The sequence below is a fragment of the Oryzias latipes genome, chromosome 19 (genome assembly GCF_053564925.1).
Source record: "Oryzias latipes strain Hd-rR chromosome 19, Olatipes_Hd-rR_3.1".
Lineage (NCBI taxonomy): Eukaryota > Metazoa > Chordata > Actinopteri > Beloniformes > Adrianichthyidae > Oryzias > Oryzias latipes.
This window is the reverse complement of record NC_136255.1, coordinates 25,500,523-25,572,442: the sequence shown is the minus strand read 5'-3', so window position 1 is coordinate 25,572,442 and position 71,920 is coordinate 25,500,523. Positions and strand designations below refer to the sequence as shown.

General features: G+C 44.0%; 3 protein-coding genes and 1 long non-coding RNA gene across 5 annotated transcripts; 2 read left to right on the top strand and 2 right to left on the bottom strand.

Moving 5' to 3' along the window:
• Positions 1 to 24,188: 24,188 nt before the first annotated feature.
• Positions 24,189 to 25,744, bottom strand: LOC111946409 (uncharacterized). Its single transcript, XM_023949533.2, has 2 exons — positions 25,299 to 25,744; positions 24,189 to 25,207 (listed from the first exon to the last, which is right to left on the bottom strand). Exon 2 carries the CDS (start codon positions 25,148 to 25,150, stop codon positions 24,197 to 24,199), a length of 954 nt encoding a protein of 317 aa, XP_023805301.1. The 5' UTR covers positions 25,151 to 25,207; positions 25,299 to 25,744; the 3' UTR covers positions 24,189 to 24,196.
• A 5,767-nt stretch (positions 25,745 to 31,511) lies between these two features.
• LOC144988044 (uncharacterized) lies at positions 31,512 to 36,424 on the top strand. Of its 2 annotated transcripts, XR_013651785.1 has the most exons (4): positions 31,512 to 31,585; positions 32,811 to 32,874; positions 33,085 to 33,167; positions 33,254 to 36,424. It is a non-coding gene; the product is annotated as an uncharacterized LOC144988044 (long non-coding RNA). The 2 variants fall into 2 exon arrangements; XR_013651784.1 differs by having other exon boundaries at positions 33,085 to 36,424.
• LOC101161676 (uncharacterized) lies at positions 33,851 to 37,152 on the bottom strand. The gene is made up of 2 exons (XM_011487943.4): positions 37,064 to 37,152; positions 33,851 to 36,422 (listed from the first exon to the last, which is right to left on the bottom strand). The coding sequence occupies exon 2, from the start codon at positions 36,417 to 36,419 to the stop codon at positions 34,353 to 34,355; it is 2,067 nt and encodes a 688-aa protein (XP_011486245.2). The 5' UTR covers positions 36,420 to 36,422; positions 37,064 to 37,152; the 3' UTR covers positions 33,851 to 34,352.
• A 19,735-nt stretch (positions 37,153 to 56,887) lies between these two features.
• On the top strand, positions 56,888 to 60,923 carry LOC101165674 (uncharacterized). Its single transcript, XM_004080119.3, has 3 exons — positions 56,888 to 57,166; positions 59,360 to 59,877; positions 59,979 to 60,923. Exons 2-3 carry the CDS (start codon positions 59,385 to 59,387, stop codon positions 60,476 to 60,478), a joined length of 993 nt encoding a protein of 330 aa, XP_004080167.1. The 5' UTR covers positions 56,888 to 57,166; positions 59,360 to 59,384; the 3' UTR covers positions 60,479 to 60,923.
• Positions 60,924 to 71,920: the final 10,997 nt, after the last annotated feature.

Below are 71,920 nucleotides of genomic sequence, written 5' to 3'. Positions count from 1 at the left end.
TCCACGATTTTCCTCCGAACGCGATATAAGGCTGAGGATGTCTGTTGTCACTGATGGTCTCACTGTTCTGCCTCTATGCCTCTTGGCATTCAGTTGGCGCTCGAAGTGTTTTTCGGTTTACCTTTCAGCTGTCGTGGCAGTCCTCATATCGACCTTATTATTGAAAGCTCTGTACTGCATATGTTTAGGCGATGGGTCCCCTTCATTTTGCGAGTTATTGATGATTTCTCAGTGGCCAAATTTCCTCTGTATCCCTGGTCTTTTTAATCTCTGTAAAAAAAACAACAACAAAAAAACAACTTTATTTTCAAATCTGGGTTTCCACGTTGACTATACTGTATGGTCCTCCACCCGTCCAGACTTATTTTTCTTCTATGGATCTGGATGGTTTATTGATGCTTGTCTCTCCCCATTATGTCATCTCTAGCTTTTGTGCAGCGTGTCGTTTATTCATTTTTTTTGGTTGAATATGATTTGTCAATGATTGGGCCACCTGACATTTGCTGTGGCTTTGGTCCTATGGTCATCCGTTCATCTTGTGTTCTTGTTCTGGGTAGTTCGATCCTGGGCCATGTGTTCCTGTTTTGGATTTTTGTGTTTTGTGTTTGATCTTTCCCTCTATGCTTGGAGTGGTTTGTTATGATGACTGTCGTGTCTTCAGGCTCCCTCCACTTGTTCTTCTGAGGCTGCGCCTTCTGGTTTGGGGGAAAAAGATTTAAGTGGTTTGTTTGTCCGGCCGCCAGAATCCACAGCTCTGATGGTTTTTAAGGGGTTGTCCAGTTATGAGAGATTTCATCCTTGGAGATTATATTAAGGCTGTTTCAATAGTGAATGATAGTATTGTGTCATCGGTTGACTTGGTTAATGTTTAAATAACACCTTGAGCAATTTCTACCCTGACCGTAGGAAATATATCACTTGCGCTCTCAAGCCAAGTTCAAGAGTTAAATCTTGTGCCCACAAGTCAGTCTTCTATCTGCCCTGCTTAAGCAGATGACACTCTGCTAGATGCATCCCCTATTTAGAGGCTTGTTATACTCCGCCTCTAAATGCTTAAGGTTCAGTCTAGCAAAAATACTATCAAAACCTATGATCCCTCGTGACTCTCAAGTTCTCTTTTGCAGTATCCAGACGCCCTTGGCTAATTAAAATTTCAGTAGTCTGTACTTTGTTGTCCACCAATTTGAGAACCACTAATATCAAATACAAAGCATCAAATCCAGCCGAGCTGTAATCCTTTGCTACGTGGGATGTTGACCTTCCTCATCTACAAATCTCCTTGGCTACTCTTCCCATCACCTGCTCCTCGATGGCCTCCTGAAGGTGCGTCCCTCTGAAACTGTCAAAGGTTACTTTTCTTATCATTGGAGTATATAACAATTGGTGCAGGTTATATATTTCACTATAATTTCACTGTTGGAATATTAATTATGGTGGTTTCTATGGTGCGATAAATCAACAATGGGTCTTTACCTTAACTATCTACTAAATTTCACTTTCTCAGATTTGTTCTTTAAAAGCACTGTTATTTCATTTATCTCAAACATTTTGAAAATGATCAGTTTCTGGGTTATTTATATATTCTTGTCAAGACTAATACTGCTTTGTTTTCATCTATGCATCGCATTCTGAGCCTGCGAACCCCTACGCCCCGATCAGCTTCTCCGTTTCCAGAAAATGATGTCACCCCTGCATTCCTTGATCTGGTGCTGCAACGATGACTGCTCGACGTACCTATTGCTGCACTGACAGTGAAGGGGCGGTGGACCTCTTCTGCATTCCAATGACACTTCTGACTGAATTAATCAATCAATGTCAACCGCAGAATGAATGTAAATTCTTCGATTATAGATGTAAAAAGAAAATTATTGCCAGGTGGAAGCCTCAAAATTTAGGATGTTCTAAGTTGTATCATAGTATGCGCTGGAGCTCAAATTTGGTTCTTAAGCTCATTTGTTTGTAGTATGCCAATGAAGCATAGTAATTATGGGCGTTGAACTCGTTCTTAATATTTGGATGGAACCTCAATTAAATGGATGTTCCTTGAGCTTCGAAATAATGGATGTTACTTAAGCTCGTGTATGTATAGTTGCCAAAATGGAAGAAGTTTATGGCCATCAAGCTTGTTCTTAGTTTAATGGAAGTTTGAATAAAGGATACTTAAGCATGTCATAATACGCCATTTGAAGCATTGGATTGGATGTTAAGTTAGTGTCTCATACGGGTTGTTTGGCGGTTTAAATTATAGTTCCGCACAGCGTTTTGCGGACGTGAGTTTACGTTTTAAGATCAGGTATGAGTAATTCTTATGTTGGCTCCCCTTTTATTTCTTTCCCTCTCTCTTTCAGATAGTATGTTCCTCTAGTGGTTTCTACGAACGGGAGCGACCCTACGGTCAATGGTGCCGGGTCACACATAGCAGATCCACTCGATAGCATGTTCCCTGCGTGGCGCTGTACTCGAACGGGGCGGCCCAACGGTCAATGGTGCCGGGTCACACAGAGCAGATCCACTAGATAGCATATTCCTTTAGTGGCGCTGTTGCGGCCCAAAGGTCAATGGTGCCGGGTCACACACAGCAAATCCACTAGATAGCATGTTCCCTTCGTGGCGCTGTACTCGAACGGGGGCGGCCCAACGGTCAATGGTGCCGGGTCACACATAGCAGATCCAACAGATAGCATGTTCCCTTCGTGGCGCTGTACTCGAACGGGGGCGGCCCAAAGGTCAATGGTGCCAGGTCACACATAGCAGTCATACTGGGAAATGAAATGAAAATGGAATGCTGCCGAAAACACACCCCATTTTATTACACACTGATTATACATTCACATTTTTTCTTCTTCTGGATGATTTTTGGTTTTGTTACCCGAAAGTTTTATGGAAATTTCTCATGGAATTGAACGGAGCCTCATGCCAAACAAAAAGATGTGAATGCCAACTTGGAAAATTAAGTATGTCAAATTAATATTTCTTACTGCAAGAGTTGTGTGACTGAAATAAAATATAAAAACAATCTAACAAAACTATTACGAATAAGCAAACAAAATCATTTTACTACACAACTGAAGGTTGCATCTGGAGATCAAAAAAAGTCTTAGAGGGTGTTGAATGACATTCTCAGCCGCAGAACAAAAACTACAGTCATCCCTGATTCCTTAAAGCAATGTCAATCAAACAATCTCAGTTTACCTGATGTTTTTAACAATTATTTCTGTTCAGTTGGGAAAAGTCTTTCTCAAAACATTTGTCCACCAGGTGGTGCCAATTACAATGTTTACCTTCAGGGAAATTACCCAAATTCATTCTTTCTAAGACTTACCTGTAAAACAGAAGTGGTAAATATTATAAACAAGCTAAGATCGTCCTACACAGTTGGTTCTGATAAATAGTAATATAACAATAATAAGTAGTAATATCATTAAAGCCATAGTAAATGAAATTGCAAAACCTCTTGCTTACACCATTAATCTCTCATTAACACATGGCAAAGTCCCAAAAATGACTAAAATAGCTCAAATAATACCCATATATGTCTGGGGACAAAAATGATATTAAAAATTACAGACCCATATCAATACTGCCAATTCTTTCCAAAGTATTAGAGTGAGTTGTGTACTCAAGATTATCAGACTATTTTGTAAAACACAATATACTAGTGCCTCAACAATATGGCTTTAGGAAAAACAGCACCATGGGTATGGTTATCTTAGATCTTGTAGAAAAATTAATGACGCCTTTGAAAGAGGTGAATATGGTATTGGGGTTTTTCTGGATCTTTCCAAGGCATTTCACACTATAGATCATGAAATATTACTCAGCATATTAAAGCATTAAGGGGTCAAGGAATTAGCGCTCCAATGGTTCAGGAGTTATATCTGCGGAAGAGAGCAATATGTAAAAATTTATGAACTAAACTCACATAAACTCAACATTCAAACGGGTGTGCCACAAGGATCCATAATGTGACCACTGTTCATAATTTATATAAATAATTTTGTTTACTGTTCCGGAGCCATCCACAAAATACTTTTTGCAGACGATACAAGTTTATGTCTGGCACACAGAAATATGGACGTATTAGAAAAACTCCTAAATGAACAAATACTAAAAGTAGATACTTGGTTCATGTCATGGTTAGCAAGTGTGGCCGACTCAGGTGCTGGAACCTGGAAGGAGGCTCGGCAGGCAGTGAGGTGAGTATAATGATGTTTTAATAAGAAAAGGTCAGGATAGAGTTGAGCTCCAGTATCCTTCCAGACAGTCCAAGGATTGGTTGGAGGGTCTTGCTGGCAGCAACCGCGTGATCCGAGACTGGGGTTGGAGAACGTCCGAGCGAGACGGCGAGAGGTGAACCGTGATCAGGTGAGTTCCACAGGTAGGCGAGATCCTGGAATGAATGTGGAGACAAAAGCAGTTTAGTCGAGAGCATGAGACAGGCAAGGGCAAGAATCTAAGAGAGGCCATGAGGTGCACCATAGGAGTACAACGAACTAGCGTCGGTTACAGGTCCGCGGGCTCCTTAAGAGTCTGCTGGCTGACGAGGATGAGGAGGCGCAGCTGGAGGCATCAGGTGGAGCTGATGCGGAGGAGGGGTTTGCCGGAGGCACCGTGACAGTACCCCCCCCCCCAACGACCGCCTCCAGGCGGGCCAGGACGACGATCCGGATGGGCCGAGAAGAAGTCGTCGATGAGCGAGTGGTCCAATATGAGGGACCGAGACACCCACGACCGCTCCTCCGGGCCGTAACCCTCCCAATCCACCAGATATTGGAAGCCGCGACCCCGGCGCCGCACATCCAGAATCCGGCTAACAGTGGGGGCGCCATCGATGACCCGGGCGGGTGGTGGGGAAGCGGACGGCGGGCACAGGGAGCTTTGGCGGACGGGCTTGATCTGAGGCACATGAAACAAAGGATGGATTTTGAGGGCAGCAGGTAACTTGAGGCGGACACAGTTGGGGTTGATGATACGGTCGATGGGAAAAGGTCCAATGTAGCGGGGAGCCAATTTACGAGAGGTTGCTTGGAGAGGAATGTTCCTAGATGAGAGCCACACCTGTTGCCCTGGCTGGTAAGAGGGACCCACCACCCTGTGACGATTCGCGATCTGGCAGTTGCTCTCCTTGGTACGCAGGAGAGCAGCCCGAGCCTGGTGCCAAACCTCCTGGCAGCGCTGGAGATGGAGCTGTACGGAGGGCACTGCCAGATCGAGCTCCTGGGTAGGGAACAAAGGTGGTGAGTAACCCAACGATGCCTCGAAAGGTGTCATACCCGTCGCTGCCGAAGGATGGTTGTTGTGCGCGTATTCCACCCATACGATGTAATCCGACCAATCCCCTTGATTCTGGGCCACCAGACATCGTAGGGAAGCCTCAAGTTCTTGATTGGCACTTTCGGCCTGACCGTTAGATTGGGGATGATACCCCGACGAGAGGCTGACGGAGGCCCCGAGGGCGGAGCAAAAGGCCTTCCAGACCTGGGACATGAACTGTGGACCCCGGTCAGACACGATGTCGGATGGTATGCCATGATGACGGAAAACAGAATTAATCAGGATCTGGGCTATTTCGGTGCTGTGGGCAGTTGAGAGAGGGGAATGAAATGAGCAGCTTTAGAAAAACAATCAATGATGGTAAAAATGACCGTGTAACCACGAGAAGGAGGCAGTCCAGTGACAAAATCAACGGCGATGTGTGACCAGGGTCGGCTGGGCTTAGACAGAGGATGGAGATGACCAGCAGGAGGTGAGTTGGATGACTTGGCCCTGGCACAGGTGGTACAGGCAGAGACGTATTCGCGTACGTCGTCTTCCATGGAAGGCCAGAAGAAACGGCGCTTTAGGAGCATGAGGGTGCGGCGAACCCCACCGTGGCAAGCGATCTTAGACGAGTGGCCCCAGGTGATGACATCAGACCTGAGCCTATCGGGTACAAACAGGGTACCAGGCGGGCAGTTAGTATTATCTGGTTTCTCACCTTGGGCCTGTTGCACTCTCGCTTCTATGTCCCACGTGAGGTTGCCCACAAATAGAGAGTCCGGAATAATGGGTGGTGTAGCAGATCCATCGGTGGTGCTGTATTTCCGGGACAGGGCATCGGGTTTGCCTTTTTTTGCTGCCTGGACGATAGGTGATGGTAAAGTTAAACCTGTCGAAAAACAGACACCAACGGGCCTGTCTGGAGTTGAGTCTCTTGGCTGAACGGAGGTAGGCCAGGTTCTTGTGGTCAGTCCACACAATAAACGGTTGTTCTGCCCCCTCCAACCAATGTCTCCATTCCTCCAGGGCAAGCTTGATGGCCAGTAGTTCCCGGTTGCCGACGTCGTAATTACGCTCTGCAGGATTGAGTTTACTTGAAAAAAAAGCACAGGGTTTGAGTTTGCCGGAAGGTGATTCACGCTGGGATAATACAGCCCCTACCCCAGAGTGCGAGGCGTCTACTTCAACAATAAATTGCTTGTGAGGATCAGGTTGTATGAGGATGGGAGCTGAAGTAAACAGTTTTTTAAGTTTATGGAAAGCAGAGTCAGCAGCGTTGTTCCAAACATAGGGAACTTTGACGGAGGTAAGTTGAGTGAGTGGGGCTGCGATGCTACTATAATTTCTTATGAATCTCCTATAAAAGTTGGCGAAACCCAGAAACTGTTGTAGTTTTTTGCGAGACTTGGGAACTTCCCAATCAGACACGGCTTGTAGTTTTGAAGGGTCTGGTTTGATTTGGCCAGCCTCGAGAATGTAACCTAAAAACGCTACAGAATCAACATGGAACTCGCATTTTTAGGATTTAACAAAAAGCTTGTTCTCCAATAAACGCTCGAGGACAAGCCGGACGTGATGACGATGTTCAACGGGGTTATTGGAGTAGATGAGAATATTATCCTGATAGATGAAGACGAAGCGGTTAAGAAAGTCCCGCAGGACGTCGTTTACAAGCCGTTGAAAGATGGCAGGGGCGTTGGTGAGACCAAAGGGCATGACTAAGTATTCATAATGTCCGAGAGGGGTATTAAAGGCAGTTTTTCCACTCGTCCCCCTCTCGAACCCTAACGAGATGGTATGCGTTACGCAGATCTAATTTCGTGAAAATGTTGGCTCCCTGGACGGAGTCAAAGACGGAAGAAATAAGGGGAAGAGAGTATTTATCCTTTACCGTTATTTGGTTTAGCTCTCGGTAATCAATACAGGGTCTGAGGGTCTTATCTTTTTTCTCAACGAAGAAAAATCCAGCTCCAACAGGAGACGTGGAAGGGCGGATGTGACCGAGAGAGAGAGCCTCCTGAATGTAACTCTCCATGGAGAGTTTCTCAGGTCCAGACAGATTAAATAACCTTCCCTTGGGAAGGGGGGCTCCACTGAGGAGTTCAATGGCGCAGTCATAAGGCCTATGAGGTGGTAAAGCACAGGCCTTAGACTTACTGAACACGGTCTTGAGATCATGATAACAGGACGGAACTTTAGACAAGTCAACATCCTCCTGTTCTGGGAATTTGGCAGCGACTGAGGAGGGAAGAGCAGAATGTAAACAATTAGCCATGCAAAAGGTACTCCAGTTAACTACCCGGGATCTAGACCAGTCTATTTGGGGATTATGTTGGCGTAACCAGGAAAACCCTAAGATAACCGGGGTTTGAGGAGAGTCGGTAATAAAAAACTGATGGTACTCGCGGTGACGAAATCAACTGAATAGGTTCCGTACGTTGAGTGATCTTCGAGAGTAATTTACCCCCCAAACCAGCAGCCATAACGGGAGTGACTAGAGCTTCAACCGGTAGTTGAAGTTGACGAACGAGATTAGAGTCTATGCGGTCGTAGGATGGTGAACCAGGAAGGAACGGTGAGGAACGTCAGAGGAAGGTTGGCGTGTAGTTAAACTCCGTTCTGCCTGGCGCTCACGGAGCCGTATGTCAGAGCGGAGCGCGGCAGTCACCAGTTCCTCAAAATTATCCGCTTCAGGTTGGGTACATAAGTGATCTTTGATTTTTTCGTTCAGGGATTGATATAAAATTCCCTTGAGGGCAATGTCCGGCAATGTCAACCGCCAAAATCCGGAAGTCTATGATGTGGTCGCTCACCGATGGTTACGCTGCTTAAGGCTGAGTAACCGCCGGGTCGCTTCCTCCTGTTTGCGTGGTTGGTCGAAAACTAGTTGAAATTCACCTATGAAGCGGTCAAAGGGTAGATGTGAGAGTGGATGGGTGGCCAAAAAGGCCTGGGCCCACTGAAGAGCTTTGCTGCGGAGGGAATTGACAACTAAGGAAATCTTGCGCTGATCTGAATGATAATACCGGGGTGCTTGTTGAAAGAGCAGTCGGCACTGTAATAGGAAACCACCGCATGCTTCTACGTCACCGTGAAATGGTTCCGGCTGCGACCGGATGTTTTCCTCCGGGGAGACGGAAGTGACGGTGGTGATGTCATCCGAAGCGGGGGGTGTAGCAGCGGCGATGGGGCCACAAGCTTGGGCCACAAATCCGGCTAGGGTATGCGTGATGCTGTCCAAACGATGGAATAACTCCTGTTGAGCAGCGGACATTTGTGAGAGGGCGTCGGACTGACGACTGAGCAACATACCTTGTTGGGTGATGGCAAGGCGGAGCTCCTCCGGGTCAGCTGAGTCGGAGGAATGGCTAGTTCGTTCTGTCATGGTTAGCAAGCGTGGTCGACTCAGGTGCTGGAACCCGGAAAGAGGCTCGGCAGGCAGTGAGGTGAGTATAATGATGTTTTAATAAGAAAAGGTCAGGATAGAGTTGAGCTCCAGTATCCTTCCAGACAGTCCAAGGAGTGGTTGGAGGGTCTTGCTGGCAGCAACCGCGTGATCCGAGACTGGGGTTGGAGAACGTCCGAGCGAGACGGCGAGAGGTGAACCGTGATCAGGTGAGTTCCACAGGTAGGCGAGATCCTGGAATGAATGTGGAGACAAAAGCAGTTTAGTCGAGAGCATGAGACAGGCAAGGGCAAGAATATAAGAGAGGCCAGGAGATGCACCATAGGAGTACAACGAACTAGCGTCGGTTACAGGTCCGCGGGCTCCTTAAGAGTCTGCTGGCTGACGAGGATGAGGAGGCGCAGCTGGAGGCATCAGGTGGAGCTGATGAGGAGGGGTTTGCCGGAGGCACCGTGACAGTTCAAATGCAATAAATTGTCATTAAACACTAGCAAAACTTTTTTTTATCATATTCCAAACATCCAGAGACAAATCCACCTACAGGAAATTAAACATAAATATAGATGGGCGATCTCTACAACAGTTGGACTCAATAAAATTTCTTGGAATCCATATAGATCAAGTTATAAATAAATAAAAACACATAGATGAACTAGTTAAAAAATTATACAAATTTGTTGGTTTATTCTATAGGGCAAAAGTAATCGGAATGCGAACTTCCTGCTGGGTTTGACATGGTCGCAGTGTAATGTTACAGCTCATAATCAGAAAGAACCCAGGAGCAGGAAGAACTCAGATCAAAATTGGTAAGCCAATGGATTTAGTAAATCAAAATTCATAACACGTGAGGGAACAGTTATTGTTGTCGCAGGACACTGCAACAACAAAAACCACAAAGACAGAAACCTAAATACCCAACCACACTAATGAAAAACTGAAAACAGCTGTGAGACCAGGGGCCTCATTTATAAAACTTTGCGTAGAATTTGCGTCAGAAGTGGCGTACGGATGAAACATAGGACGTGCGTACGCACAGAAATATTCAGATTTATAAAACCGTGTGCACGCACCTCCTACGCATCTTTCCCTTAATAAATCACAACCAATTCTAAATGCCGCGCAGCTTTTGCGGCTTCTTGACACGCCCATAGTTGCCCATAAATAGCCCGTGAAACGCCCACAAATGAATATTCATTGATTGCGAAACCATGGCAAACACCGAGAGGAAATCAAAAAAACGTAACTTCCCTCAATGTGAAGTAGAAGTTATCGTTGATGAGCTGGAAAAGAGGAGAAAAATTTTGTTTGGAGAGCACAGTGTGGCCATTACTAATGCCAAAAATGCACGTGAGTGGCAAACGGCAGACGTCGTAATGCTGTTGCCTCACAACCTCCGACCGTGGATGAAATAAAAAAGAAATGGTCGGACATCAAAGTCGAGGCAAAAAAACCTCTAGGGGGAGAGTGCCAGATGCACTTGGTAACACGCGTGGTTCCTCCGAGTGCTCCTCTGTAACGCCGGGCCCAAAAGCCCGCAGAGATCCAACAGGACGGCTCGAAGAAGTCGGAACATGCCAATATTGCAGAACATATTTAATTTTTCTTTTTGCAAATATGTGTTCATTTGAATTTTCGTTTGATTTTTTTGTTTGTTTCACTGCTGATCGATCAAACGGGTGTTCGTTTAGGCTGTTAATTGTACTTGCTTTGTGAAGTCTTCATGTTATTTATGAGGCAGTATTGTCATTTTCATTTTCACGTTTCTTCCATCTGCCAAAGGTGTCGCCGTGTCTCATTTCACCCGTTTTTGTGCGTACGCCTGGGTCAGAGCTTGCGTGAAGGACCGCACATTTTCCCGTCAAGTTTGCTTTTTATAAATATCAACTATTGCGTAGAGAGTGGCGTACGCCTTCTTTTGTGCGTACGCAACGTTTATAAATGAGGCCCCAGGTGAGTGCAGCAACAGCAGCCAGAACCCTCCAACACCCGCACGGCAACAGATAGAGAACATCTGCACCCAGGCCAGGGCCACCAGGACCACCACCAGGGGCCTCCAAAGCCAGAGACCAAGGAGGCATGGGGGGACAGAGAGTGCAGCTCCAGTCCAACCAGGACGGCACCCCCCCCACCGCTCCAGGAGGGCCCAACGTGGGACCCTGCCCCAGAAAAGCGCCCACAGCCCCAGACGAGCACCTCATCACCACCCAGGAGTTCTGGGCATCCCCCCACCCCAACCCTAGATACGAGTCAGCACCCCCCGAGGGAGACCCGCCCCGCGCTCCAGGCAGCCACCCACCTGGCTCACGGTTCGTCCAGGAGATAGCAAGGAAGGGGCCACAGTTGGAAACTTGGTGAGGCCCAGGACTTAGGGGCAAGGACCAGAACCCACACCACAGGGACACGGACACCCCCAGGCTCATATTTGATGTGATCCCCGGCTCTTGGTCTTGCCAAGTGTGTACTAAAGGGGGGCAGTAAAATTGGTGGGAAGGATACTACCTTGAGCCCTGTTGCAAGTAAAAATGGGCAAAAATTTCAGTCTCCCGATATGCAAAACTGATAGAGACATACGACTTACAGCTGTAATCACAGCAAGAGGTGGTGCAACAAAGTATTAACTTAAGGGGGGTAAATAATTGTGGAAAAAAAAGTTAATTGTGTTAAAAAAGTTAGACATATCCAATAAATTTCGTTCCACTTCATGATTGTGTCCCGCTTGTTGTTGATTCTTCACAAAATAAATACAGTTTATATAGTAGAGTGGAGTAGCTTCCAAACAGTCGAGAGTGATCCTTGAACTGTCGGCTGGCCAGGACACTCTTTCTATGGACTTTGCAGAATGTGCTTTGCCTTTTTCCTGCTTCACACCAAGGAACCATCCATCCTTGACTAAAGTGGTTGTTAGGGGCACAAGGAGAGCCCATATGAGGCAGACATCGCATCCCCATCTTGCACAGTCCAACCAGTTTGATGTGCTGACGAAAGACGAGGTGGCCATCTCTACTCCTGGGGGGCTTGGTGTGCAGCTCGATCCATCACCCACTACGTCGGTACTGACTTGGGCCCCCCTAATGAAGCAGTGAGTAATGACAATGGGGGCCCAGTCACAGCTGCTCCATCCACCTCTTCCAGGTCCTGGATGAGAGAACAATCTACAAAATTATCCAAGACATCAAGTGGTGACACCGCCCCTGCCCACCGGAGGATCAAGCTCCTTCAGGATGCGGTGGCCAGGCCTCTGGGACCAGCAGCCATTGGTTCAACCCGGAACTGGCCCCTCAGCCACAGGAGCAAAAGCAAGGGACCAGGAGGGAGTGACTGCTCCGGCTGAGGCTCGTCCCTCTCACCCCCAACCACTTTTCCCCCCCAACCACCCTAATTGTTGGTGACAGATTGTGGTTCACATTGGAACCAATGACACAACACTTCAGCAATCCAATCACAAAAAAGTAATTTAGGGAAATTTTCACTCTGTTATCCAACACTGGGAAAATGGTTTTTATTTCTGGACATATTCCCACACTTACTAGAGGATCTACACATTTCAGCAGGATGTCTTGCAGGATCAAATCATTTCTTATCCACGACTTAATTTTAGATCATAAACTAAATGGCCTGTTTTTAACAGAGACTTGGAATTGTGGTTCAACTTGTTCACTGTCTGAAGTGATTCCACACCTTTTTAACTTTACAAACAAAGACAGAAAACAAGGTAGGGGTGGGGGGACTACTGCAATCCTGTCTGCTTTTATTAGTTTTACAAAGTGTTTCATGAATATAAATCTTTTGAAGATCAGGACATTGTTTTTAATAATCCCACTGTATTGTGTTTGATAGTGTACAGACCCCCAAAGTGTAACTCATCTTTTAATTCCGACTTTGCTTAGCTGCTTTGAATTATACACTTAGATTTTAGTAGAGTAATTATTTTGGGTGATTTTAACCTACGTGTCCATCAGACTCATATATCCAACAGTTTTTAAACATTTTAGCAACAATGGATTTTACTCAGCATGTCAGTGTTCCCACCCACAACAGGGGTCACACTCTGGATCTTGTAATCCCTGTGCTACCCTAGGCACTTTACCATTGGGAGTTGGGTCATCTAGACCCACTAGACAGTGCGCTGAACCTTTTTTCTTCAATGATTTGTGATCTTCACTGGTTTCCATGGATTACATGACATCCTCTCCACCTTTATCCACCTTTGTCATGGTAGGGAGAACTAATCAATGCAATGGTGGGGTCATCTAAGATAGCACAAGGGTTAATCACTCGTGGCCTAATGGCCACCGTGACCTCTGTTGTGGATGTTGGTATCTCAGATCACTCTTGTCTGTTTTATACTATCAATGGCTTTGTCACACAAAGACTTCCAAAAAGAACTGTTAGAAGGCGTTGTCTACACCCTGAAGTGGCTGCAAACTTCACCTCACATCTAGAACACAACCAACCAAACACTCTAAATTTGTCTGTTGATTTATCTGTCCAAAATTTCAATAACAAGCTCATATCAATAATGGACAAATTCGCCCCTTTGAAAATAAAAACAGTCAAAGCCAAAGCACTTCCTCCTTGGAGAACAGAGGAAACCAAGAGACTTAAGAAAATCTGTAAGGTTGCCGGAAGAAATTGGCGCAAAACAAAACTAACAATTCATTACCGAATCTTTAAGGAAAAACTAACAAAATACAACAAATTTATTAAACTTGCAAAGCAGGAACACTATTCAAAAATAATAGCCGAAAATTATTCTAATCCAAAGATTTTTTTTTCCACTGTTGACCGACTAATCAATCCGATCTCTTCCAGTCCATGTTCTATTCTTAGCAGTTTAAAATGTGAAGAGTTTGCAGTCCACACTACAATACAACAAAGTGATATGATATGACTAGTAGGAAAACTGTGGTATTTTCGAAACATAACAATAAACACGTATTATGACATGAGCAATGTCCTCTCTGCCTGCAACACTCTCTGGTCGCCATGATAACACTTAAACATGCCTTAAAAATAATTGCACGAGAAATCAGACTCACTACAATGCTGAATGATGCGAGGGAATCTCCCGTTGGGATAAATCCGTTTTTTAAGAAGGACTTGTTGGGTTAAAACAACCTCGAGGTGGCCATCTCTACTCCTGGGGGGCTTGGTGTGCAGCTCGATCCATCACCCACTACGTCGGTACTGACTTGGGCCCCCCTAATGAAGCAGTGAGTAATGACAATGGGGGCCCAGTCACAGCTGCTCCATCCACCTCTTCCAGGTCCTGGATGAGAGAACAATCTACAAAATTATCCAAGACATCAAGTGGTGACACCGCCCCTGCCCACCGGAGGATCAAGCTCCTTCAGGATGCGGTGGCCAGGCCTCTGGGACCAGCAGCCATTGGTTCAACCCGGAACTGGCCCCTCAGCCACAGGAGCAAAAGCAAGGGACCAGGAGGGAGTGACTGCTCCGGCTGAGGCTCGTCCCTCTCACCCCCAACCACTTTTCCCCCCCAACCACCCTAATTGTTGGTGACAGATTGTGGTTCACATTGGAACCAATGACACAACACTTCAGCAATCCAATCACAAAAAAGTAATTTAGGGAAATTTTCACTCTGTTATCCAACACTGGGAAAATGGTTTTTATTTCTGGACATATTCCCACACTTACTAGAGGATCTACACATTTCAGCAGGATGTCTTGCAGGATCAAATCATTTCCAACCATTTCCAAATCAACCTCCAAAATCAGAATAACTGTCATGGCAACCGCCACCACGCCCCGCAGTGGCTGCTCATCAGGGTTAACTGTCCTCACCTGCTTACGTCAGTATATATTTCTGTTGCACCGCTCCGTACCTTGCCGGAACGTCTAAGTTTATTACTAGACCGCCAGCCTGCTCTCACGCTCTGTATTTCAGTCTGCCGCTCGTCAGCAAATCCGGATCTCTGCTTCACGCTCTCAAGTCTGAGTTCCCTGGCTGCCTATGATTATTCCTGCCACTCATGACAAACCAAGCTTTCTCCTGAGTTGCTTCTACTGACTCACCTGTTGCTGTGATCGCCTGTTCTTCATCGCAAAGCTCTGCCTCAAAATTCAACCGTAAGATATCTCCTCTGCTGCACTCTGTTACGGACTTCCTCATTCAGGAAATGGCACCCCGCCCCCTTCCATGAACACTGGACTCTGCTCCATCTGTTTTTATCCTCTCACTCCTGGCCTCCCACAAGTCTGTCTCCATGCCCCCTAGTGTCAAGATTCTGCCTAACATTCTGTCTGCTCTGGTCCCCTTTAAATAAACTGAAGATCTCGCACTCCTTGGGTCTGTCACCTTTTTTAGGTCCTCAAAACCTGGTTGTGACAATAACAACATGAAGGAAAGAAAGACAAGAGACAAAGGTACCTTTTTACGAGGAGAACGAATAGAGAATAATGCCCAGTAACAATCTCTCTCCGCTCTGGCACAATATTTCTGTCGCCTCCCCTTTTATTAACTTTGTCGGGATTCCCTAATTTACATATGGGCTGAGCTCTAAGAAGGGGGAACAAGAAGGCACAGCTGCAGGAGGATTATAAAACATTAATTACGACATGTCTATCTTCTGCAGCTCTCCCACATCATCTTTGGACCTGGAAAACCTTTTCACATGGATAAACTAACACAGAACGTCCTTCGTTTTATTCTAGACACAGCTAACACAGGTTCCCAGGAGAATGCAGGAGAGAAACGAAAAGATCATCGCCTTCTCCCAAGGGTTTCACCTTCACCTCCTTGAGAAACAGATTTGGACACAGACACTTCTGCACACAAAAGCAAATATGAGATAACGTATATACATTATTCCAACATAAATCCCCCCTGTTTATCACGTATTTGCTCAAATCCTCACATCTCTTTTAGTCAGCCACTTTACGAAGATTTTCAGCTGTAAGATCATATTTATGAGCACAAATACATTTACACTCGGAGGGTGTGTGTCAGAGACACTTACACAGCGCCTTCTATGAACAGTCCAGCAGTATTAAGGTCAACATCATCATCATTGTCATCGTCATTTAGCTTCAAGAGGGGATGCAGCTGGGTCTCTTCAGGTGTAATAGCTGTGGAGCTGAGACGATTGCACAGAGAAACGCAGGCAAGGAATACAACAGCATCCACACAAGGTCAAAATGGCCATAAATACAGCTATGGACACCAAAGCGGAAGCTACCAGTGACCGGTACTTCCCAAACACACCCAACCAGGAGTCCCACATGGTGGTATCAACACCGGAATGGTCTTTCATCTTACCATTGAGAGTGCAAGGCCCTCTATGGCCTTGGTCAGACTGCCGTCTGCAGCGGTGTTGTTAGGAGTGAACGTGCAACACTGTTCTTCGAACATGGTGCACACGCCACCCTTTTCAGCCAGCAGCATGTCGAGAGCGATCCTGTTCTGGAATGCTATTAAAGATGTAGTAGAAAGCTGTTGATGTACAGCTTCAAAACCTTTTTGTGTCCAGTTACCTAATTTTTGGACATTGTAGTGGATGTAGTTGATCCTGTCCACGTTTTTGTTAATCGTACAACACCAACAGATTGAAGATTCCCAGCCGGCAGCCACCTGATTAACTAATTTCTATTCATCTGGTACTCCCCGAGGAACCCCTATGGCGTCTATGTAAGTAGGGTCAGTTTCTGTCAGCCACACATCTCGCTTATGTCTAGGAATCCATCTGTGAGGATAAATACCAGATAATTTATCAACCGAACCATCAACTGTTATAGGAAACACAGAAACGGGTAACAGAAGTGTAACCAAAGCACAATAACCAGTAACACCTCTAGGCAATCTGTCGAACAGTCTGTCATCTCCACACCACCACCAGATGTCTCCACGGGACAGCGGAATGAAGTCATTTGGCATGATTATTACATTTTTACAAGATGAATGATTAAGCTTTCCCAGTTGCACTCCTGTTCCAATTCTATTGATACAGGTGAAGCTTCCTGGGGCCACCTTTTTAGAAAATGTAGGCTTTTCCGTTTCAGACGTAGTTAGGGGAAAAAATAAATCCCAAAAGCTGCAATCGTTGTTGGGGTTGGTTGTGCTCAATTACACAAGACACTGGAACGATTGCAGGAATCATACGTAGCCTCGGTCTAGGTCCCATACAAACTACACAGTCAGTGTGAGTGGCATTTGCCGTTTGCTCCACCATTAGCAACCAATTGTTATTCAAACCTGAGATAGCTTTTATTGTTTGGAACACTTCATCATTGGGGGGCTTTTGGTTTAGAAAGTGCACTCCACCGTTAATGGCCCCTTTACTCAAAATCGGCTGGTGGTCAATGTCATGACCTTCACAAACAATAAATTTAAAGTCTATGTCAGCTGCTGTGGATGAGTAAGCCCATAACAAGAAAATCCAACATGAATTGGGTTCTGCTAATCTAGCCACAGGGGTTGCAAGCCAGTTGCCTCTGTGCCGGTCCCAAGCCCGGATAAATAGAGAGGGTTGCGTCAGGAAGGGCATCCGGCGTAAAAATTGCCAAAATAACCATGCGAATCATCCACAACACTTTTGACATACCGGATCGGTCGAGGCCCGGGTTAACAACGACCGCCACCGATGCTGTTAACCTACAGGGTGTCGGTGGAAATTTGACTACTGTTGGTGGAAGAAAGAGGGGAGGCAGAAGGGTCCGTGGCCAGAGAGAGAAGGGAAAAGGCAGGAACATAGGTTTGAGAATAGGGACTCTTAACGTTGGCACAATGACAGGGAAAGGCAGAGAGCTGGCAGACATGATGGAGAGAAGGAAGGTAGATGTACTGTGTGTGCAGGAGACAAGGTGGAAGGGCAGCAAGGCACGTAGTATTGGAGGAGGATACAAACTGTTCTATCATGGTGTTGATAGGAAGAGAAACGGGGTAGGTGTGATTCTGAAGGGGGAGTTTGTAAACAGTGTTCTAGAGGTGAAAAGAGTCTCAGACAGGATGATGAGCCTAAAGTTAGAAATTGAAGGGGTGATGGTGAATGTAGTCAGTGGGTATGCGCCACAGGTTGGCTGTGAGTTAGAAGTGAAGGAGAGATTCTGGAGTGAGTTGGATGAGGTCATAGAGGGTATCCCCAGAGGAGAGAGAGTTGTTATTGGAGCAGACTTTAATGGGCATGTTGGTGAGGGCAACAGAGGTGATGAGGAGGTGATGGGCAGGTTTGGTGTGAAGGAAAGGAATCTGGAGGGACAGATGGTGGTGGACTTTGCGAAGAGGATGGAAATGGCTGTAGTCAACACTTACTTCCAGAAGAGAGAGGAACATAGAGTGACATACAGAAGTGGAGGTAGGAGTACTCAGGTGGACTACATCCTATGTAGACGAGGTCATTTGAGAGAGGTTAATGACTGCAAGGTGGTGGTAGGAGAGAGTGTAGCCAGACAGCACCGCATGGTGGTGTGTAAGATGACTCTGGAGGTCAGGAAGAAGAAGAGAGGGAAAACAGAAAAGAAGACCAAGTGGTGGAAGCTACAGAATGAAGAAACTTGTGAGGAATTTAGGCAGAAGTTGAGACAGGTCCTGGGTGGTCAGGATGAGCTTCCAGAGGACTGGGAAACTACAGCAGAAATTATCAGGGAAACAGGTAGGAAGGTGCTAGGTGTGTCATCTGGAAAGAGGAAAGACGGTAAAGAGACTTGGTGGTGGAATGAGGAAGTACAGGAATGCGTCCAGAGGAAGAGGTTGGCTAAAAGGAAGTGGGATGTAGAAAGGACTGAGGAAGGTAGACAGGAGTACAAGGAAGCGCAGCGTAGAGTGAAGAGAGAGGTGGCAAAGGCCAAACAGAAAGCTTACGATGAGCTATATGACAGGTTAGACACAAAGGAAGGAGAGAAGGACTTGTACAGGCTAGCCAGACAGAGAGACAGAGATGGGAAGGACGTGCAACAGATAAGGGTGATTAAGGACAGAGACGGAAAGGTGCTAACAACCCAGGAGAGTGTACAGAAAAGATGGAAGGAGTATTTTGAGGAGCTGATGAACGAGGAAAATGACAGGGAAAGAAGGGAGGAAGATGTGGTTGTTGTGGAGCAGGAAGTAGCAGAGATTGGAAAGGATGAGGTTAGGAAGGCTCTGAAAAGGATGAAGAGCGGAAAGGCCGTTGGTCCTGATGACGTACCTGTGGAGGTATGGAAGTGCTTAGGAGAGACAGCAGTGGAATTTCTAACGAGTTTGTTCAATAGGATTCTAGAGAGTGAGAAGATGCCTGAGGAATGGAGGAGAAGCGTTCTGGTTCCGATCTTTAAGAACAAGGGTGACACGCAGAACTGCAGCAACTATAGAGGAATAAAGTTGATGAGCCACACAATGAAGCTGTGGGAAAGAGTAGTGGAAGCCAGGCTTAGGAAAGAGGTGGAGATTTGTGAGCAGCAGTATGGTTTCATGCCCCGTAAGAGCACCACTGATGCCATTTTTGCTTTGAGAATGTTGATGGAAAAGTACAGAGAAGGTCAGAAGGAGCTGCATTGTGTGTTCGTAGATTTAGAGAAGGCGTATGACAGGGTGCCGAGGGAGGAGCTGTGGTACTGTATGAGGTCGTCTGGAGTGGCAGAGAAGTATGTCAGAGTAGTTCAGGACATGTATGAGAGAAGTATGACGGTGGTGAGATGTGCTGTAGGTCAGACAGAGGAGTTCAAGGTGGAAGTGGGACTACACCAAGGATCAGCTTTGAGTCCTTTTTTGTTTGCTATGCTGATGGACAGGCTGACAGACGAGGTAAGACAGGAATCTCCCTGGACAATGATGTTTGCGGATGACATCGTAATTTGCAGTGAGAGTAGAGAGCAGGTGGAGGAACAGGTAGAGAGGTGGAGGTTTGCTCTGGAAAGAAGAGGCATGAAGGTCAGTCGTAGTAAGACAGAATACATGTGTCTGAACGAGAGGGATCAAGGTAGAAGCGTTAGGTTACAGGGGGCTGAGGTGAAGAAGGTGCAGGAGTTTAAGTACTTGGGGTCAACAGTTCAGTGTGATGGGGAGTGTGGAAAAGAGGTGAAGAGGCGAGTGCAGGCAGGTTGGAGCGGGTGGAGGAAAGTGTCAGGAGTGTTGTGTGACAGAAGAGTGTCAGCAAGACTCAAAGGAAAGGTGTACAAGACAGTGGTGAGACCAGCTCTGCTCTATGGGTTAGAGACGGTAGCAGTGAGACAGAGACAAGAGGCTGAGATGGAGGTAGCGGAGATGAAGATGTTGAGGTTCTCCTTAGGAGTGACCAGGTTAGACAGGATAAGGAACGAGTACATCAGAGGGACGGCTCATGTTGCCTGTGTTAGCGACAAAGCCAGAGAAGCCAGACTGAGATGGTTTGGACATGTTCAGAGGAGGGATAGTGGATATATTGGTAGAAGGATGTTGGAGATGGAGCTGCCTGGCAGGAGGGCAAGAGGACGGCCAAAGAGGAGATACATGGATGTCTTGACAGAGGACATGAAGTTGGCTAATGTTAGGGTAGAAGATGTTCATGATAGAGTGAGGTGGAAAAGGATGATTCGCTGTGGCGACCCCTGATGGGAAAAGCCGAAAGAGAGAAAGAAAAATTGGGTTCTGCTGTGGGATCTAAATGTCCTTTAGTTAAGTCAAATTTTACCATCAGATTTCCATTTCTTTTAGACATGCTTATTTTTGTTTTCTGGTACCGGGCTGCACATGTTGTTCCCACATGTTTCCACACATTACTCTCATCTGCAGCCAAGGTGTTCCACTTCTTAACGGAGTGGTCATTTGTCATGTACCAATAACGGTTTGCATAGTAATCTCCATTAATTGCCTTTGTTTAGAGCAGTTAATGGCACAACCACAGTAGTGATTGTGTCTCCAGGTATGCACATTTTCTACCTTTCCATTGAATCCGGGCACAGTATTGTCATTTAATTTTGAGAGTCGTAAGTCAAAAACAGGAGTAGTTTTCTCTGGGTTTAGTGGTTTTTCTTTATCCATTTGTCTTTTTGGACCAACATGAGTGGGTGGACTTCTCTCAGTTGGAAGGGTTGGTCCATTTTCATACCCAGGTGGACGCCAGTACTGCCAGGTAAGCCATGTTATATCAATGGTTACAATCACAATACATTTCACACAATTTTGAAAACCTTGGTTTGTCATCTCGACCAAATTTTTTTTATTTTTTTTCCCCCGTCTACATGGGTCAGTGGCTTTACAGGAGGCTTCACTGACTTTCGGGTCTACCAAGACTCTAAACGGCTGAGTCTTCCCTATTATCAGACTTTAGCTCACCTTCCACCTTGGAATTTCCAGTCGAGATTACCTTTTTATAATGTGTCTGGTGAATAGATAGATAGATAGATAGATAGATAGATAGATAGATGACTTTATTAATCCCACAATGGGGAAATTTCATTTCTGTGGCAGCAACACGACATTCAGAAATAATCTATATAATATAACATCAATAAAGGACATCACAAATGACATTTATATTAAATAAATTAAAATATTACTATAATTATTATGAAAAATTATTATTAAAAATGAGTCTTATTAAATAAAGAAATAAATATTAAATAAATAAATACAGCTGCAAAAGTCTAAAAAACATGCTGTAAACTGTAAAAAACTGTAAAAAAAAATAAAAAATAAAAACAATTAAAAATTGAAAAACAACAACTACAACAAAAGTAAAATCAATCAATGACTAAACAGAAAAACACCCCTGGGACCGTGGAGTGTCACTTTGACACGGTGTTGTACAGTCTGATGGCTGTGGGGAGGAATGACCTGCGGTAGCGCTCCTTCTTACACTGAGGGTGCAACAGTCTTGTGCTGAAGGAGCTGGTCAGCGCCTCTACAGTTTGGTGCAGGGGGTGGGAGGGGTTATCCATGATGGATGTCAGCTTAGCTAACATCCTCCTGTCCGCCACCTCCTCGATGGACTCAAGTGTGCAGCCCAGGACAGAGCCGGCCTTCCTAACCAGTTTGTTAAGCCTCTTTAAGTCTCTGCCTGCACTGCCCCCCGCCCAGCACACAATTCCATAAAGGATCACTGAGGCCACCACAGTGTCGTAAAAGGTCCTCAGCAGCTGTCTGCACACGCCAAAGGACCTCAGTCTCCTCAGCAGGTGAAGGCGACTCTGGCCCCTCCTGTACAGAGCATCGGTGTTGTTGGACCAGTCCAGTCTGTTGTTCAGGTGAACACCCAGATATTTAAATGTGTCCACGACCTCAATAGCCGCGTTTACATGGGCAAAAGTAATCGGAATGAACGCCTGATCGGAAAGAAAATGTGTCATGTAAACGCGCCGTTCGGAATACTCTGCCCCGGTCAGACTCATTCGGATCAGAATTTCTTTCCGATCGAGATAGGTGGGTTATACCGATCGTTTATCCGATCATGGAGCATGTAAACGGTCATTCTGATCGTGTGTCACTGCTGCTCTGGTTTACGTCACGCATAGAAGGTGTTTCGCTGTGAGAAAGCTTTGGAGCGCATACGGGACCGACCAGCTCTGCGGACGCCCCTTGAAAAGCGCAGCTCCGCTCTCGCCCCGCTCTCGCCCCGCTGGCTCTCCCCTCTCTTACACCCCTCACGGGGGAGATTCGGAGGAGGAGCGCTTCGTGCCCCCTGACGCTCACTCGGTCCACTGGCACCCGAGTGAGCAGAGCAGCTGGATTAATAATTTTGTGTCGGGGGGGGGGGGGGGGGGGGGGGGGGTGTTTACGTGTGCGTTTTGTTGTTTTATGTGTGGGAGAATTCAGACTGCGAGCCGTCCCGCCGCTCTGGGTTAGCGGCTGCAGGACTCAGGAGGAACCGTGTTCGAACAGAGCTCAGGCTGCTAGCTCACAGAGTGGCTTTGGGGCGGTCTGTGTGAACTTTCAGAGCAGAAATAAATGTCGCTCAGTCCTTAGAAAGCTGCAGATTGCTGCGTTTCTTGCACGGTCCTGGATTTTGTGTCCATCCATCAGGCTAATGATGTTAGCCCGTGTTAGTCTGTCCTAAGCTTTCGTCCAGCTTAATTCTTCCACAAAAAAAGCACTGACCACACAGATTAAATATAACGATGAGCGAACAGGCACTTCATAATATTCATGACATTAATAAAAGCACGTTTGGAAGATCGTCTCGTATGTTACCGAGCTGCTGCATAAATGTCTGTGGAAGCGGTTTGTTTACAACGGGACCTATATCCGCATCCGGGTGATTTTTACACTACTGCGCATGCCCAAATGATTCATTCCGAACGAGAGTGTGAGCCATGGGAACGTTTGTTCTAATCGGATAAAGGTTTTCTGTGCCCATGTGCACGGGTGAATTTTAACCCGACCATTGATCCGATCAAGATATTCTGCCCATGTAACCGCGGCTAATGTCTGAACCCTGGATGTTCACTGGTGACTGTGATGGTGAGGACCTCCTGAAGTCCAGGATCAGCTCCTTTGTCTTGCTGGTGTTAAGCAGCAGGTGGTTAACTTCACACCAGCTAACAAAGTCAGTGATGACCCCCCTGTACTCCTGCTCATCCCCCCCTGATACACAGCCCACAATGGCACTGTCGTCTGAGAACTTCTGCAGATGACAGTGGTGGGAGTCGTAGGTGAAGTCTGATGTGTACAGGGTAAACAGGAATGGGGAGAGCACAGTCCCTTGAGGTGCCCCCGTGCTGCAGACCACCACATCAGACACACAGTCATGCAGCCTCACAAACTGTGGTCTGTCTGTGAGGTAGTTGATGGTCCAAGCAGTGAGATGTTGGTCCACACCTGCAACCTCCATCTTCCTCCTCAGCAGTGATGGCTGAATTGTGTTGAAAGCACTGGAGAAATCAAAAAACATGACTCTCACAGTGCTCCCAGGGGCCTCCAGGTGAGACAGGGCCCGATGCTGCAGGTAGATGATGGCGTCATCCACCCCGATGCCTGGTCGATATGCAAACTGCAGCGGGTCCAGTGCTGAGCTCACCTGAGTGCGGAGATGGCTGAGGATGATCCTCTCCATAGCCTTCATCAGGTGGGAAGTCAAGGCGACAGGTCTGAAGTGGTTCGGTTCCGTAGGACGAGGTACCTTTGGAACCGGAACCAGGCAGGAAGTCCTCCAGAGGACTGGTACCTTCTCCAGTCTGAGGCTCATATTAAATATGAACAGCATCACCACACAGAGCTGGTCTGCACACTCCCTGAGGAGCCTGGAGGTGATGCTGTCAGGGCCTGTTGCCTTCCTGGCCTTAGTTCTCCTTAACTCCATCCTAACCTGATTCAGGGTGAGGCAGAGGGGGGTTGGAGGATGGGTGGGCGGTGGCTGGTCTGGTGCTGTGAGTCGTTGGGGGGGTCCCTTTGCTTCTGTTGGAAGAAGAGGAGAGTGGACTGTTTGGTGCCGAGGTGGTAACAGCTGCAGCTGGGAGGAGACGCCTGAGCTGGAAAGGTGTGCAGGGGGGCCGTGTGGGTGGAGACTGGGGGCTGGGCAGAATCAAATCTGTTGAAGAACAGGTTCAGTTCATTTGCCCAGGCTTGGTCACCTGTGACCTGGCGACCATTTCCAGCCTCAGCATGTCCTGAGATGTGTTTCAGACCTCTCCACACATCACGGATGTTGTTCTGTTCCAGGCGCTGCTCCAGCTTCTTCCTGTAGCGTCTTTGCACTTCCTGATCTTATATTTCAGGTCCCTCTGTACTCTGCGTAGCTCCTCCTTGTCCCCAGAGAGAAAAGCCCTCTTCTTTTCATTTAGGAGGGTCTTCAGCTCAGGAGTAACCCAGGGCTTGTTGTTGGAAAAACACTGCACTGATTTTGTTTGCACTGTGTTGTCCACACAAAAATTCACATAGTCCGTGATGCAGTCAGTGAGACTGTCAATGTCCTCCCCGTGTGGACTGCAGAGAACGTCCCAGTCTGTGGTGCTAAAACAGTCCCTTAGTCGCTCTGTTACTTCCTCAGTCCAGATCTTCACCGTTTTAATCTGTGGTTTCTGCTGTTTCACCACTGGAGTGTACGCAGAGGAGAGATGGACCAGGTTGTGATCAGAGCGTCCTAAAGGGGGGAGGGGGGCAGAAGCATATGCATTCTCGATGTTAGCATAGAAAAGGTCCAGGGTTTTTCTGTCCCTTGTATGACAGTTCACATACTGGGTGAAGTTGGACAGGGTGGCGGAGAGGGGGGTGCATGTATGGTTAAAGTCCCCAGAAATCAGGATCAGGGCCTGCGGGTGTTGTGTCTGCAGCTGGGACACGGTGCTGTGCACGCGCTCACAAGCGACAGCAGCGTCAGCCGACGGAGGGACGTAAACCGTCACCACCAGCACATGGGAGAACTCCCGTGGAAGGTAGTACGGCCGAACGCTGACTGCCACCAGTTCAATGTCCTTGCTGCAGTGCTGTTCTTTCACAGTGATGTGGTTCGGGTTACACCACCTGTCATTCACGAACACCGCCAGACCACCGCCTTTCTTCTTTCCGCTCTGTGCCGTGCTCCGGTCCGCCCGCACCAGCGTGAATCCAGTAACTGAGACCACGGAGTTTGTCATGTCCTGGTTGAGCCACGTCTCGGTGAAACACAGCAGGCTGCTCTCACGGTACACCCGCTGCAGACGCATGAGCGCTGTTAGCTCGTCAAGCTTGTTAGAGAGCGCGCGGACGTTTCCCATAGTAACGGATGGTAAACATGGCTTGTACCTCCGTCTTCTCTCCCGGCGTTTAACTCCAGCTCTGCAGCCTCGTCGTTTCCTCCGTATTTCAGCTGGAACATCTGGCTTTCCAGCGAGGAGAATCTCAACTCGTCCAAGAGCTAACAGCTGATTTCGAGTGTAAACAATGGAGCTGCATCCTAACGGATCCCCCGAGGCCGGTTCAAAAAGTTGAGAAAAAATAAAAAAACAAAAAGCAAAAGTAATAATGTAATAAAAAGTAATAATAATGGAATCCAGGTGGACCTTTCAGCGATTTTGACTGCACTAGGAGTGGTCAACAGTGCCTGGTATGGCCCCTCCCACCTGGGTGAATACCAGTGTTTTTTCTTGATGCTTCTTATCAGCACCCAATCACCTGGTTCCACAAGCTGGTTTTCCTGCTGAGAGGCAAGACGTTCTTCATTAGTCAAGTTTTCTCTTTTTTTCCCTAAAATGGCCCTCATATAGTCAGCCAGGTTTGTTTCTTCATTAGTCTCCCATCGGTTTTTAGCATTATGTTTTTTCCAGAGCTCTTTTTCAGGTTCCAAACTCTGTTGTTGCATTTCTTTAAGTATTTCATTGTCAATCTTCTCATTTTCGTTAATTTCTAGTGCGAATGTTTGGATAGGTCTTGTCGCGGCTTCTTTTGCCATTTTATCATTTCCTTTAGAAACGTCATCAATACCTGCTGTGTGAGCTGGACATTTACAAATGGCTAATGTTTTTGATAATTGTACCGCCACTAATAATGCAGATGATAGGTCCGCATGTGTGACTGGTTTTCCAGTCGATGTTATCATGCCTCGATTTTTCCAATATTGTGCGAAGGTATGTACAGTTGCAAATGCATATTGACTGTCCATATAAATGGTCACATCTTTCCCTTCCATTAGTTTACATGCCTCCGTAAGATCTATTAACTCTGCTGCTTGAGCTGAATAAGGCGAAGGGAATGGCTCTGCTTTTACAGCTATGGTTTGAGTCACAACAGAATTACCTGTCTGGGTTTTCCCTTGTTCATTTTTCTTTGAAGAACCATCTACATCAGGGGTGGGCAAACTGCGGCCCACGGGCTGGATCCGGCCCGCCTCCATGTTTGGTCCGGCCCACTGAACAATATCTGAGACCCATGTATATTTATTTTTTTAATCTGACCACACAATCAAGACGTGACATTTTAGTCCCCCCTTCTGCAGTCTGTGCTCCAACCTGAAACCCTCTAATATCTCTGTCAATTAGAACAGAAGACAGTCTTTCCTTTCTATGTCGCAGTTCATCTTTCCCGCTTTAACTCATATTTCTGAGCGATCATGTACCTTTGTTCGTCATATGTGAACGCAAACCAGTACTGGCTGTCCTTGTGGACAGGCACAGAAAAGAATGCATTACTGATGTCTGCCACTGTGAAGACGGCTGCATCCGATCGTAACGAGTTCAGTAATGTATAGGGGTCAGGCACACAGGGTGCTCTTTGAATAACTGCATTTTTCACCGCCTGTAAGTCTTGTACCATCCTCCAACCAGTGGAGGGCACCTGTTTTTTCACTGTAAATATAGGAGTGTTACATGGTGAGTCATTGCACTTTATAATTACTCCTGCAGCTATTAAATCTGTAATTATTGTTTTAATACCTTCTTGTGCATCTGGTTTTAAAGGGTATTGTTGAACACATGGTCTATATTCTGTTTTTGGTCTAATCTGAACTGGTAAAGCGCCTTTAATTAACCCTACATCTGTGGGTCCTTTAGACCACAGAGTTTAAGGGAGATCCTATAACAGATCTTCCTACTCCTCAGTTAACGCTAATAGTCATCTGGCCCAGTCCTTTGGTTTGTCTTGCAAATGCACACCCATTTTAACAGAAGTCGTCCAAAACAAAGCCACTCGAGTCAGTCCAGTTGAGGGACTTCCCTGGTTGAAGGGTGATAGTGTTGGAATCCAGTCATCAGCACTTTCCCCCATCCTAACCATATCTCCCAGATCCTGCCACTGCTGATTGTGCCCTTTCAGCACAGAGGCCGTAGGGGGCGCCACATGTGATTAAAATTCAACAGGTTTTCTCACATTTTTACAGCAATGGCTGCACTGCTTTTTTCATCTGCATACAAATACATAAGAGTGATGTTAGTTGGAGTTGCTCTTGCCAGCTGCTGTTCATACTCATAGTCTGGAGCAGGTGATTTTTTGTACCACAAGGTCACATGCATTTCATCTGAAGACATTTCATCTCTTACATCTAGGACATTTTTTTTGCTTCTGCTAAAGGAGCAAGTCCTGTGTTCATTGGAGCTTTATTTACGATATCCAAGGTGTAATAGTAATAGGGGGAGCCTCACCCTTTTACCACAAAGAGTCCTCCTTCCTCCATCTCATCTTTGCATCTAAGTTCAATGTTTCCTTGAGGAGTGGGGACGAGTGCGATGTTAACAACCACAGTGCATCTCTTCCTAGAAGATTGACCGGACATTCTGGAAACATGAGGACTGATAACTCACAACTGGTTCCACAAGGATCTGTTAGTTGCACTAACTCTGACTGAGAAATGTACACGGATTCACCATTAGCTGCTTTCACTGAAATTCGCGTGGCTGCAGGCTTTGCTCCTGGAATTGGTTCTTTAATAGCTGTCCTACATGCACCAGTGTCACACACAAAAATCATATCTTTTCCATTTATCCTTAATTTAACTTCTGTTTTAACATCTGCATAAGCCAATAAATCCTGGAAATTTATCAACACCTCATCATTTCTATCTGACTCATCATTCTGCTTTTCAGGGAGTCCTGTATTAGAAAATGCAAGGTCCCCTGTCCTCTGGCCTAGTCATGCTTGTTCTTTTTTTTCGGGGCAATCCCGAGCTATGTATCCTTCCTTTCCACAGGTCCAACACCCTGAAAAGGGATAACCATAAGCTCCTCTCTGACGTCCTCCTCTACCTCTGAAACCTCTTCTGTTCCGACCTCTAAAACCTCCCCTGCTTCGGCTGCCTCCACCATGATAAAACACTTCTTCTTCTGTTTTTCCCTCAAAGAATGCATCCGCAGTTTTTTTAATTCTCTTTTCTATCGCTACCTTTTCAAGCGTATAGAGCGTGATCCACATACTGCTCTAATGTTACTGTGGATAAATCAATGTAATGTTTTTGTACCCAACTTCTAATTGCATCTTTTGATCCAGTATGTAGAGCTTTTTTTAAATTGCTGCTGATAGGGCCCATCTGCTTGTCCATCATCCTCTAAACCATAGTGAAATTTAAAAGTTGACATCATACATAGTCTGTTATCATCAAAGCTTTCCTCATCTTTTTGTTTTATTCTACCCATCTCTGTGTAGTTAGCTCTGCGTCTAAAACGCGCCACTACTCTGTCTCTTAAACCTTGAACTCGAAGCTCCAGTAGACCAGAACCTTGTGTCACAGGGGCGTTGCCATCCATAGGATTCCAATCTCCCTGCACATAATGCCATTCCGGCCCCAAAGCGGCCATCCACACATGCTGCACTTCCTGATCATTCAAATGATGTGATCGTCTCAAACTGATTCACATCTGCTTTGTAAGAAATTACACCTTCTATAGCTTTCTTAACATCTTCCATTGTCCATGTCCTATACACTAGAATAGTTGGGGTTTGATCATCTCCTGTGACGTGAACGCGCCACGGATCCTGTTTCGTCATCCTCAGTTCTGTGAAACATCAATTTCCTCCCTCCCTTTGCTCTCTCCTGCACTCTGAGGCCGCTCTGCCCTCTTTTCCTTTTCTCTGCCTCTCTCAGCCAAAAGTCAGTAGACTCAAATCCTACTTTCTGCATTTTCTTCTGATCTTTTCCTGTCTTTTCTTTAGTCGCATCCTGCAATGCAATTATTCTCTTAGTGTTTAACCTTCCAATAAATCCATAGTCTTTTACCCATTTATCCAAATGCTCGATTTTTGTAGGATCCAGACTTTCCACATACTTCCAATCCTTGCTCTGCAAACTTTCTTTTGGACTTTCCTTACTCTGTGCCTTTCCCATTTTTCAAAAAACACTTGTTTGTTTAGCAGTTCAAAAACACAAGCTGCAAATTCAGCGATTTGCTAAACACAACAACACATCAAAACACAGCAACAAAAAACAAACAGCAAATATGGCAATTTGCACACAAAATCACATTAACATTCACACACTCTTTAATTTACTTATTTATTTATGCCAGCTTTTTAATTATCTTTAATTTTTATAGCTCAAAGTTATGTTACTGGTATTTTTTATTCATATCTATACATACATTTATGTATTATCTTATTTAACACAGGATTTCCAGGCCCCCTTCGTCCTTGCCTGAAAGAGTCTAGAATTCTCAGGGCTTTAACTTTCTTTTTAAACACGGAATTTGACGGATTCCGCCGTCCAACCAAATACTACGGGATTTCAAGGACCCCCATGTCCGTACTTACAGAATTTCTCAGGACTCCGCCGTCCTTTCCGTTGTCTTTCTCCTTCGGTATACCGTCAACCTTTCGGACTCCAGCCAACGGGATGGACACCAGTTCCAACAAAGGGTTGACTCACCTAGGAGTCAGCTGTGGCCACAGTCTCCTGGGGCCCACCACGCTCGCTGAAATCCCCAGGTATGTTGGTATCCTGTTCGAAGGACCAAATTAATATTGGGTTAAAACAACCTCCAACATCAGAATAACAACATGAAGGAAAGAAAGACAAGACACAAAGGTACCTTTTTACAAGGAGAACGAACAGAGAATAATGCCCAGTAACAATCTCTCTCCGCTCTGGCACAATATTTTTGTCGCCTCCCCTTTTATTAACTTTGTCGGGATTCCCTAATTTACATATGCGCTGAGCTCTAAGGAGGGGGAACAAGAAGGCACAGCTGCAGGAGGATTATAAAACATTAATTACGACATGTCTATCTTCTGCAGCTCTCCCACATCATCTTTGGACCTGGAAAACCTTTTCACATGTATAAACTAACACAGAACGTCCTTCGTTTTATTCTAGACACAGCTAACACAGGTTCCCAGGAGAATGCAGGAGAGAAACGAAAAGATCATCGCCTTCTCCCAAGGGTTTCACCTTCACCTCCTTGAGAAACAGATTTGGACACAGAAACTTCTGCAAACAAAAGCAAATATAAGATAACTTATATACATTATTCCAACAGGACATTTGATACTGTCTATCAAATGTAGCTTCCTTTTTTATTTTTGGGAGTGGAAGGCCAGGCCATTTACTGGACAGTTCTCAATATGGTGGTCTGTGGAACCAAAGTAGAAGCAAAGATTTTGCTGGAACTAACGATTCCTTGGAGAGTCGAGTGCGACTTAACTGCATGGGCTATTCTATGTTGAACACAAGATTGGTGTTCATGGGAAAACCTGGATGTATGCGATCCTTGATGTCTCTCCCTTCCCTTTTCCTGAATGCATCTGTCTATACAAGCTGCCAATTGCATTAATTTTATTGATGTGTCTTGGGTGGTAACTGATCCTTAGCACAATCCGATAGACCCCCATAAAACTGTCACAGAGGGCGTTCTCATTCCCCTTACTATTACTTGCTTTGGTTTGGAAACATATGACAAAATGATCAACAGTGTACTTACTTTGATCCATCTTCGTTAATTGGCATGCTGTCTCTCGATGGGGATTCACAGGGTCGAAAATTTCCCTGAGTTCCTCTGAAAATTGTATTTAAACAGCAGATTACAAAATTATGGGCCAATTCAGCGGTGGCCTATTGTGCTGCTCGACCATTTAGTAATAAAATAACATGGGCCTTTGATCTTTTAGAAGGGAAGGTGGACTCCTATAGAGAAAAGTGCATTTCACATTGACAGAGGAAGGTTCACACAATGGAGTATTCATATCATTTTATCTGGAGGATTAATCTTCGGTTAATTTACTGGCTGCTTAGTGATAGTAGGAGGAGTTCTTAGTGAGTGACTCATAGCTAAGACTTTCTCAGTTATTTCAAGCAAATTAGATGTAAATAGAGCCATCTGCATATCATAATTATGAAAAACTGTCTTTGGGTCTATATTGCCTGGAACATACTGTCAGGTAGATGATAGTCCCAGGAGTAGGAGCACTCAGATTTTATTGAAGGAACCAGTACAAAAGCATGTTAACTGAAACTGGACTCCAGAGGGCATAGAGGCAAATTTCAAAATGACAGGCAAAGGGAGGGGGAAGGAGTCGAGGCAGAGTCCAAAGTTCAGTGAAGGGGCGGGGTGCCATTGGATTTCAGAAAGAAGGACTTTGCGCCATGGAATTTAAATCACGAAGAGAGAACACATGTAAGTAAATGGGCTGTTGCTCAGGAAAAAGTTTGAGCTCATGATACGTGAGGGATGGCAGGAATATAGGCTGGCAGAAGGCTGAAGACTTGAGAGCATGGAACAATGGTGCAGACTGGCAGTCGAGCTGAAAACTAGAAAACAGTGTGAGAACAGGCTAGTAGTCGAGCAGAAAGCTTAACATTCCATTAACATTCCAGCGGTGACAGTAATATATACTAAAGTGAACAGGTGAAGGGAATCAACTCTGATAAGCAGCCACTGGGAGGGTGGAGCAGCTTCTGTCATGACACAACCAAACAGAACCCTTCGCTCACAAAATGCAGGACTGCTTGTGGTTCCTAGAATTAGTAAAGGTACAGTTAGAGGTAAAGCCTTAAGCAACCAAGCCCCTGTTCTAAGCTCCCAGCTCATGTAAGAGAGGCAGACAGTGTGTACTTTCAAATTTGGGCTTTAGCCATTCCTCTTTGGACAGGCTTATTGTCAGGCTAGCTAGTAATCAGAGAATATTTAACTTACTATTGACATGTTTGAATTAAACTTAATAATAATAATTAGTTAGTAGGCTGCTCCAGATCCTGCCTGCATCCCAACCGATCTATGACCTGACCCTTGCACGACACATACCTCAATATTTTCAAGGGAGCTCCAGATCCCACCAGCACCACAATCTATTTGTTAGGAGCTTTTCCGAGAATGAGGATCTAAGGGCAAAGATGCCCAGTTTGGTTTAGCCGTTTACTTTAGTTTAGTTATTACCTATTGAATTGAATGCTTTTATGTTCTTTATGATTTCATATTTATAGAAAGCCCATTGGGACAACTATTGTTGTAAGATTCATGACAGGTCATGTATTTCACTTTAGATTTGTTCTGAAGCTGCGCTGAAAAGAAAACTTAGCTTTTTGTTATATTAAGATAAACAAAAGATCACTTTTTTAATGAAAGCATATATAAGTTTATGGGAGTATTTATACTGTTGGTGTTGTGCAAAATTCCTTTTAAAACGCAATTACGGGGAAAAAAGTATTATTTGGGTCATTTCAGGTGATAGCTTGATGTTTAATTTCATACTTGAAAATTTTACATCTATAAGATCAGATTTGCAAAAATCATGTGCTGGAGTCCAGTCTAGTTTTTATCACTTGACACTAACCAGTAAAGTTGAGCCAGATCTTCCTCCTCATGCTCTGGAACAAGTGATCCATGCTTTGATCTTCTCCAGACTGGACTACTGTAACTCTCTATAGTGGCATTGACCAGTCTCTGCTCCACCGTCTCCAGCTCACGTAAGTGATTTTAAGACACTGTTAAAAACTCATCTTTTTACTCAGGCTTTTAACTCCGGTAAGAGGATCTATTGGGGCAGCTAGTTAATATTGTTAATTTTACTATTTAATTGTTTTCAGTGTTCTATTGCTTTGTTGTTTAATTGATTTTTGTTATGGTGCCTCCGGGAGTCCTTTACTTCCCCCTCCCTTCTCTGCTCTTCATTACAGATTGAACCCAGCTGTTGGCACTGCCCTCATTTCCTCTCCAGTACTTAAGATGGCCTTGCTCCAGTATTCATCGCCACTAGGCAGTACTTGAGCCACAGTGTTTCCGCGTTTACTAAGCCTATTTCTAGTCTTGCTCTTCAAGTAACCACGTTCTCATTCTTGTCTACAGAACAATACCTTTCACAAGTGCCGACCTGGGTTCAGTTTCAAGCTCCAAACCACAAAGACCGCCTTGTCATCCCAAGCCTACAGCCACGCCGCCAACTCCAGCCAAAACGCAAACCCCAGCCATGCCATGACTTTGCTCCTCATTACGCCGCACTCCCACCTCATCCAAAGAGAAACTACCTACCTTCAGATCCTCGTCTCACAGTCCTCCGCTCTGGTGACTCATCCTCTGACTCTTTGCCAAACAACCACAAACTTTAATAAACACTTCTCTTGTCACTCCTCGTACGTGATCTTTCTGGGTTCCAGCGCTTGGGTCTGTTCTCGTCACAGCTGATCATGACAATTCTATTGTTATTTTTACTTTAGTGTATCATATTGCTTAGTGATTTTATTTTACATTTGATTTTGTGTTCTGCACTTTGGCTGCCTCTGCTTTTATAAGTGCTATATGGTTAATAAATTTATTGATTGATAGCGCATTTAATAAATGTAATGTTTTTCTAAGCAAAAATAATGTATATAATATAAAATGTACATGCATTCTCTGTTGCTTGTACTGCACACTGCAGTGTATTGCCCCAAACTAAACAAATAATTAAGACATTAAGTTGTTAGTATAATTTTTTAATAATGAAGATATGAATATTGGGTACAACCACAACCACAGAAAATAAATGCACTTCTATGTTTCACAACATTTTTTTTCAGCTAAAAAGCTTTTTTCTCCATTTTTAGCCACACAAATACCTAAGTTGACATATTCTTCCTTGAAAACTATAACTGTCTGTCTGCTTAACTTTGTAGAATTAAATGGGAAGTTTGGTCTAAACATTGACTCTCACAAAACCGTATCACTGATTGCCAACATGTTCACAGAAATTTAAAGATAAAAAAAAATAAAAACAAATTCCAAAGATCATTATTTTTAACCCTGTCACCTCCGCACCAGAGATGATGTAGAAGTAAGTTGCTGTTTGATTACATGAAAGCTGTCTATTTAGAAACAGAAGCAACCATACATGATTACAGTTTTATCACCACCGCCTATTTCTTCATATATTCTCTTTAGTTTTTATAAACTATACAACAAACTGCATTTAAGCGTAATCATCCAGGTCTTTGTCTGTCATGCTGGCCTGAACAATTTCTTGGATCCTTTTAGTTTCCTCCGGGTCAGCAGCAGGCAGAATGGCCTTCAGCCCACCTTCAATTTGTTTCATTCTGGTTTCTGTATTTTCCTCAAACTCTTTCTTGTTGCTTAGGACCAATTTTAGGATGTTGTCTTGAGCTTCTTTGCAGGAGTTCTGCAGCTTTGTGCGCTCTTGGATGAACTCTGGCTTGTCCTTATCCATAGTCATGAGCTTACCCAGGCTGCTCACTCTGTCCATCAGGTATTTGTTGGACACTTCACAGTAGGTCCCTGAAATCATGTGGACCAGGCTGGCGATGTTGGAAGCTTGAAAGGCCTGGTTGTACAGCAGGTCTTTGGTGAAGAGCTTAGAGTTGTAGGACAGTGTTCGTACATCTTCAACTTTATCTGCAAAATGGATCATGGTTTTTGCAAGACTGGTTTTTACAATATTGGCCACCATCTGGAAGAAGCGCACCATCTTCTCCCACTGCTCTTTCACTCGGCCCATGGCATCCATACCTTTGACCAGCATTTTGATTGTGGTGTCAAAGTTAATCTCTTGAATCTTGCAGTTTTGCATGTCCACCAGGATGTCAGTCAGCTCTTTCTGGTTTCTCTCCATTCTCTCCACAGCCTTGTTATATTCTTCTCTGCATTGCTTCAGCTGTTCTCGGCTCTGCTCGATGCGGAAACGTGCGTTCTCTGATGCTTGCTGCCCGGCAGACTGTTGTCCAGCATTTGCCTGTGCTTTGGCCATCATTGGAGGTGTGGGAGCAATAGCTGGAGAATTACATATTTTTTTACCCTTAGAGTCAAACATCTGAGCATCTTGATGTAGCTTCTTTACTTCTTTAATCAGAGTTTGTGTTGTTTTCTTATCCCATGTTTGTTCCGGAGAATATGTTTCAATCTGTTCACAGATGGCAATGCCTGTATCGCACAGAGACAGAGCTTTGTCTTTGGCTTTGCTGTTTCCGAAATTCTCTATCTTCCCAGAGATCCTTTCAAATTGCTTTTTGACAAATTCAGTTTTTGGTTTCTTGTTCTTCTGGTCATACAGCTCTTTCCAGTTTATCTCATCTTTATCTATGTATTTTAGGAATATCTCTGCTTGACTAAAAATCTGTGAAGACATGCTGTAGATTTCTACTTCTGAGACTGGGTCCTCTTCTTCAGTCTTGTTTGTTTGGAAAACCTGTTCTGAAGATCCAGCCTGTGAAAATTTTACAGGTTGGATTAGTTTCGTGGCTATATTAACAACTGCATTCCCAATTGCAGCCACTGCCTGTGACAGTGCATGAGCAAAGTCCATGCCAACCAATTCCATTCCTGTTGGGATGGAGTTCATTGATGATTTGAACTCTTCTTGTGCTTCTTCAACCTGCTTTTCCATGGCCTCCATTGCTTTAGTATATTTTTCGTTTAGCTCTTTTGCACTCCGTTCTCTCAATTTATTTTCCTCAATTTTATTCTTAACCTTTTCTAGGTCTTCTCCATAGATGTGTTTAGCATTAATGCAGGCTTCCAGCAGCTCCTGGATTAAACAGATGACATCATTATATTTCTTTTCTACACCATCTGCTAGCTCCACACATTCATCTGCTATGGTACGGATGCTTTTCAACTCGTTTGGAAGAAGTTTTTCAATAATTTCATCATTTCCCTGAAAGAGGATTTTTACTGCTTCTTTCATGTGTTCCGGAACAGAGGCTGTATAAATACGGATTTGATCCATATTCTTATGGGCCATGTTGAAAGCCTGCCAGCCTAAGTTGCAGACTTGCATAAGACAAGCCCTGAATGATTCTGGGTACTTTATGTGCTTGAATCCATCTTTTGGGGGGTTCTTGTTAATGGAGAAGTCTGTCCCTGAAGAGATGAAGACTAACTCCCCCATGATGGCGATGGAGAGGGGAGCAGGAGTCAGATACTCCTCCCAGTTTGCGTTTGGCTGCATCAGCATCTGGGTAGTTTTCCGCATGTCTGCAGCGGTGGTCAGATCCTTGGTGACCTTTGCAATTTGGGAAGCCATTTCCTTTAAAACAAACAATCATAAGAAAATATCAAATAACAAAATTGCTGCTATTCTTACAAACACAAACAAGATGTTAATATTCTTTTTTTCGAAGAAAAAACTAAAGAACTCTCCATGTTGCTGCCAGGAGGATTTTAGGCTGTCTAGATTGGGCTCAATGAAAAGGGGAAAGGATTAAAAAAATCTATGACAAATAGTTTTGAAGGATTAGATTGAATAAAAACAGCAACAGCTGTAGTACAGCCTGGGGTCAAATTGACCCCTGAGGAACACCAATGTATGCAACTTGTGTTTACATTGAAAGAAAATATCATTTTGATATCTTTATGCTTCATCAGTCGTCCCATCAAATTAGGAAAGTCGTGAAATATGAAGTAAAAAGAAAAAGGTTAAATATTATTTTTGTAATGACAAACATTGAATTGGGGTCAAATTGGTCAAATTGACCCCAAGGATAAAGGATCAATGATAAAGATAATGATTTCTATTTACCTGTGTGTAAAGTCTTCAATACTATTCAGTCACATATACAATGATATATAATGTCAGTCAACAATCAATTTTTCAAGAAATTTTATCAAAACATGGTAAAAAAGATAACTTGTAAGAATATTGATTAAATATAATAAAGACAGACTTACCTTTTGCTGTTGCTGGTTCAAAGACAGTCTTATTGCTGACAGGTGCTTGTTGAACAAGTTTCTGCTCAGATGCTGACAGTTGCTACGCTGCCTCCTTTTAAGTGCATTGGAATGAAACCTGATTGGACGAAGCGAAGATAGGTGTATCATTATCTGCTTGTCAGTAAATCATTTATGTGTGTCTCATTTAAATGTTTGTGTTGCATAATTATTTGTAATGTTGTTATGTTTACCAGTCAGTTTTCATTAATTTCATAAAATATGTATGACATTATTGTTATTTTAGCCAGACATGCAAACAAGTCACCTTAAGAACCCACCAGGATGAGAATAGGTTCCACAACTGAAGAGGCTGTTCAGCCAAAAACTGACAACAGTATGAGGTAATTTTTGGAACGGATAGACTGATATTTATGTTTTAGGCCGCGGTTAAACATTTAGAAGAATGTGAAGCAGCATTCAAGACTCTGAAAACATGTTTGGCTTCCTCTCTGCTCCTTGGTTGTCCATATTTTAGTCAAATAGTTCTAATGCAAGCTAGCCAGAGAGCTATCTGGCCCGAAAAAACCCACTCAGCACCAGTACATAATTTTTGTCTTTGAAAGCTGCAAACATTATAAATTCCAAATCCCACAGGTATAAAAAAGGAAGGGCCTGCTAGTATGATGGGCATTGAAATCTGTCATTGTATCTGCTCGAAACTGGCCATTGTCATCAACGTCATGAAGGTCCCAACAGTCGTCTTACATGACTGGAAGTTGTCCATCTCTGTTAGGGATGGGTATCTTTAAGGTTTTAATGGTACTACTACTCTTATTAATACTGCATATCGATCCAGTATTTTAACGATACACTTATCGATACTTTTTGAGGACAATAAATAAATAAATAACAAATTAAGAACATAAATTTCCTCATTATGCAACAATGTTTTTTTAAGAAAACATTTTACTTTATAAATTGTTCCAACTTGAAAAGTAAAATACATGAAAAAAGAACTTTTTTAAAGAACAATAAACAGCAATGTTTTGACATATTGCTGTCATGATGTAAACATAAAACAAATTAAATAAATGTTTGAGTTCATAAGCTGCATCTAAATCTGACGCACGTGTTTCCATCTCTCTGACAGAGTTTGAAGCCAAAGCCCCTCCCCCGCCCCTCTACCTGCTTTACCTCTCTACCTGTTCACCTGTTCACATCCTCTGCTGCTGAGAGTTGTTTTTTCCCCGAGGCCCTCCTGTGTGTCCTGCACAGACAGCGCAAAATACGGTCATCATAGAGGAAGGTTGACACAATAGTCGGGGCGCTCCAGCGCAGATTCAATTAATTTTACATGTTCGCCGCGTGCTGTCTGAACAACAGCCCCACCCCCCCGTGCACACAAATAGCCAGACAGACCTCTCCTCTTAAGCAAAAATAGCGAAATTGGTATCATCATTAATTAACGGAAAATTGACTGACTTGGTGATTTAAATATGGCAGATAATGTTTATATTTTGTGGGACACAAAAAAATGCGACTTCTCCAGTACCGATAGCAGAACCGCTGAGGTCAGATCTTAACGATACTGCTGTCTTGAAGAATGTTACCCATCCCTACTTTCTGTACAGTCCTCTAGATTTACAGAACAGAATCGATCTGGAGAGAAATGTTGCTGCAGATTATCTCTCTACGACACCAAACATGAATGATTTTATCTTTGGCCGTAGAAACAAAACCGCTGACGCTCTGTAGCTTCAAATTCCAAGAGTTAAAATTCGTGTCCGCAAGCCAATCCTCTGTCTTCCCTTCTTTCAAGCAGATGACAGTCGACTAAGAGTATCTCCATTTAGAGCAGGGGTCGGGGACCTGTTTGCCTGAGAGAGCCACAAACGCCACATGTTTTTAAATGTAATTTCCAAAGAAGCATACAATAATAATAATGTAGTGTCCCTTTCCCACACTGAGGCACGGAGACTTAACCTCTTTTAGGATTCTTTACTCTGGTTACTGTAGACTGCAACAAACGCCGTACAATTGATTCAGCAACTCCTCAATCTCTCTCGCTGAGACGAGAACGCTTCACCCAACTTCTTATTCGCTCACAGCCGCATCAGCCCTCCTTTTTCCCTTACTCGGCCCATGGCTGAACCCCATTGGTCCAAACTACCTAACAAAAGGCTGAGCGACAGAACTGAGAGCCAATCAGCATCTCTGCTTGATGTGTTCAACAACAGCCACCCAGTCCAATTCAGTCCGCAACAATATGCTTAAAACTAAAATATACAAGTGAATGTGTGCATTTGATGTAATTTCAACACTTTTAAAGTACAATAAGCCTGTGGATTCTTTTGAACAACATTTTTATGCTGTTGCTAATAAATGATGAGTATTTCTTAGCATTAATGTGACTTCTGGTGCCGCATGGTTTTGCTGATGCTCTAGTCTGGTTGATACGTGGTGAGTTTCAGCTTCATGCAGGCGTTGACTTTAAACGTGATCTTAGGTCGGTCTGAATGCTCTGTAGATGTGACAAAGACTGCTCACATGCAGACGTGAAGACAAACATATACTCACACGCTGCAGTGACGGGCAGCAGGTTTTTAGTTTTGACAATCCCTGCTCTATCCACCTTGCTGCCCGTGCCCACACCCCTCCCCCCCTTTCTTCCTCACACATCCCGCTGCAACTGCGCGCTCTTTCTCAGAGACGGGAGCGCGCAGTTGAAGGAACGGCGTTTCGCAGGTTTCAAGTTGTCATAAACTCTGTGAAATAATAGATAATAGTAAACTGATATGCGGTGCAGATTTTTTTTCTCCAAGCACCGCTAATACTGCACGCCCCCCCTGGCATCGCACCCGAAATGGACTGGTCTAATGAAAAAAAAAAAAGTATAATTAAAGATTGGTCAGCGAGCCACATGTGACCATCAAAAGAGCCATATATGGCTCGCGAGCCATAGGTTCCCGACCCCTGGCTTAGAGACTTGTTGTCATCCGCCTCTGAATGCATGAGGTTCAGTCCAGCTAAAATACTATCAAAACTTACGATCCCTCATGGGTCTCAAATTGTTCTTCCTTTACCAGTATCCAGACACCCCTTTGCCAATTGATATTTCAGTTGTATGTGCTTTTGTTGTCCAACTATTTGATAATCGCTGATATCAAAGAGACAAAGCATCAAATCCAGCCGAGCTGCAGTCCATTGCTACGTGAGATGTTGAACTTCCTCATCTACGAATCTCCTTGGTCCTTGGATACCCTTCCATTCGCCTGCTCCTTGATGCGTCATAAAGGTGCGTCCCTCCGGAAATGACAAAAGGTTACTTCTCTCTTACCATTGGTGCATATACAAATATTTTGGTGTTAAGATTACGTGCAGGTTTTATTTTCACTATGTCAATTCTCTGTTAGAATCTGTGCTTCTGATGGCTTTCTAAGGTGCAGTGAATACACAATTAGAACCTCCTCTTTAAAGTCACTACTTGATTTCACTTTCTCAGAGCACCCTTATCTTAAGCATTTTAAAACTGATTAGTTCTGCTAAGATTCATTGCCAAGACTGATACTGCTTTTGTCTTTTATCTATGCTTTGCTTCCTGAGCCTGCGACCCCTACTCCCTGGTCAGCACTTCAGTTTCTGATGGATGACGTAAAACTCTTGACAAAGTTGGCTGGCTTCCAAGTTCCACAGCTCGTCCTGCAGCTTCCCTGCAGATCGCGCCCCTGCACTCCTTGAATTGGTGCCGCAACGACGATGCCAGATCGAGGCGTTGAATTTAGGGACGTTAAGCACGTATCATAGTACGTCAGACGGAAGTACTGAATTTATGGATATTAAGCTTTGTGTCGTCTTACAGGTTTTGGTTCATGGCAGATCAAATTTAGTTTCCCTGCTGCATCTTTGTGGATGGATTGGTTCCACGTTCAATTTGCCTGGCTCTTTTTCTGTTCTATCTAGATAGTATATCCCCTTCGTGGCGCTAAACGCGAACGGGAGCGGCCCTTTGGTCAATGGTGCCGGGTCACACATAGCAGATCCACTAGATAGTGTGTTCCCTTCGTGGCGCTGTACTCGAACGGGAGCAGCCCTACAGTCAATAGTGCCGGGTCACACGTAGCAGTCATACTTGTAAGTCGAATATGGAATGCCTCTGAAACAAACTTCATTTGACTTAAACACACATAATACTGATCTTAACATTCCCATTCTATTCAAACTCATGCTGATCTCCTTTTGGTTTTGGGGGGTGGTTTCTTCCCCGGCTTCCACCTGTGAGCTCCGATAGGGGTAGTTTTATACCAAAGGTTTTCTATGGAGATCGTTGCTTTATGTATCTGAACGGAGACTAAAAGAAATATGAAATAAATCTTCTTTACTGCATGAGTTGTCTGACTGAAAAAGAAATGTGGCTTCATACTAAATGAGGAAACCATATATTGAGGACCTGTCCACATCAGTGACCATTTCACTACTTATTTTCACAAAGGACAGCAACATAGGGTCCCCCCCGATCAAAGCAAGGAGCCAGACCTGGAAGATCCCACTCCAGTGACCCTGTTCACTAAGAAAATATAATCACTGATGTGGAGTATCCTTCTGAGGAAAACACTGGAGTTAATACAACGTAAAACTACAAGTAATTTGTTTTTTTAAAGTGTATCTAGAAAGACATTTTGGGTCTGCATAAAGAGAGTGCAGGAAAAGATTTTGGTCACCTATTAACATTTTAAAAACTCCAATTCATTGGAGTCATCAACTCCATAAAGCTCCCAACAGTCGTCTAACATACAGTTCTCTAGATTTACAGAACAGCATCGATCTGGAAAGAAATGTTGCAGATAATCTCTCTAGGACACCAAACATGAACACAGACACACAAAATCCAAGCAGAATTTATTTTTGAAATGTGAACAATCGTTTTTGAATGAATATGGTCCTTTAGTTTTTTTCAGATAGTTTTATTTATCCCCCAATGGGGAAATTCTTCTCCGCATTTGACCCATCCCCTGGGGGAGTGGTGAGCTGCAACTGAACTGCGCTCGGGAGGCGGTAGCGTTAAGGGTCTTGCCTAAGGACCCTCACTGAGTGATGTTAACTGCTCGCTATTGATATGGTAATTGCCCCCAGTACCATTCTTTCTTCCCCTCCGGGAATCAAACCCTGGATTCCTGCATGGTAGCTTCTCACCTTACCAACCGAGCTACTCAGCTTAATATCCATAAATTCAATGCTTCCATCTGAGGTACTATGATACGTGCTTAACGTCCATTCAACGCCTCCATCTGGCATCGTCGTTGCGGCACCAATTCAAGGAGTGCAGGGGCGCGATCTGCAGGGAAGCTGCAGGACGAGCTGTGGAACTTGGAAGCCAGCCAACTTTGTCAAGAGTTTTAGGTCATCCATCAGAAAGTTTTGTGTTAAATAAAATTCTTTCTAAAATTGGGTAAAAGGTTGTTGTTTAAGTGCAGTGTTGAAAGGTTTAGCATAGTGTTCTCTTTAAGAATGCTGCCATATGACATTTCAGTGGAGTGATTGACAAATGTGGTGGAAAACAACCAGGGAACATTCACACAAAGAGAACATTCAGACTAAGTCTGTTGATGGGAAGGGTTTTTTCGAGGAAGGACATGGTTTTCTCACGCTCTGTACCTTTAAGCAAAAAGATCTTCACTTCTGTTCATAAAGAACTGCACGTCTTGTGTTCTGGTGATTTCATCAGGTTGTTTGCTCTCCTTGCTTTAGTTTGTGACAGTGCACTGCACTGACAGATGCAGTGGCTGCATTCAAGACCCAGACGTTAAGTGTCACTTGTAAAATGCCATGGAAGAACAACAGCATAAAATGTCAGACAATGAGCTGCAGGAGAGCAGAGAGGAGACAGAAAGACACACATAAGGAAATTCTAAAAAGAAAAACCACTCAAAATATACAATAACAAACACGGTACTTTAAAAAGATATTTTCAGAAAATAAAAATTAAAAAAAAAGTTTATTTTTAAAACAAATGATTTTTTTAACAGACTTCAACATCCTCTAATGCTGCATGTTAGCACTTTGGAGACCACTTCATGGGAAAAATCATTGCTATGAGATCTAACCTTTCATCTTTGCCACACTCTTATAACAGATCCCCAGTATTGTTTTTACCTGAGGAAACACTGGGGAGTTTTGTCCAGGTCAATGTGAAGATGCGTGATCAAGATTGATCAGAGGTAAACACCACAACCTGCCTTTTAGATCCAGTCCCTACTTCACTTTTTAAAACTTTTCATGGGTTCTTTGAGACAGAGCTATTAAACATAGTAAACTGCTCTTCTCAGACAGGTGTCTTCCCCTCAGCAGTGGTGAAGCCTTTTCTGAAGAAAAGTAATTTTGATCCAAATACTCTGGATAATCTAATCTAATCAAACTTTATTTATAAAAAAAAAGCGCTTTTCAACACTAAACTTTGGAATGGGTTCAGTAATGAGCTGAAACAACATTAAAATATTCAAATATTCAAGAAAATACATCCATCCATCCATCCATCTTCCTCCGCTTATCCGGGACCGGGTCGCGGGGGCAGCAGACTGAGCAGAGATGCCCAGACTTCCCTCACCCCAGCCACTTCCTCCAGCTCCTCTGGGGGGACCCCGAGGCGTTCCCAGGCCAGCCGAGAGACGTAGTCTCTCCAGCGTGTCCTGGGTCTTCCCCGGGGCCTCCGCCCAGTGGGACATGCCCGGAACACCTCTCCAGGGAGGCGTCCAGGGGGCATCCGGACTAGATGCCCGAGCCACCCCAGCTGGCTCCTTTCGATGTGGAGGAGAAGCGGTTCTACTCCGAGCTCCCCGTGGGTGGCCGAGCTTCTCACCCTATCTCTAAGGGAGCGCCCAGCCACCCTACGGAGGAAGCTTATTTCAGCCGCTTGTATTCGGGACCTCGTTCTTTCGGTCATGACCCATAGCTCATGACCATAGGTGAGTACTGGAACGTAGATCGACCGGTAAATTGAGAGCTTTGCTTTTCGGCTCAGCTCTCTCTTCACCACGACGGACCGATAGAACGACCGCATAACTACGGACGCCGCTCCGATCCGCCTGTCAATCTCACGCTCCGATCTTCCCTCACTCGTGAACAAGACCCCGAGGTATTTAAACTCCTCCACCTGGGGCAAGGACACCCCACCCACCGAGAGATGGCAAGCTACCTTTCTCCGGTCAAGGACCATGGCCTCAGATTTAGCGGTGCTGACCCTCATCCCAGCCGCTTCACACTCGGCCACAAACCGCCCCAATGCACGCTGGAGGTCCCGGCTCGATGAAGCCAACAGGACAACATCATCTGCAAAAAGCAGAGAGGAAATCCTGTGGTTCCCCAAACCAGATCCCTTCCGGCCCCTGGCTGCGCCTAGAAATTCTGTCCATAAAAACTATGAACAGAACCGGTGATAAAGGGCAGCCTTGCCGGAGTCCAACGTGGACCGGGAACAGGTCTGACTTACTGCCGGCTATGCGAACCAAGCTCCTACTCCGGTCGTACAGAGACCGGACAGCCCTCAGTAAGGCTCCCCGGACCCCATACTCCCAGAGCACCCCCCACAGGATGCCACGGGGGACGCGGTCGAACGCCTTCTCCAAATCCACAAAACACATATGGACTGGATGAGCGAACTCCCACAATCCCTCCAGCACTCTAGATAGGGTGTATAGCTGGTCCACTCTTCCACGACCAGGACGGAAACTGCACTGTTGTTCCCTAATCCGAGGTTCGACTATCGGACGGACTCTCCTCTCCAGTACCCTGGCATAGACTTTCCCAGGGAGGCTGAGGAGTGTGATTCCCCTATGGTTGGAACACACCCTCCGGTCCCCCGTCTTAAAGAGGGGAACCACCACCCCTGTCTGCCAGTCCAGTGGTACGGTTCCCGACCGCCACGCGACGCTGCAGAGACGTGTCAGCCAAGACACTCCCACAGCATCCAGAGACTTGAGGTGCTCAGGGCGGACTTCATCCACCCCCGGGGCCTTGCCACCGAGGAGCTCATTGACTACCTCAGTGACTTCAGCCCGGGTAATAGACAGCCCTACCCCAAAGTCCTCACTCTCCGCTTCTTCAAAAGAAGGCGTGTCAGTGGGATTGAGGAGATCCTCGAAGTACTCCTTCCACCGCCCGACAATGTCCTCAGTCGAAGTCAACAGCTCCCCACCTGCACTGAAAACGGTGCCTGCGGAGAACTGCTTTCCCCTCCTGAGTCGCCGGATGGTTTGCCAGAATTTCTTCGAGGCCAACCGATAGTCCTTCTCCATGGCCTCACCGAACTCCTCCCAGGACCGAGTTTTCGCCTCCGCAACAGTCCGGGCCGCAGCTCGCTTAGACTGCCGGTATCTGTCAGCTGCCTCTAGGGTCCCGCAGGCCAGCCAGGCCTGGTAGGACTCCTTCTTCAGCTTGACGGCATCCCTTACTTCCGGTGTCCACCACCGGGTTCGGGGGTTACCGCCGCGACAGGCACCAGAGACCTTGCGACCACAGCTCCGAGCAGCAGCAAAGACAATGGAGGTGGAAAACATGGTCCACTCGGACTCAATGTCCCCAACCTCCCTTGGTACCTGTTTGAAGTTCTCCCGGATGTGGGAGTTAAAGACTTCCCTGACGGAGGGCTCAGCCAGACGTTTCCAGCAGACCCTCACAGTACGTTTGGGTCTTCCAAGTCTTTCCGGCCTCCTTCCCCGCCAGCGAATCCAACTCATCACCAGGTAGTGATCGGTGGACAGCTCCGCCCCTCTCTTCACCCGAGTGTCCAAGACACAGGGCCGAAGGTTGCCTGAAACAACTACAAAGTCGATCATTGACCTCCTGCCTAGGGTGTCCTGATGCCAGGTGTATTGATGGACACCCTTGTGCTCGAACATGGTGTTCGTTATGGACAAACTATGACGAGCACAGAAGTCCAATAACAAAACACCACTCGGGTTCAGATCAGGGGGGGCGTTCCTTCCAATCACACCCCTCCAGGTGCCACTGTCATTGCCCACGTGGGCATCGAAGTCCCCCAGGAAGACAATGGAGTCCCCCGTTGGGGCACTTTCCAGTACCCCTTCGAGAGACACAAAGAAGGCCTGGTACTCCAAACTGCTGTTCGGCCCGTAAGCCGAAACCACAGTTAGAGACCTGTCCCCCACCCGGAGGCGGAGGGACATGACCCTCTCGTCCACCGGGGTGAACTCCAACACTTGGCGGCTGAGCTGGGGGCTCACGAGTAAGCCCACGCCAGCCCGCCGCCTCTCACCTTGGGCAACTCCAGAGTGGTAGAGAGTCCAACCCCTCTCTAAGGACTGAGTTTCAGAGCCCAGGCTATGTGTGGAGGTGAGCCCGACTATATCTAGACGGTATCTCTCAACCTCTCGCACCAGCTCAGGCTCCTTCCCTCCCAGAGAGGTGACATTCCATGTCCCAAAAGCCAGGTTCCATGATCGGGGTTTGGGCCGCCGAGGCACCCGCCCTCGACTGCCACCCAAACCACATTGCACCGGCCCCTTTTGAGGTCTCCTACGGGTGGTGGGCCCATAGGAGAGTGGTCCCACGTCGCTCCTTCGGGCTGTGCCCGACCGGGGCCCGTGGGAAGAGCCCCGGCCACCAGGCGCTATTCAAGAAAATGTAGAAAGAAACTCTGATTTCAGGATATGAAGATACGAGGAGTTAAGGATCAAGAGGGGATTGAATCATTCCAAATACATGTGTGAACGTCATTGTGGTGAAATAATCAAAGCTCTTTTAATTACAACCAATAGTATAACATAGTAATGTGCAATAATTATTACTGAAAGGTTTTAATTACACTCAATAAGCTATCAAGTTTGTTTACCTGAGCCGCAATGTGCAGCAATAATTTCTGGTTTAATGTTATCATGTGCTCTAATGATAATCAATGATTATCACATATCAGTACCGTTACTGTTTACTGATATTGTGAATGAATGTTTTCTGAAGATTATCATCAATAAGCACTGGATTTTGTTATTTGAAGAGAATCTTATTTGATCAGTACCAGATTTGAAAAACTGTAAAACTATCAAATGAATTAACTCAGTAGGGGTGGGATGATATAAGTTTGCTTTTTCCCACTCCTTTTCAAGCAATAAATCAAGCTCTACTTATACTTTAGTTAATTATTACTGTTTTTAATTAAGCAAAATGTGATTCAAGTTACTTTCTAGACACAAAAGTATTTAATTAAGGAATTGACATTATGATGATAAATTCTGTGTCAAAAACATTTGTTTCCCATAATACTGTAAAGGCCTATTTCCTCAGAGGAAATGCCATTCAGAAATGTGTCGTTATTTCTTTTGTATTAAGACAGGAGTACTTCCAGAGCGGTGAGGCAGGAGAATTTCCATAGCGGTGAGGCAGGAGACCGACGGCTTGACGTGTGACCAAGGCTGACCATGGAAACCAGGTAAGAACCCGTGGACGAGTTTACCCCGTTGGGTGAGGCGAGGGAAAATTAGCGAGAGCAAAAAGACTGGGAACAAGAGAATAAACTTGACCAGACTAAGCACCGTTGAGGAACAACGAATTGGCGTCGAATAATGGTGGTGGATCTCCTTAAGAAGCGGTGGTTGATGAGATGAGTGGAGTCAGCTTGTCACGTCCGGAGAGAGCAGAGAGTAAGGGGGAGGAGTCTGTCAGAGGCACCATGACATTAATATACTATTTGCGTTTTTTCTGTTGTTTTGGTTTTCTTGTGTTACATAAAAAGAATCTGAATAACAAAGAGTAAAACCTGTTGTGTAAATATATCAATTTAAAGAATCTAATTACCCTAAAAAACGTAAAGAGCACTAAAATAAATAGATGATGGTGGCCAGTATGGGGAAAGATTTTTTTTTTATATATGTACGTGTTTTGTTGCAAAAATCATGGCATCTAGAACAAGTGCGGGTTTGAGTGGCTTATACAATCCAGATGCTTTGAAAGATACTGAGTCTGTTGATCCAGATTTTACTGTTGGTCAATTTGTAACCATAAGAGAGAAATCTCCAAGTGAAATAACATCTATGTTGGGTTCATTATATTTAGACGATGAAGAGGATGAAAATGAATGTATTGCTCCTGAAGACATCAGACACAGGAAAGCTAAACTGCCAACCAATGTTGAGGTTGTTCATGTTAATGCGGATGATGATGGTGGTAATGCAGAGGATGAGCAACAGTACAGAAGATCAGGAGGAGCAGAACATAAAAGCTGACCTAAAATGTGTAACCCATTAAGTTGTTGCTTTAAAAGAGCAGGTCCATAACTTAGAAGTAAGACTGAGGGATTCCATTACAAGTTCTATCAATCGAGAAAGTAATTTCAGAGAATATACTGATGTTTGTTTTGCAAAAATGGAAAATAACCTTATTTCCAAGGTAGAAAAACTGGAAAAAGACGTGGTGAACTGCATGTTAAGAAGGGATTGGAAATGGAAAAACCAACTAAAAAATGTTAAAGCAGCATCCATTCCCCAAAGGTCCATAGCCATTTCTACTGAATTACAGTAATCAACTCTTTCTGATGAACCTCATCTTATAGTACCTGGTCAGCCTGGTGCCACCCCTTTCTAATCTACACCTCCTGTTCGCTTGGACTTTCCCACTTTTGGAAACTCCAGAGAATCTTCAGATGTTGTCAGTTTTATAGAGCAATGCAAAAACTATTTAGACATACGACCATTGTCCAACCATGAATTAATGGGAGCCCTGTCTGCAGTTTTGAAAGGACCCGCTCTTAGTTGTTGGAAAGCCACAAAACATCAAATACATGACTGGACTTCTTTTAAAAATGCATTTATGGCTGCCTTTCTCCCTGCTGACTATTTAACAGAAGTAGAGGAGAAATTGAGGACCACAGTCCAAAAGCCAGATCAGTGTCTGAGAGACTTTGCATATGACTACAGAGGTCTATGTCTTAAGTGGAAGCAGGACATGTCAGAAGAGGAGATTGTGCGACGCATACTTAACAACATCAATCCAAAAGTGGCAGGATGTCTGAGGGGAACGGTGTCTACAGTTGCACAACTTGTGAAAATTGGAGCCATGGTTGAAAAGGACTGCACAGGAGCAAAAAATTATTGGTAGAGAGTTCATGCTAGTTCTGACAGATTCACTAAAAAACCTCCTGAGAGAAAAGGTAACTAAAAGAGGACAGTAGGTGTCACTGTAGTTCCACAACTTACCTTAACTTAAGAGCCAAACCTCTTACTGGTCCCTGTTCAATCCGAGGGATGCAAGTGGAAGCAGTGGGTGGCACTGGTAGTACCTTTACTCAAACGAGAGAAAGCTTGTGGAACCAGTTGACACGTCCTGAAGAAACATTTCAACTTAAAGAAAGACAAAGGTTCGTTAGGGCTGATGGCACCGTTCACCAGGAGTTGGGCCACACGACTATATGTCTTGAGTGGCATCAGGATCAATGGACAATTAACGTGCATGTGATGGAAGACCGCCACTTGGCTTTCTCTCTAGTGCTTGGACTGGATTTTCTATCAAAGTCGGGGGCAATCCTTGATATGTCCCGAAACAGTTATGGAGTGAAAACAGATCATGGCTATAAATTCCATGTGTTTTATTCATCAGACAGGAGATTTCAAGGAGTAGAAAAAATCCACCATCTCCTCTTGCCTTTCTCCTGTTAATCTCTACTATGCACTCCGACCGGGGGAGTTTCCTCCTTGTTGGTCTGTTGTGACTGCCACAGACATTGTTCAAACCTGTGACACTGATAACCCTGACAGTTCCAGACTTCTACATAAATTGTTGGAGGATTGGCCTACAGTTACTTCCGGCATTCTGGGGAAAATCACTGTAGAAAAACACACAATCTTCTTACAAGACGAAATCCCAGTGAGATCAAGAGCATATCGGGTTTCTCCTTTGAAAAAAGAATAATCGAGGAACATGTGGCTAAAAGGTTGAAAAATGGCATAATTGAACCATCACAATCAGCCTGGTCCTCACCTGTAGTCCATGTAGACAAGCCTGATGGATCCTATAGGTTTTGTGTTGACTACAGAAGAGTAAATGCCAAGACCTTACCTGATGCTTATCCCATGCCCCTCATTCATGACATCTTGGAATCCATGGATGGTGCCTCCTGGTTCAGCTCTTTGGATTTGCAATAAGGATATTAGCAGGTGGCTATGGATGAACAGAGTAAGCCACAAACAGCTTTTATAACTTCTATTGGACTTTTCCAGTTCAAATGTATGCCATTTGGATTACGTAATGCTGCAGCAACTTTCCAACGGCTTATGGAAAAAGTGTTAAAAGAACTAAAAGGGAAGTTGTGTTTTGTTTACATTGATGACATCATTGTTTATTCTAAAACACAAGCAGACCACCTGAAAGACTTGGCAGAAATGTTTCACAGACTCCATAGTGCCAACCTCAGTCTCAACATGGATAAATGTAATTTCTTTAAAAAACAGTTAAAATTTCTTTGTCATGTTTTCTCAGGAAAAGAAGTAGAAGCCAATCCAGCAAAGACACAAGCAATTGCAGAGTTTCCAGTACCAATTGATACAAAATCACTTCAACGTTTTCTGGGGCTTGCAGGCTGGTATCATAAATTTATTGCAAATTTTTCTGATATTGCGGCTCCTCTTAATCATTTGAAGAAGAAGGGGGTAGAGTGGCACTGGACTACCGAATGTCAAGCTAGTATGGATGCTTTAAAAAAAGCTCTAACCTCACCACCCATACCAGCAAAGCCAGATATGTCACTTCACTTTCAGGTTCGTACAGACGCAGTGAGGTGGGCCTTGGGGTTATTCTCTCTCAGGAGACAAAAGATGGAGAACGTGTTATTGCGTATGCTTCCAGAGGGCTTCGAGGACCTGAGAGAAATTATTCTACCTCAGAAAAGGAATGTTTGGCTGTTGTCTGGGCGGTCGAGAAATGGCGACACTATCTTGAAGGGAAGGAGTTTTTCGTCTACACAGACCATGCTGCATTGTCATGGGCGCTGCCTTGTCATGGGCATTCAATTGTCCTAAAACAACATCTCGCTTGACGCGCTGGATTTTGGGGTTGCAACAGTTTCACTTCAAGGTCCTAAAACACGACGAATTATCAAGATTCTGATTGAGGAAATCTTCACTAGGTGGGGCGTTCCTCAATATCTGGTGTCTGACCGAGGTCCTCAGTTTATTAGTAGTCTTTTAATTGACCTTTGTAAGACATGGGGGGTTGTGCAGAAGTTAACAACTAGTTATCATCCACAAACCAACCTCACCAAACAAGTAAACAGAACATTGAAGACCATGATTGCATCCTTTGTTGGCCAACATCACCATGCATGGGATGAATGGTTACCTGAGTTTCGTTTTGCTATTAACACCGCCCATCAAGAAACCACAGGAAAGACCCCAGCTGAGCTGGCTCTGGGACTTAATCTCAATGGCCCTCTGCAGAGACTGATTTATAAACCGCCTTCTCCCCAACAACAAGCAACCTACAATCTAGTTGAAAGACAACACCAACTGGCTGAGGAGGTTAAACGGATAGTGGGTGTGCACCAGGCTAGAAATGCTAAGTACTATAATACCTGTAGAAAAGATGCACACTTTCTGCCAGAAGACTTGGTCTGGGTAAGGTCACATCCTCTTTTCAAAGCTACTGAGAAGTTTTCAGCAAAGTTAGCACCGAAGTGGGAAGGACCAGCAAAAATAATAAAGAAATGAGGGCCTATTAATTACAGAGTTATTTGGGGAGACCCACAAAAGAAAGAAGATACTGTAAAGTGGCAAACCTAGGAGGGGGGCACCCCGGAAAAAGGGGGGCCCACGAGGGGTGTTGGGAGTGGGAGTGACCGTGAACTCTGAAAGGAAGACGCTACAACATGGACCTTAACGGGACATTAAAGAAAACAAATGGGTTTTGAGAGACTGGGGATTAATATACTATTTGGGTTTTTTCTGTTGTTTTGGTTTATTTGTGTTACATAAAAAGAATCTGAATAACAAAGAGTAAAACCTGTTGTGTAAATATATCAATTTAAAGAATCTAATTACCCTAAAAACGTAATGAGCACTAAAATAAATAGATGATCTTTACAACTTTTTTGTTTTGTTTTATTTTCTGTCTTTGTAATCTATGCATTTTAACATTTCTGTAATGAGTTTGATAAATATGTGTAAACTCTTTATTGCTTTAACTACAATGCTTGAAATAAAATCAATAAATCAAAAGAAATAAAATCAAAAGAAATGTAAGGCTTGGCTCTACTGTGAGGACAGAGTATTTGGGAATCTCTTCATACCAGGAGCCAGCTAGGCCATTGGACCATTATCACAGTGCCCACCCAAGCCAGGACAGCAAAGGGTCCTCTTCACAGCCGTCAGACTGCTAAAAGGCTGTTGTTTAACTGCAGTGTTGAAAGGTTTAGCATAGTGTTTTCTTTAAGAATGCTGCCACATAACATTTCAGTGGAGTGATTGACAAATGTGGTGGAAAACACCCAGGGAACATTCACACAAAGTTCAGACTAAGACTGTTGATGGGAAGGTTTTTTTCGAGGAAGGACATGGTTTTCTCACTCTCTGTACCTCTAGGCAGAAAGATCTTTACTTCTGTTCATAAAGAACTGCACGTCTTCTGTTCTGGTGATTTCATCAGGTTGTTTGGTCTCCTTGCTTTAGTTTGTGACAATGGGTGCTCAGAACTTCAGGGTGGTGGTGGGCTGCTTGTCTGGGTCAGGGGAGGCTCCTGGGTTAGTGGGGTATTGTGCTGGACTCAGGCTTGGCCATCAGCGCTTCCCCTTTTCATTTTACTCTCTACATTCTCTTCATACCAGGAGCCAGCTCGGCCACTGGAACATTACCACATTGCCCAGCCAAACCAGGACAGCAAAGGGGTCCTCTTCACAGCCTTCAGACTGCAACGTTAATCTCTAGCCGGTCCAGCAAGGTCGACAACAACCACCCACCAAGTCAGCAAGTCATGGCAGAAAAGATCTACACAAGAAACACTGGGGCTAAAATCAAAAGAATATGCTAAAATTAAATACATAAGATGTATATAAAAAGATAATATTGAGAATAAGAATATACCAATTGCATTGAGACATAGTAGGTTTACTTTACCAACACACATGTCATGCAGCGAAAAAGAATCAAACCATCATTCCAGTCCAATGTGAGGAAACACTTTGAATTTAGCAAAGACATGTGACCATCCAGTGTGCTAGAATGTTCTAATAATGTTCCCTTTGGATTATTTTGATGTGGTAAAACAACAGTGGCCTGAGCTTTAGGAAACTAAAATGTGAATGGATTTGCTACTAATTCTTGTTTACTTGTTTGTTTGCACACATATTTTATTTACTCTAGATCATCTTGAAGAAATCCAAGGAATCTGGAGAACTTCCCCTGCACTGTTCAGTACCCAGATATTTATCTCTGAGTCACACTGGTTGTAGTTTTGGCTAAAGAGGTACTGAATCGATCGAAGGTCAGTGAATCGGATCCAATCGGATTGTTTAAAATGAACCGAAAACAAAATGAAATTGCTTCGGAAACCACAAATATCAAACCGAATCAAATCCTTCATCAGATGAATTGTTACACACCTAGTTTCCACACAAACCATTTACAGCCAAGTCCAAGTCGCTTTGAGTTGAACGTCAGACAATCGTAGCAAGTGATTCCACTGACGAGAACACACGGTCTCTAACCTTTGGAGTGAAGACCATGTAGCAAAAGTCTACTGTCCTCTTAATTAATTAATTAGCTTTAGATTATGCAGATTATCTCTCTAGGACACCAAACATGAACACAAACACACAAAATCCAAGCAGAATCTATGGATGAAACATGGATCATATTTGAATAAAAATGATCATTTAGTTTTGTTTTGAATTGGGTTATTTTATGAATGAGATAAAAGGGTGCTATTTAACTGCATTGTTGAAAGGTTTAGCAAAGTGTTCTCTATAAAAATGCTGCCACATAACATTTCAGTGGAGTGATTGACAAATGTAATGGAAACTTACATTTGAGTACTTACAGAACAGCATCGGTCTGGATAGAAATGTTGCTGCAGATTATCTCTCTAGGACACCAAACATGAACACAAACACACAAAATCCAAGCAGAATATATGGTTGAAACGTGAACAATCTTTTTTGAATGAAAATGATCCTTTAGTTTTGTGTTAAATACAATTCTTTCTAAAATTGGGTAAAAAGTTGTTGTTTACCTGCAGTGTTGAAAGGTTTAGCATAGTGTTCTGTTTAAGAATGCTGCCACATAACATTTCAGTGGAGTGATTGACAAATGTGGTGGAAAACACCCAGGGAACATTCACACAAAGTTCAGACTAAGACTGTTGATGGGAAGGGTTTTTTCGAGGAAGGACATGGTTTTCTCACGATCTGTACTTTTGGGCAGATCTTGTGTTCTGGTGATTTCATCAGGTTGTTTGGTCTCCTTGCTTTAGCTTGTGACAATGGGTGCTCAGAACTGCAGGGTGGTGATGGGCTGCTTGTCTGGGTCAGGGGAGGCTCCTGGGTTAGTGGGGTATTGTGCTGGACTCAGGCTTGGCCATCAGCGCTTCCCCTTTTCATTTTACTCTCTACAGTCCATAACTTCATCATCCGCAGTAGAACACAGACAAACATCTGAGCACAATCAGATCTAACACAATGTGTAACACTGAATATGATCTATTGATAGGCCCTTTAGTGCATTGAGTATTGAATGTCAGAGTCTGGATTACCAATTCTTCTTCCTAATGTATTTCATAACAAAACAACCCAAAACTTGTCACACGGTTTAGGTCTTTGACCAAACAACTTCTGTCTTTGACCTAGTCTTATCAGACCACTACTGTGTGTTTTTTTAATGCAATCCAGCAGGAAGTGTCAGTGAAAATTGCGAAGAAGTGGTGTTTAACTCCTGAAGCGGCTGTGAGTTATATTGATGTTTTTAAGCAAGTTCTTGCTCAGATTTTATCAGCATCTTCTGCTGATGTTGTTGATGCCAGATGCAGTGGCTGCATTCAAGACCCAGACGTTAAGTGTCACTTGTAAAATGCCATGGAAGAACTACAGCATAAAATGTCAGACAATGAGCTGCAGGAGAGCAGAGAGGAGACAGAAAGACACACATAAGGAAATTTTAAAAAGAAAAACCACTCAAAATATACAATAACAAACACTGTACTTTAAAAAGCTATTTTCAGAAAATAAAAAATACATTTTTATTACAAATGATTTTTTTAACAAAGACTTCAACATCCTCTAATGCTGCATGTTAGCACTTTGGAGACCACTTCATGAGTAAAATCATTGCTATGAGATCTAACCTTTCATCTTTGCCACACTCTTATAACAGATCCCCAGTATTGTTTTTACCTGAGGAAACACTGGGGAGTTTTGTCCAGGTCAATGTGAAGATGCGTGATCAAGATTGATCAGAGGTAAACACCACAACCTGCCTTTTAGATCCAGTCCCTACTTCACTTTTCAAAACATATCATGGGTTCTTTGAGACAGAGCTTTAACACTCACGATTGTGACATTATGTAGTCTGTCGACAACTCTGCATTGATTGTAATTACAGAATAAAATAACTGGTTTTGTCTTAGTTCAAAGATAATTTGTTGTAATTCATTAATGTTTTATTTCATTCACTTCTGGATTCACAACATCAACAAGTTACTTATATTTGTCTGTAAAGTAAAATATACATTTTAAATTAGAAAACTTTTCTTCCTTCAAATCAAAAGAATATTTTTAAACACATGAAAAACAATAAACTTATATTCGAAATGATATTTCAGAGGAAGAGCTATAACATTGTTTAATGAAGTGTTTTTTTCTCCCTTTAAGGTCATCAACCTTAAAAGGGAAAAAAAGTGGACGAGTTGATTCTGTGTCTTCAAGCAAACCAGGGCTTTCAAGTAAGGCCAGAGCAAGAGAAAGCAAAGAATTTGACTGGTTCTTCAGACCTACCAGACAAACATGATAAGACTTTAGGGATGTGAATGGTATGACAGGTAAGTGCAGTAAATGTCATTCAAATGATCCCTGGAGTCACAGGTTAGTTATGAAAAAATCTGTGACATCTAGATATGTTCCTGCATTGTACTGAGATCTGTTCAAGATGTTCCTGTTTTTACTGCCTCATAACTGCTGTAGGGTCCAAAAAACCCTGTTAAACTCTTTGTTCTTGATGTGTTCTTGCAGAGTTCTTAGATCTATGAGAACTAAATCTTTAGAGAGAGGGTGACCTCTTTGCTCTGTGGGTCTCAGCGTTGGCTGATTCTGCTCTGTCAATTTCCCTGTCCAACAACTTTGTTATTTTGCTTCATTTGTTGTGATTTCTGGTTGAAACTAATGAAACACAGGAAATGAAAATCTGCCTTTAAATAAACATGTCATGCTTTACCATTGTTCTGTTATTATTTTTGAATAATATCACAAAGAGGTTGTTGTTTTCCAAGGTCAAAAAACAAACAGAGCGTCTGTGTAACAATGAAGTCTCCGTGTTGAAAATAGTTGATTTTTTACACTCTTCTTCTCTTTATTGGACTCTTTTCTCATGTGACATCTTAACATACAAAACAATAGAAAAGCATGGAGCTCTGTAGTTAGTTTGTTTTAGGGTTAGTTTTTTTATTGTTGACCATAACAACATAGAATTTCTGAATTTCACTGGATTCAGGCACCTAATCTACAGACCATACTGCTTTGTTGAGGGGAAACTCTTTCAGGGCTTTTAAATCTAACCTTAGGCCTACAGTTCTCTCATGAATGCTGCCATATTACATTTCACAGATGTGATTGACAAAGAAACCAGAGTTAGAACCCTCCCACTTAGAGTTTAAAAGCTGAGCTGAAAGAAGTGAGAAATCAGAAGACACAACTGGTCTCAACCCCTTAGCGCTGATCGGTTTTGCTGTAAACGCACGAAAAATACTGTCTGAATAGCCTCACTTCTGGTCAGTTAAACTCTTTTATATACAACATTTTTCAAGCATTAGTTTCTTGTAGGAACGACCAAAAACGAAGCACCATCCAGTTTTTGTTGACGAAGATCACCGTGTGCCACATCGCCATTTTGAGACAACAATCCTGGTAAAATCTTCTGATCGAAGGTAAGTTGTGCCAAGAAAAAAAATGCATTTGTTTATTGATTTACTTGTCTCACTACCATGAAGCAGTGAAGGTTAAATATTGAATATTTTAAAAGATTTTTAAGGATTAGGGTTCGTCAATGAAAAAGCTCTGGTGGCAACAAAGAAAACGCCCCACTGTAAACACAGTGCCGTATCTAAAAAGGGCTCAACACTCACTTGCTATTGGTTGATGTTGGCTGAGTCTTTTGCTCTGTCCCTTCGTTGGAGCCAGGAGCCTCTGTCTAAAAAAATCAGAAAAACCCAGGGAGTATTTAAAAGCTAAAACACCAGGCTCAATAAAACACTACGAACATGAAATCAGTAAAATAATAAATAACATGCAATATTGAAAATACAGCGCTGGTGACTTGACAAAATCTTCCGTGGGGTATTAAAAAAATACAGATGAAACAACAGAGGGGTACTTAGCTCGAAGAGGGGCGGGTCACAAGCACACCCCTCTGCATTCCAACATCGCTTCCCCCTCTGACCGCTGTCTGGCTCCTGGCTCAGCTGCTCCTCCGCTGTATGCCAGCACTCGCAGGGCGTCCCTCTGGGATCCGTTCGGCACCACTTCACTCCTCCGCTGTCGGTCCTGCACCTGCTCGTCTAGTGGCTTCTCCCGCTGTGGGGTTTGGCTCTTCTTGGCCAGTCGTTTCCACAACCAGCAGTTGGAATAAGCACCCCGCCGTCTCCTCATATCACAGCTGCCCTTCCTCACGTCCCACCGCTCCTTAAACCCAGTCTCTCATCAGCACGCTCCAAGTGCACACCTGTGTCCAATCCAGCAGCGTGAGCTGCTGCTTTGAGGGCACGTCTGGATTTTACAAACAAGTGAAAAAACATTAAAAACAGTTCACCCTGTTACAAAAGCAGCCTAAGCGACAATGAGGACAGTGACGAGGAAAACATTCCTGAACTGATATTTACCCGAATAGATAAAGAATGCCCAAACTTTTTTAACTGATTTACATTTCTACTCTTGGAGATGAAATTAGTAGGAGCAGTAAGTGGACTGATGATAGCAGCGATGAGGACACTGATGGGATTTGTCATGCACCTCTATTGCTTATTGGGTTGGCATGAATGAGTCCCTGGGTGGGTACAGAAAGTAACAGACGGATATGCTAGCTTTTAGATCATCCACTGCACAGGCTCTTTGCGTATAGAAGGGAAGAGCCTGATAGAGAAAAAAGGGGACGGACTTCATTGAAAGACTTGAATTTCAGAGGAAAAAATGTAGGAGCAGCAATTCCTGTTCAATATGTCCACAGTGATGGTGAGGGACACTGACCAGTGATGGAAAATGGGCATCAGCGGTGCAGATTCCCTTATCCCAAGGGCCAAACTGTTGTAAAGTATGGAAAGTGTAACATTTATCTTAGCTTTAACAAAAACATCAACTGCTTTTTTGCTTTTCATAGCTAGAGTGAAGCAATGTGCTTTTTCTCTAATAGAGTTTTGTGTTTTTAATGTTGCTTTTTTGTTTGTAGTTGTGTTTAAATAGTTTGCTTAGTCTATCGAGGGAAAATACTTAAAATTACTTTGTAAATGAATCAAAATGTCCTCTTACTGGAAATGGGAACAGGTGTTTTTTTTGTTTTTCAATAGATGTCCGTTGTTGCTGATTTGCGAAAAAGCTAAACTTATATGTTATGAGCTTTAGTCAAATTAACTATCTCAAATTAGTTTAGCATCTCCTTGAATGCAAAAACATGATTGATTTTTTGTTGTTTTTTCATAATTGCAATTAAATAAAGGTGTTAAGGGGTTCAAATCTGAAGCAAAGTTTTATTGGTGTGAGACTGCTTGTTCTGGAGCGTTTTTCATATATAGTATTGTTATAAAGGATGGTTAAAATTTTTCATTTTATCAGATTTATTTTAGTTCACCTACAGCAACAACACGTCCTTTCTTTACTTTGTTTTTATCTGGTGATCACGAAATACGGTATTTGATTTGTCAGGAATGTCAGTGTTGAACCACTCATTAAAAGTTATTATGGGTCATTAATTTTTGCTCCTTTATTATTTTGAACTGCATACAGTCTGATTTGAATAGAAAGTAATTTGAAGACTTGTTGGTTAAAGATGGTAAAGGTTTTTTAGAACTAAAGAATAAATAATAATGGAACGATAAAAACTCATTCCACAAACGTTTTTCTCCTTCCAGTATTTCCTCCTCCACCACATCTGTGATGATGCAGCAATCTAATCAGGGGGCTCTGCAGACGGTCATGAAGCCTCTGGAGGATGGGCTGCTGTCCTTCAACCGCCTGTCAGAGATGCTCCTCAGTATAAATGCAGACATCGTCACTCCTGGATGTCAGACCTTTGATGACTTCAGAAAAGAGATTAAAGAAATGGAGCATAACTTGAAAGAGTCAGAGCAGGGAGCCAGTAAGGAGCTACAGGATCTTGATAAGAAGACTGAGACTCTCACTGCAGATAAAAATGATTTAGAGAGAAAGAGACAGGATCAAGATGCTGAGTTAAAAAAATTAAAAACTAGTCTGGACTCATATGAGTCTACTTTAAAGATGTACACTGAATCTCGGGAGACTCAGCTGAAAAACCTGGACTCTGCAAAACAGACCCTGAGAGAAATGGAAGGGAAAATACAGGAAGCACAGACAATCAGGGATGTTGGCATTGGTCTAATGTTCATCCCAATTGTTGGATGGATTGCAGGTAAGTTAAATCAATTTGAAATCCGAAAAACTGCTTTTCAATAATAGACTTTTTAAAAGGAAATGTGAGGAGCTGCTAAAATGTGCTTCACTGTTTTCCAGGGGCAACCATGATTGGTGTTGGCGAAACAGATTTAAGCTCAGCCAGAGATCAAGTAAACAGAGCTCATGAGGAGGTAAAGAAATCTGACGATGAGATAAACAAAAGCAATCAAAAGATATCTGAGTACAACGAATTAATTTGTAAAGCTCACAAGGAAACCGAAGAGGTCAACAGGAAAATTGGTGTGAATGAAGCAGAACTGCAGGCTTTGTCTGAGAAACGGAAAACTGTTGGAGACCTTCAGGGTAAAACTAGAGAAGTTTTCCATCATTTGGGGCTTCTCTCTGGGGTGGGGAGTGCAGCTGAGCTGCAGACCAGAAGGCAGATTCTGGTGGAGACCATAATGAAGGTGACAAATGAATTGACACCAGTGCTGACCCAGATTATGGGAGATGGTCTGCTGCCGACTGAAGGCTTAAAAAGAATAATGGAGCACATGGAAACTAACAACAGAAAGCTAAAAGCAAATATAAGTGAAAAAAATAAAGATTTTTACTGATATGAACAGGGTATGTCAAGGTTTCTCATCATAACACCATGAAATTCCCAGTATTCTAATTTCTTTAAATTAGATTAGATTAAACGAAAAAAAAAACTGCTGATTGATTGAATTGAAATAATTGTGCCTCTGTCACATATCTGTCTACCGATACATGCAGAGCCAAAATAGAGAGAAAAAGACTTGTTTCATTTACAAATTTGGACATTATTTCTTTTTGTTATGTCATCTTTGAGTTACTTTTCATAAATGTATGTATATGTTGGTTTGGTTGTATTAAAGGTTAAAGGCTTGATTCTGTTCTATCAGCCAGAGTCTAGAGTGATGCTCTCACTTTTCAGTATATCTTTGATTTTTCTTTGTTTCCAAGCACTTTTACTTGTCTCAAACCACTGTGACATTTGTTTTTCATCTGTAAGCAGTTGGAATAAAATGTAAAACTACATTTCCCAGAATGTGTGAAATTGTCTTTGTATGATGAAAACTGAACAGTGATGAAGTATCTGACGTAGTTTTATACAAATGTGTTTGTGGGAAGATTTTGCTTTAAGTTTCTACTTTATACCCCTATTCTGTCCTTTAGAGCAGTACACTTTCCTGGAAAATGTACTGGTTTTAAATGTCGGACAATATTTGAACAACTCAGTCTGCATCAAGGTGAAGCTTGCGTAAACCTTTAAGAATTTCAGGTGACAAATAATCTTATTTGCAAGTGTAACCCCTTGGCATCAGACAAGCCATCAGACTAACTGTGAGCACCTGGCCCCGCCCTTATTGTGAGAGGCCTGGTGTGTATATAAGTTCTTGGTCAGCTGGTGCACTTCCTGCTTGCTGCTTGCTACTTCCTGCTTCCTGTTTCCTGCTTCCTGTTGGCTGCTTCTTGCTCTCAGCTGTTGCTGCTGCTGTGGCCACACCAGGACGCCTAAAACATATTACGAATAATACGAACAAATACGAACATATTTGGACACCTCAGCATTTACCTTTGGACACTAACTAACCCCAAAGAGACCTGCTCATTGGTGAGTTTTTGCGGTCGCGACACCGAAACCAGAAAAAAGCTTTATCATAGTCACAGAGCTAAGCTAATGCTGCCTCACCTTTGAGACTTTGTTTTATTTAATGGTTCTTGTTTGGTTGTTTTAATTTAGTTGGCTGAATTCAAGCCGAAGCAATTTTGTTAAGTCGCTTTCCTCCTTTTGTGTTAATTGAACACTTTGAACTGTTACTTTTATTTCCATGATGCCAAAATGGCCACTGTCTTTGAATTAGATAATGGAATGAAAAACCATGTTGCGCAACATTTGAAATTTGAAAGTTTAATTTGTTTAAAATTATTCTACTTTGATTAATAATGGGATAAAATTAATTGGTAACTTCAGAGTACATTTTTGATTTAAAACTTTTATCCACTTACCTTGAACCTTGATATGGAATTGTTTGACTTGTGTACACACTTTGAATTCTATTTGAAACAGTTATTTGATTTTTTGATAAGAATATTGTTTCTCTTGTTTTTACTTTCTACAATGATGATTAATCTGACCTATCAGTATACCCAGTGAAATGACTGGCTTGTTTTTGTTCAATTCTTGATTTGTTTTTTCTGACCCTTTCTAGGTCAGGTTTTTGTTATGTATTCTTTGATCTACAACTTGATGGCGAGCTACCCAAATCTGAGATCCTGATACTTCCACCCTCAATAACAACTCCTCACCTGCAGCAAACCTCAACTACATCCCAACCAATAGACTTTTGGAAACCTCTCAATAGGACTCAGACCCATATCCCGGTTCCTTTTGTTGTTGTTCTTTTGTATTGTTTAAATGTCTATTTTCTGTTAATACAATCGATTGCCTTTTACTTTCATCGCTGTCTTGTTTTCATTTACATACTTTGGGCTCCCTGAGACGAATTCTGATTATTGCGTCTAGTCCCATAACCTGAGAAGCGTTACACTTGGCGAGCTAGCTAGGAGCCCTGGTGTGTAAATGTTTTCCTTCTAGTTTGTGTTAATTAAAAAAGAAAAACAAAGGAAAAAAACAATGGAGTTTGTGACACGATCTGGACTTAATGTTAATAAGTCTGTTTTGATTACAGGGGTAACAAACACTAAGGCCGATAATGACGTTATTGACTGTTTGCGTAGTTACGGGAACCTAAGCCGTGTGTTGTACGTAAACGACCCCACGAGTGCACTACACAAAAACCTGATCGTTGAGTTTGCAGACGAAAATTCATACGCTGCTTTAGAGCCACTGTTGCCGCGCACTCATACATCGGCGAATGATGAGCTTGAGTTCCGCTTGACACCTCTAGCCTCCGAGTGTGTTGCCGCAGCAGACAGTAACAGCAGCCCCCCTGACTATCTGTCCGAATTGAAGAGGATTGCAGATCGGAGTGGCTGTGATTTCGACAATGTCCTGAAGTCGGTGATGACTCAGATCGGCCACCACTTGGATTCAGCAGCAGCAAAGAATATAAGTCTTAAGCATGAAGATGACTATGAGGATGATGAGGACAGTGACGACGATGAAGAGGAAGCAAGAGGAGTTGACACTGGCTCAGAACAACCACAACCTGCACCACCTTTCCAGCAGGAGGCGCTATCCCGTCAGCCTAGAGCAAGGCAAAGAACGTCGCTGTCTCCTGACCAACTAAATCCACCCGAGGTCCAGAAGGTGGTTGTGGAACATGTGGTTCGGAACACTGACCTACTTTCATCTTTTCCACGTCTGCGACCCTTTTCGGGGAAAACACCCAAGCAAAGCAACGAAGCAGATTATGATTCCTGGCGTGGACAGATAGCTCTCCTACTGACTGATCCCAGCCTGTCTGCCCTGCAAGTCACCCGGAGGATCATGGAGAGCCTTCTTTCACCTGCAGCTGACCTGGTGAAGGGGCTAAAGCCAGACACGTTGCCAGCAGTGTTCCTCAATACCCTTGATGCAGCTTTTGGAACTGTTCAAGATGGAGAAGAACTGTTTGCCCAGTTCCTGAATACCCTCCAAATCCCTGGGGAACGACCATCTGCATACCTCCAGAGGCTGCAGCTAGCACTCAGTTCTGTTGTCAAGCAAGGGGGCGTTTCACCATCTGAAGTTGACAGACATCTTTTGAAACAGTTCTGCCGTGGGTGTTGGGACAATTCCTTGATTATGAAGCTGCAACTGGAACAACAAAAAACAAATCCACCCTCGTTTTCTGACCTGTTGCTTCAGCTCAGGACAGAAGAGGACAGACAACTTGCCAAGGAGTCATTGATGAAGCAACACATTGGTGCAGCTAAACAGAAAGCAACCATTCAATCCCACAGTGCCTGTTCATGTGGCCACAGTCCACCACCAAACAGAGAGCTGAAGGAGATGAAAGAACAACTCCAAAGACTCCAAAAGCAGATGTCACAGCTTCTGACCCGAAACCTGGCAGCAGAGTCCAAATCCACCACACGTCTCAAACCAAGTCCTCCTCAAAAGTCATCCACCAAGCCCAAGCCTTGGTATTGCTTCAACTGTGGAGAAGATGGTCACGTTTCTTCCACCTGCACCAACAGAGCCAATCCAATTCTGGTGCAACAGAAAAAGACACTGCTACGTCAAAAACAAGCCGCATGGGAAACCAAGCATCAGTTAAACTGAAGCCAGCTTCTGTGGTGGGACGCTCAGCAGCTGTTTTCCCAAAGAGTCCCAAAGAACCCCTGCAACTACCAAGAGGCCTAATCGGAACAAAGACTACTGGGGAAGTTAAAATAAACAATCAATCATACAACTGTCTTCTTGATTCTGGTTCTCAAGTAACGACAATACCACATTCCTTCCATAAAGCCCACCTCTCAGATCATATCATCAAACCAATCACAGATTTACTGGAAATCGAAGGTGCAAACGGGCAAGCCGTACCTTACCTAGGGTTCATTGAATTGAACTTGACCTTTCCAGCTGACCTCCTTGGTCAACCCATAAATGTTGATACTCTGGCACTCGTTGTACCAGATCAAAACCAGTCAAACCCTCAGATCCTCATAGGCACCAATACCTTAGATGTTGCCTATCACAAACATTACAAGACCAAGAAAAGATTTCAGCCTGCTGTTTCTGGTTATTCAGCTTTGTACAAGATCCTCCAACATCGCTCAAATTGCAACTCAAAAAGCCAAGTCACCCCTGTCACCCTGCGATCCAACCAGCCTCAAACTCTACTGGCTGGGCAAACCACTGTCATAGAGGGGAGCCTGGTCGCAAGGCTACAGGGTGAAAAGACTGTAATCATCGAGCATCCACAGTCCGGCTCTCTGCCTGGTGGTCTACTCGTGAAAAGCTGCCTTGTCAACCTGCCACAAAAACGGCCATGTCACCTGCCAGTTGTGGTGTGCAATGAGTCTGACCACCAAATCCAGATCCCTGCAGGAGCCCTAGTTGCGGAAGTCAGTTCGTTTCAGACTATAATTGCAAAAAAACAAAGCATCAAAGAACTGGATACAGCACAACATCCCCACCTGCAATATGATTTTGGAAAGTCACCCATATCTGCTGAATGGAGACAAAGGATAACCCAGAAGCTAAACAGCATCCCTGAGGTTTTCGCCACACATGACCTGGACTTTGGTAGAACCGGCAAAGTCAAGCATGAAATTAAGCTTGCAGACCCTACTCCATTCAAGCAAAGGTCCAGACCCATTCATCCTCAAGATATCGATGCCGTTAGAAAACACCTTCAAGATCTCCTCGAGTCCGGAATCATCCGTGAGTCTGAATCACCATTTGCATCCCCCATTGTTGTTGTTCGCAAAAAGGATGGGGGAGTGCGACTTTGCATCGATTACAGAAAGTTGAACCTCCAGACAATAAAAGATGCTTATGCCCTGCCCAAACTTGAAGATGCCTTCTCTGCCTTATCTGGATCAAAGTGGTTCTCTGTCCTGGACCTGAAATCTGGCTACTACCAGATAGAAATGGAGGAAAAGGACAAAGCAAAAACAGCGTTTGTGTGCCCTCTTGGGTTTTGGGAGTTTAACAGAATGCCACAAGGTGTGACAAATGCACCAAGCACTTTCCAGAGGCTCATGGAGAAGTGTATGGGAGATTTAAATTTGAAAGAAGTATTGGTCTTCATTGATGACATCATTGTGTTCGCACCCACCTTGGAGGAACATGAAGCACGACTCATGAGAGTTTTGAATAAACTAAAGGAGTTTGGCCTCAAACTCTCATTGGAGAAATGTGTGTTCTTCCAGACCGAAGTAAAATATCTCGGACATGTGGTGTCACAGGAGGGAGTTAAAACCGATCCTGACAAGATCTCCACACTCCTCACTTGGCCTGTCCCCAAGACCCTCAAAGAACTCAGATCCTTCCTTGGCTTTGTTGGATATTACAGACGGTTTGTTCAGGGATTCTCCACAATCACAAAGCCATTGCACGATCTTACCGCAGGGTATCCACCAACTCAAAAGAACATGAAACCACTGGTCAAACCAGGGGCCTATCTGGATCCTAAAGAGCCGTTTAGAGAACGGTGGACACCAATTTGCCAACAAGCCTTCAACAAGATAATAGAAAAACTCACTACCGCCCCTGTCCTGGCCTTTGCAGATCCCCAAAAGCCATACACACTCCATACTGATGCCAGCTCAACTGGTTTGGGTGCAGTGTTATACCAGAAACACGACGGAAATGACAGAGTTGTTGCCTACGCCAGCCGAGGACTCTCCAGAAGCGAAGCAAAGTATCCTGCCCACAAGCTGGAATTCCTGGCTCTCAAATGGGCAGTGACTGAGAAGTTTTACGACTATCTGTATGGTGCACAGTTCACTGTGGTCACAGACAGCAATCCTCTGACGTACATCCTGTCATCAGCCAAACTTGATGCTACCAGTTACCGATGGCTTTCTGCCTTGTCCACCTTTGACTTCAAGATTGTCTATCGGGCTGGCAAGCAAAATTTAGATGCTGATGGCCTGTCACGTCGACCGCACGAGCTGTCCAATGATGCTGTCTCTATCAAAGAACAAGAGCGAATCCAAAGATTTGCACAGCAACACCTTAAAATAGTCACCGCACTTGACCAGTCAACTACAAGAGCAATCTGTGATCGTCACCTGGTGTACAGCTCGTTCCCTGATCCTGCTCATGCCCTTGTTCTCTCAATATCTTCAAGTGTTGACAGCCTGCCTGATGGTTTCAAAGATGACACCCAGTTTGCCTCTTCTGCTCTCCCTCGACTCTCACTAGCTGATCTCGCAGCCAAGCAGCGAGCCGACCCAGTCATTGGACATGTGATTATTCAGCTTGAGCGGGGAGAAACACCACCCCCAGCTGTGAGGGGACAACTACCTGACCTGCCCTTCCTCCTCCGAGAAGTCAATAAATTGGAGCTCCATAACAACCTTCTGGTGAGGCGAAGGCAGGTTGGAGAGGACGTCACCTATCAGTTGGTACTGCCAGAAGAGTACAAACCTGTGGTCATGTATCAGCTACACAACCAAATGGGCCACTTAGGCATTGAGAGAACTTTAGATCTCATCCGTTCCCGGTTCTACTGGCCGAAGATGGCCATCGACATAGTGAACAAAATAAAGGGCTGTGAGAGGTGCATTAAACGTAAAACTCCACCAGAACGAGCTGCACCACTAGTCAACATCAAGACATCCCATCCTTTGGAACTTGTTTGCATGGACTTTCTATCTGTTGAACCAGATGGAAAAACAAAAGACATTCTAGTGATGACTGATCACTTCACCAAATATGCTGTAGCTGTGCCAACACCAAACCAGAAAGCCAGAACTGTCGCCAAATGCCTATGGGAAAACTTCTTCGTCCACTATGGGATCCCTGCAAAATTGCATAGTGACCAAGGCACAGACTTTGAATCCAAAACCATCCGTGAGCTCTGTGGTCTGGCTGGGATACAGAAAATAAGGACAACACCCTATCATCCAAGAGGAAATCCTGTGGAACGGTTCAACCGTACCCTATTGGACATGCTTGGTACACTCTCCGAACAGGAAAAGAAACACTGGAAAGATTATGTAAAACCCCTCGTTCACGCCTACAACTGCACAAAGAATGACGTAACCGGATTCTCACCCTATGAGTTAATGTTTGGCCGCCAACCCCGCCTACCGATAGATCTCGCTTTTGGGCTTCCCTTGAAAGAGGACCGATCACCCTCTTACAGGGAGTATGTTCAGAAGTTGACCTCCCATTTGGAGGAGAATAGACGGGCAGCCATCATTAATGCAGCAAAAGCCATGAAGAAAAACAAAGAGAGGTTTGATCGTCATGTCATAGCTGCAGATCTGGATGTTGGAGAAAGGGTCCTGGTCAGGAATGTGCGACAACGGGGAAAGCACAAGCTGGCGGACAAATGGGAACAATCAGTGTATATTGTTGTGAGTAAGGCCGGCCATCTACCAGTATACACCGTTCGACCAGAGCACTGTGATAAGCCGTTGAGGACATTACATAGAGACCTTCTCTTACCTTGTGCCTTCTCATCAATACCTCCAGGGGATCCAGTTTCCAGAAAGAAACCAATGAAGGACGACAGTTCTCCTGTGTTGCCTACACCACCTACTGCAACAGATTCCTCAGTGGATGAAGACGAACAGGTGTATATTCCATCACCTACTGAACCTGTGAGTTTCACCTCTACCTTTGTCTTACCTGCAGTACGTCAACCAGATCCTGCCACCCAATGTGAAACCCCTCTCCCAGCTCCACTGGCTGTCACTACCGCTGCTGATGTGGATGACAGTGAAAAGGGAGAGACTCAAGAGGATACTATCCCCCACCGGGAACTGGTGGGTGCTGTTGAATCTAGTCCCGCATCTGTGACATCGGATGCCAGCGGAGGTCCTGGAGCTGTGTCAGCCACAACACCAAAAACTCCTGGACCAGTGCAAAATGAAGCGGGACCAGCCTCATCAGTCGAATCTGTCCCAGTGTCGGCAGATCCTCCACAATTAAGGGAGGAGCCCACCTCGCCTATGACTTCTGAGTCGCACAGTCTGGAGGAGCCGCAAGTGCGAAGGGGACAACGTGTCAGAACACAACCAGTCCGCCTTCAGTATCAGAAACCGGGTAGACCCCTTTTACAAAGTATCCAGACCGTCCTCTATGGATTAAGCTCTGCCTTTTTCTTTGCCCTCCAGGATGATGAACAGCCTGCAGCATCATCCTGATGCACTCATCAGCCTGAGCAATTATCACATGAACGAGGACGTTCATGGGATAAGGGGGGGGAAGTGTAACCCCTTGGCATCAGACAAGCCATCAGACTAACTGTGAGCACCTGGCCCCGCCCTTATTGTGAGAGGCCTGGTGTGTATATAAGTTCTTGGTCAGCTGGTGCACTTCCTGCTTGCTGCTTGCTACTTCCTGCTTCCTGTTTCCTGCTTCCTGTTGGCTGCTTCTTGCTCTCAGCTGTTGCTGCTGCTGTGGCCACACCAGGACGCCTAAAACATATTACGAATAATACGAACAAATACGAACATATTTGGACACCTCAGCATTTACCTTTGGACACTAACTAACCCCAAAGAGACCTGCTCATTGGTGAGTTTTTGCGGTCGCGACACCGAAACCAGAAAAAAGCTTTATCATAGTCACAGAGCTAAGCTAATGCTGCCTCACCTTTGAGACTTTGTTTTATTTAATGGTTCTTGTTTGGTTGTTTTAATTTAGTTGGCTGAATTCAAGCCGAAGCAATTTTGTTAAGTCGCTTTCCTCCTTTTGTGTTAATTGAACACTTTGAACTGTTACTTTTATTTCCATGATGCCAAAATGGCCACTGTCTTTGAATTAGATAATGGAATGAAAAACCATGTTGCGCAACATTTGAAATTTGAAAGTTTAATTTGTTTAAAATTATTCTACTTTGATTAATAATGGGATAAAATTAATTGGTAACTTCAGAGTACATTTTTGATTTAAAACTTTTATCCACTTACCTTGAACCTTGATATGGAATTGTTTGACTTGTGTACACACTTTGAATTCTATTTGAAACAGTTATTTGATTTTTTGATAAGAATATTGTTTCTCTTGTTTTTACTTTCTACAATGATGATTAATCTGACCTATCAGTATACCCAGTGAAATGACTGGCTTGTTTTTGTTCAATTCTTGATTTGTTTTTTCTGACCCTTTCTAGGTCAGGTTTTTGTTATGTATTCTTTGATCTACAACTTGATGGCGAGCTACCCAAATCTGAGATCCTGATACTTCCACCCTCAATAACAACTCCTCACCTGCAGCAAACCTCAACTACATCCCAACCAATAGACTTTTGGAAACCTCTCAATAGGACTCAGACCCATATCCCGGTTCCTTTTGTTGTTGTTCTTTTGTATTGTTTAAATGTCTATTTTCTGTTAATACAATCGATTGCCTTTTACTTTCATCGCTGTCTTGTTTTCATTTACATACTTTGGGCTCCCTGAGACGAATTCTGATTATTGCGTCTAGTCCCATAACCTGAGAAGCGTTACACAAAGATCTTCAACAGAAAGTCTATTGCCTGCCTTCTGCTGCTGTCATGCTCATGCCTTTATCATGACTCTTTAGTCAAAGCTGTACTATAACAGACAGACTGACAGTGTTGGGGGTACCGGATTACAACGTAACAGATTGCTGTAATTGAATTTATTTTGTCAGTAATGGAGAAACTTAACGAATTAAAATTCAAATTTCGTTAGTTACTTACAATTACTAACCATAGAAAACCCTTGTTTTATTGTTACTAAGGTTTTGTAGGCTCTGACATTTTCTCTCGGTTAAATGCAATGAAACAGAGGTTAATTAAAACAAAACAAGTTTGTTACTGGAGTATACATGCACTCATGTACTCACAGAACTGGGGATCGGTCAAAGTACAAAATTTCCCTCATTGGTGCAGTCACATTGCTTTCCAAAATGGCTCAACCTTGAGATGAAAAGAAACGCTGAAAGGAGTCCTTCATCCTCGAGGAGCAGCAGAGATGAGACCCGCCCCGTGTACTGATGTGTCGGTTGGGAGTAAAACAACTCTAAAGCTGCTCTTTGGTGAGAAAGACAAGATACCTTCCTGGGAATCATTTTTGATTTTTACCCTTTTTTACTTTATTTTTCTCTCTAAAGAGCTTTACAGCCGCAGACCCATTCACCCATTCACACACCCATTCACACACTGGTGGTGGATCCGCTCCCAAACACTGGCATCAACCTTCCACCAGAAGCAAGGTGGGGTTTAGTGTCTTGCCTAAGGACACTAACATATGTGCAGGCAAGGCGAGAATTGAACCTGCAGTCTTCCATCAGAGATCAACCGCCCTACTGCTGCACCACAGTTAAACAGTGTTTTCTTTAGGAATGTAGCCACATAACATTTAAGAGGAGTGATTGACAAATGTGGTGGAAAACTTCCATTCTTGCATTTTATAATGTGACAAGAAAGTTTTAGAATGAGCCTTTTCCTTCTGGATTGACTGTGTAGACTGGTAAATGGTAAATGGCGCATACTTAAATAGTGCTTTTCTACCTACAAGCTGAAGGAATTTATATTTTTGGTAATTTCATTTCATTACTTCATTTTTATTACATTGAAGATAAGTCATTTGCTGAACTGTGTGCTTTAACATCCTTTGAACTCTGAAGTTGCTTCCTTAAGTTGCATATGTGAGAAGGCTGCAGCTCCACGCTCATCCCCCATCAGGGGAAAAGAAGGGGATTCTTTGATCTTCTGAGGCCATTTGGTTGAAGGTCTGACATGGGCCATAAAGTAACTATCTCTGGGACTGAGTGAAGCTGTGGGAACAAGTCCAGGCGTCCGCTCACGTGTGGAGAACAAAAGCTTTATGATCTACTGAATGCATAATGGGAAGTTCCGACAGCCTGTGGAGGACCACAGGAAGCAGAGACCAGATGCTGTGATGGACTGAAGGAAGTAGGCGGGCTCCTCTGTCAGCCAATCTCTAGCAACCAGAGGCAGAGATTCAGCGGCCATCATGCTGCAAGAGGAGGGACTCTGACCACATGTTTAAAAGAGCCATGCTTTGGAAAAAGCTTTGTGTCCAGACAAGCTGCATGTGAATCGGATTGTAATGTCTTACGTATTGCAGTCCTTGATTTTGGACACCCAGATCGATCTGTTTTATTCTGTTTTATTTTTGTTTAGAGCTCTTTGTTAGGGAAATAAAACCTCTTAATTTTATTCCGTTCGCATTTTCTGGTCATTCTCCCAACATACGAACACGCATGGAAGAAATCTCAAAGCGACAGATTTCTCATTTTTCTTCAAAGGACAAAGCACTTTACAGACAGTAGCTCAGTCCACCCAGGGAACATCCACAAAAAGTTCAGACATGTTCTGTACCTTTAGGCAGGAAAAACCTTCACTTCTGTTCATAAAGAGCTGCACGTTTTCTTATCTAGAGATTATAACAGGTCAGACTGTTGTTTAGGT

Excerpts from the sequence above, each read along its gene's own strand:
- LOC101161676 (XM_011487943.4), bottom strand. The coding sequence starts at position 36,419 with ATGGCTTCCCAAATTGCAAAGGTCACCAAGGATCTGACCACCGCTGCA.
- LOC101165674 (XM_004080119.3), top strand. The coding sequence starts at position 59,385 with ATGATGCAGCAATCTAATCAGGGGGCTCTGCAGACGGTCATGAAGCCT. Across the intron at positions 59,878-59,978 it reads AATTGTTGGATGGATTGCAG|GGGCAACCATGATTGGTGTT; the intron begins GTAAGTTAAATC and ends ACTGTTTTCCAG.
- LOC111946409 (XM_023949533.2), bottom strand. The coding sequence starts at position 25,150 with ATGACAAACTCCGTGGTCTCAGTTACTGGATTCACGCTGGTGCGGGCG.